We start from the raw sequence: 72089 nt of genomic DNA, 5'->3' as shown, positions 1-72089 counted from the left end.
TCTCTGGTGGCCCAGTGGTTAACAATCTGCCTTGCAAGCAGGAAATGAGGGTTCACTTCCAGATTGGGGAACTAAGATCCCTCTTTGCTCCATCAACTAAGCCGGCGAGCCACATCTACCGGGCCCCCGGGCCACTAACAGAGCCCATGCACCACAATGGAAGGTCCTACCTGATACAACCAAGGCCCTGTGTGCTGCAAGTAAGATCTAGTGTAGCCAGATTTACAAAATAATAATTAAAAATTGAAAATAAAATCTTAGTTAACAGACTCTTGACTTGACTTTTTCTTTCTTTCTTTTTTTGTTATTTGCTGACTTAAAACAGGCATTGACAATCTAGATTTGTGACTATCATAGTTGATCTTTTCTGAAAATTTCTAGAGATGATTAGTAAACCTGTATAGCTCTCTCTAGTTCACTTAGTATTTTAACCTATACAGACTTTCCTTTATAGTTCTTTCTCTTTTAAGAGAATCTCCCTTTACTTGGAAAATTCTATTTCTTATCAATTATCTGTGTCTTTGTGTACAAGTGATAAGCTTTCTTTTGTAAAAAGGAGGGGTCCTTAAGAAGCCAAAAATTTTCTACATTAAGTATATATATAACTACAAGATTTTTAAGAGGTTGCTTTGTATATTTTCAGAAAATACTTCCTAGATTTAAATTTATTATTAATAAATCTGGCATAACTCTGCACACCCACAGGTACCTAAGAAAACATTGTACAGTGTTGAATGTCATCACAGTGCTTGGACTCAGTTATAAAAACCCTCACAGAATCGATCCTAAATGGCAAAAGTTGGAATTAATTTTCATTAAATATAGATTTCAGATTTTAACACAAGGCTTATTAATATCTTGGAATTATGTACTAATCAATAAAATAAGCAATGTGATTATAGACACAATTAGAAAATCAGTAATATCATTAAAAAATAACTATGCATTTCATTTAAAAAAGACAAAGAGTTTCAAAGAAGGGAAGGGGCCTTTCAGAAGAGTCTTTCCAAAATTCAAGATGCATTAAAGCATTGAAAATAAAATTAGTATTATTACCATACACAGTTGACTATAAAATATCATTAATTGATTCCATTAGTTGAATAGCAGTGTTTTAGAATGAATAAAAATCACTGCCCTCTGAGATATACAGGTTGATAAGGCAAAGCCTGAACTCAGAACCTTTAAAATGTGTAAAACCAACCAACAAGCAGAAAACTAGAGAAACCATGTGCTACCAACACAGGAAGTCGTGCAAAAGCATATTTTGCTGAAAGCTCACATCCATGAGATCTACATCAACATTCACAGACTAGGTGGAGAACACAAGTGAACGGGAAGAAAGGTGTGTCAGGGAGGCAGCAAAACTGTATTAGCATTATGAGAACAATGATGAAGCTGCATTATGAAAACACTGAACTCAACTTTTCCTAAACCATATTGGAAAACTGAGGCACAGAAGCACCCAGGACCAACCAGCTAATAAAGGGTGAGTGGGGCTGAACACTCACCCCTCATTCCACAGAGCTGTTCTGTGATTCGACACCCAAGGAGGAGCCTTTGATGAAGAACCTCAGGTGTGTTACTGCTTTTTGTTTTATCGCTTTCTTTGCTGATTAATCCAAAGTGAAAGTGTTAGTCACTCAGTCATGTCCAACTCTTTGCAACCCCATGGACTGCAGTTCACCAGGCTCCTCTGTCCATGGGATTCTCCAGGCAAGAATACTGGAGTGGGTTGCCGTGCTCTCCTCCAGGTGATCTTCCTGACCCCAGGATCGAACCTGGGTCTCCTGCACTGCAGGTTGATTCTTTACCATGTAAGCCACCAGGGAAGCCCAAATTAATCCAAGGACATAATCCATTCGATAAACATAGAATAGGACTATATGCATCATTGTACTTTATAAGTGTTCATGTTGGAGTTTTGCTTTTTTCACTGCTGTTTTCATCCAATGGGCAAGTTTTCCATTTCCACACAGGTGACTGGCCATGGTATTCATGTAGTTGCCGAAACTGAAGTATTGAGCTGGTTTGGGGTCCACAGGGGCCTCGTGGTTTGGTAGACGTTCACCTCTGTGAGAGCGGGCGAGGTCCCCACAGAGACGCCGGCTTCTCCTGTCCTTGGCTCTCCCGCTGCAGCCCGCAGTCCCGGGCACCCTCTCAAGGTGCAGCGGCAGACATGTCACCGCCACAGACTGAGCTGGCCCCCCGCCGTTTGGAGACTAGCCATAAATAAACAGCCTGTAAAAACTTTTGAGAGATTTATAAAACTTTCACTTATGTGATTTCATCGATTGGATAATTGAGGGCAGAGCACACGGACATACTTGGAAGTCTGAGTGATCCTCTTGGAATATTTATACTGATTAAACAAACCAGATAGCTTAAAAATCCCTTCTATAGTTCATATTTTTATATACAATCTCATTTCTTGAGACACATAAAAGTCTACTTACAGTGGCAATGATTTTGTGAGTTGAAAAAACATTCAATGGTAAAAAAATGTTTGTAACAGCTCAGTCAATAGACTGTTGAAAGTCAAAGATGAATGGTATTTTGGAGAAAGAATTGGCTTGAACTTAGAAGCGCAACTTTGTCAAATAACCAATTAATATGACGATTTGACAAAGTTAGGGGAAGTCGTGTGCAGTTGTGTATGGTACAGTGTTCCCACCCAAGAGAAGGAAACTTGTACTCTAATGAGAAAAGAAGACCAATTAAAAAGAAAGGAAAGCTTTCAAGACCCAAAATGTTTAGTCTACATACTAATGTTTAGGCTCCACAGTGCCCAAGCAAATGTGTCTCCTCCAAGGGAATAAATCTTGGGAATGGCCCTCCCACCAGTCAATGGGGCACAGACTATGAGAACCTCTTTAATTTATGGGGAGAAATGATTGTCCTTTCAAGTTTGCATGAGACAGCATGACAAGGAAATAAATGCATGATGAGGAGGAAATCCAGGGGGTGGGCATGTGGATTCTACGCCCCTCGGCCTTGGATCACAGGGACCAGATGTCTCGTGGACACAACGACAGGGACCCTGAAGCTCGTTTTTCCAAACAACCTCGGGCCAGGCTCACCTCTTGCTCCCTCTGTTTCCTTATTCCCATGACCCTGGAGATGGGTCTTCCTGGTTCAGAAGGAAGAGCATCAATTCTTAGAGGGGGGTGCAATGTCAGAGGTTATCAACTCCTCCCAAAATCGTCATTTGCTTGTTCTCTAATAAACACTTCTGCAAAGGGCTGTTCATAAATGGCCTCATGTAATATGCCGATCCCTAATACTTCCTTTTCTGAAACAAGTTTTTTGTTTTGTAAGCTTTTTATTTTGTATTGGGGTATAGCTGATTAATAAACAATGTTGTGGTACTTTCAGGTGAACAGAAGGGACTCAGGCATAACATACATACATGTATCCCTTCTCCCCCAACTCCCCTCCCACTCAGACCGCTGCATAACATTGACTAGAGTTCCTTGTGCTGTACAACAGATCTTTGTTGGTTATCCATTTTAAATATAGCAGTTTATACATGTCCATCCCAAATTCTCTAACTATCTGGTACCCACTCCAAAACCAAAAGCTCATTCTCAAAATCTGTGTGTCTATTGCTGTTTCCTAAGTTCATTTGCGTCATTTCTTTTTAGATTCCACATATATGTGATGCCATAACAAAGGACAGAAAGGTCATGGGCCTAACAGAAGCAGAAGATATTAAGAAGAGGCGGCAAGAATACACAGAAGAACTGTACAAAAAACATCTTGAAGACCCAGATAATCATGATGGTGTGATCACTCATCTAGAGCCAGATATTCTGGAATGCAAAGTCAAGTGGGCCTTAGGAAGTATCACTACGAACAAAGCTAGTGGAGGTGATGGAATTCCTGTTGAGCTATTTAAAATCCTAAAAGATGATGCTGTGAAAGTGCTGCACTCAATATGCCAGCAAATTTGGAAAACTCAGCAGTGGCCACAGGACTGGAAAAGGTCAGTTTTCATTCCAATCCCAAAGAAAGGCAATGCCAAAGAATGTTCAAACTACTGCAGAATGGCACTCATCTCACACACTCGTAAAGTAATGCTCAAAATTCTCCAAGCAAGGCTTCAACAGTATGTGAACCATGAACTTCCAGATGTTCAAGCTAGATTTAGAAAAGGCAGAGGAACCAGAGATCAAATTGCCAACATCCGTTGGATCATCGAAAAAGCAAAAGCATTCCAGAAAAACATCTACTTCTGCCTTATTGACTATGCCAAACAAAGCCTTTGACTGTGTGGATCACAACAAACTGTGGAAAATTCTGAAACAGATGGGATGCAGACCACCTGACCTGCCTCCTGAGCAATCTGTTCGCAGGTCAGGAAGCAACAGTTTGAACTGGACATGGAACAACAGACTGGTTCCAAATTGGGAAAGGAGTGCATCAAGGCTGTATATTGTCACCCTGCTTCTTTAACTTATATGCAGAGTACATCATGAGGAACGCTGGGATGGGTGAAGTACAAGCTGAAATAAAGGTTGCAGGGAGAAATATCAATAACCTCATATATACAGATGACATCAGCCTTACGGCAGAAAACAAAGAACTAAAGAGCCTCTTGAAAGTGAAAAAGGAGAGTGAAAAAGTTGGCTTAAAACTCATCATTCAGAAAACTAAGATCATGGCATCTGGGCCCATCACTTCATGGGAAATAGATGGGGAAACAGTGGAAACAGTGAGAGACTTTATTTGGGGGGCTCTAAAATCACTGCAGATGGTGACTGCAGTCATGAAATTAAAAGATGCTTGCTTGTTGGAAGAAAATTTATGATCAACCTAGACACCATGTTAAAAAGCAGAGACGTTACTTTGCCAACAAAGGTCGGTCTAATCAAAGCTATGGTTTTTCCAGTAGTCATGTACAGATGTGTATAAAGAAAGCTGAGTGCCAAAGAATTGATGCTTTTGAACTGTGGTGTTTGAGAAGACTCTTCAGAGTCCCTTGGACAACAAGGGGATCCAACCAGTCCATCCTAAGGGAAATCAGTCCTGAATATTCATTGGAAGGACTGATGCTGAAGCTGAAACTCCAATACTTTGGCCACCTGATGTGAAGAATGGACTCATTTGAAAAGACCCTGATGCTGGGCAAGACTGAAGGCAGGAAGAGAAGGGGACGACAGAGGATGAGATGGTTGGATGGCGTCACCAATTCAATGAACATGAGTTTGAGTAACTCCGGGAGTTGGTGATGGACAGGGAGGCCTGGCGGGCTGCAGTCCATGGGGTCGCAAAGAGTCAGACATGACTGAGCAACTGAACTGAACTGACTATGATATTTCTCCTTCTGTGTCTGACCTACTTCACTCAATATGACACTCTCTACATTCATCCATGTCCCTGCACATGGCATTATTTTATTATTTTAATGGCTGAGTAATATCCCATTATATAAATATAAATGTATATTATATTATCATATATTATACCACATTGTGTGCATGTGTGTATACACCTTATCGACTTTATCTATCCCTCCGGGTGGAAATCAAGGTTGCTTCCATGGAATATCTGGGTGCATGTTTCTTTTTGGATCACGTTTTTCCACAGATAAACACCCAGGAGTGGGCCTGCAGGTCATATTTAGCTCTATTTTTAGTTCTTTAAGGAAACTCCATACTTTTCTCCATAGTGGTTGCACCAATTTGCTTTCCCACCAACAGTGTAGGAAGGTTCCCTTCTCGCCACATTCTCTCCAACATTTATTATTTGTGGATTTTTTGATGATGATCATTCTGACTGGTGTGAGGTGATGTCTCTTCTGAAGTTTTTGATGAACTTCACACTGCAATTTGGGTTTTCTTTTCAACAAAGTAAGAATTTAATCTTTAATCAGTCTTGTCTTTTCTTCTTCATTAAGATGCAGCATTTACATGTGGAATTTACACTAAAATGTGGCTGCACCTCAGAGATGAAGGACACGGAAATCCATGAGTGCGTTAACGAGTCAGCATGTGTTTATCGAGGGCCAATGTGAACCTGATTTAGGGTGCTGCTCACAACTGATTCCTCTCTCCAGATGGCAGCTGTAACACACACAACAAACTCCTGGTTTCTCCCCTCCAGAGGAGAAATCCAGCAGTGGCACCTGGCGAACATGAATTCTGGAGGAAAACGGAATGGTGCTTAGTCATTCATTCGTGTCTGACACTTTGCAACCTCCTGAACTGTGGCGTTCCAGGCTCTTCTGTCCATGACACTTCCCAGGCAAGAATACTGGAATGGGTAGCTATTCCCTTCTCCAGGGGATCTTCCGAATACAGGGATCGAACACATGACTCCTGTGGCTCCTGCATTGGCAGGTGGATTCTTTACCACTAGCGTCACCTGGGAAAGCTCTGGAAGCAAGTGAAATTGAAAGTCGCTCAGTTGTGTCTGACTCTTTGTGACTCCATGGACTACACAGTCCAAGGAATTCTCCAGGCTAGAATACTGGAGTGGGTAGATTTTCCCTTCTCCAGGGGATCTTCTCAACCCAGGGATCGAACCAGGTCTCCCACATTGCAGGCAGACTCTTAACCAGCTGAGCCACCAGGGAAGCCCCTGGAAGCAAAGGTCATAACATCAAACCCAGGCTCTGCCATCTGCTACCATGTAACTCTGGCCAAGTTACATAATCGCTTTTCCTCAGTTTTCTCATCCGTATATTGGGTATAACAGTAGAGCGTTGGTAGGAATTCATGGGAGGAAAACACATGAATTACTGCTTCCTGGCATAGCAGCTGCATCATGACCATCACAGACACTTATCAACAATCTGACCTGGGAGAAGGCAGGGAGGGAGGAAGAGAAGGGAAAATTCCTACAGAAGTTGGAGCCTGAGGCTTCGCCCTGAAAGGCCAGCAGAAGTGAGCTTGTACAGGGTGTGGCGAGAGTCAGGAGAGGGTAAAAAGCCAGGCTCGAATAGTGAGTGATGGAAGGGCAGGAACTCCATCACTGCCTTGTCTGGTGTGGCTGCGAGTGGGCAGTGAGGACCTCACCTGCCCCACCACAGCATCGACCCCCACCACCCGGAGTCCACACAGTGATAGAGGAGGCAGAGCCCCTTCATGACATCAGTAATGCCAAGTCATTGAGGGAGACGATTTTCCTTCTTGGATCTCTTAACTGAGAATAAATCGTAACAACAAATGTCCACCATGAATCCAGCAATACGCTAAAATACACTGTAATTAATTGCCAAAGCATCTTTGTGCAGTATTTGAGTGGCATGTTTTGTAAAGTGGAAACGACATGCTTTCACACAGGCTTACGCATCTCTGGACCAACATGTTTCCCCGGGGAGACGCAGAGGTGAGGAGGGATTTGAAACAGAGGTGTGTGACCTGCCGGGATTTATACTTCAGGTGGACGACCCTGGTTGCTCGTGGTCAGATGTGCGGACAGAACCTGGGTTAGGGGATCTCCTGGGATCCAGCAGGGTTCGGGGTGGGGGGTAGCCTACAGGTCACTGGACAGAGCTTGGGTGGGTGGAAGAGCATGAGACGAGTCTACAGTGATGCGTGACGTCTCCAGCCATAACACGTCACCCTCTTCCTGACATCTCCAGCGTGCTCTTATCTAGAGCACAGCATGGAGACTCCTGGGAATGCAAGCATCTCTCCAGCACCGTCCCCTCGAGGAAAGTCTCCCAGGGACCCCAGCTACCAGTGTCCTGCTGGGCTTTCCTTCGAGTCCCTTTTCGGTATGGGATGTCCTGCATGTGAGGGATTTACTCTGTTGCTCTCAGCTTACCCACTTCATTGTCCAGCAGGAAGCCTCTTTGTCTGTCTTGCTCACAGATGTTCTGGGCTGGGTTGTGTCCTGCAAATTCACAGGCTGAAGCCCTAACCCCCAGCACCTCAGCACATGACTGTGTTTGGAGATGGGGGCTCTACAGAGGTAAAGATGGTGAAATGAGGTCATTAGGGGGACTGAGTCCAATCTGAGCAGTGTCCTTGTAAGAAGAAATCAGGACGCAGAGAGGCACAGAGGGAAGAACAAGTGAGGACGTGGGGAGAAGACAGCCCCCCACAGGCCAAGGAGGGAGGCCTCAGAGGAAACCAACCCTGCTCGCACCTCAATCCCAGACTTCCAGCTTCGGGGAAGGAAACACAATACGTTCCTGCTGTTTAAGCCTGTGATAAGCTTTCTTGAGCTGACTCATTTGAAAAGACCCTGGTGCTGGGAAAGATTGAAGGCGGGAAGAGAAGGGGACGACAGAGGATGAGATGGTTGGATGGCATCACCAACTCAATGGACATGAGTTTGAGTGAACTCCCGGAGTTGGTGATGGACAGAGAGGCCTGGCGTGCTGCAGTCCACGGGGTCGCAAAGAATTGGACATGACTGAGCGACTGAACTGGACTGAACTGAAGGTTTCTCAGAAAGGAAAACACTCTGGGATTGGAACAGGGTGATCAACCTGCCACAAAAGCGGCAAAGACTTGTTTTTACCACCTTTAAATAGATTATTAAAAGATGAAAAAAAAGAGAAACTTCAGATTGACACATTTGAAAAATCTAACCCTCTCCAAAATTTAATGAGAGGATTATGTTCTTTTTTAAAAATAAGTGACACAGCTGTCAAGCGAACATATATGCATACATATAGATACATTGGTATATTCTTTGTCACTTTTTACTTATATATTTTAAATTATTTCTTTTCTAGATAATTTTCAAATTGGTCTTTTTTTCCTACCACCTGCACCGCATCCTTTTTCTTCCTCAAAGGCAAATATATAATCAATTCAAGTGTGATATCTTCAACGTATATAAAATGAGGCAGGAACTGTCCGCATAAATTGCATCATCCCCTCTATGCCAAGAGACAAGAAAGGAGGGTGTCCCAAGCACAAACACATGGTAACTGTTGTTAGTTTTGAAGAAGTGACGCTAAAGGATGCAAACCATCCCCATGAGATGAAGTGCAGAAAGCAAGCAGTCAGAAATACATGTGATTATTAAACTCAAAGAAAGCAATAAACCTTTCATAATATTAAAGTCATCAAACCCAGAAAAAATCACTTTAAATATTAAATGTCATCAAAGCCTTACTAAATTAGGACCCTATCCATAGGTGCCCACAGAGAATACTGGCAAAGTCACACCTCCTGAGTTTGGCTGGTGTTGATGTAAACTGTGACCAGCACTCGGTTGGCACTCAATTCCCATGAGCCCGTCTCGTAGTAATCCACGCCTTTGCAAGACAGGCCTTGCTCCAGGGTGATCAGGGTCCATGGATTACGAGCTGTGGGTTCCAGGCGTGCTCTCGTGGCTGAACGAGCAGACTCCGCCTCCCTTTCTTCAGCCAAACCTGTGTGACCACATCTGGTCTCCTTCCTGCTTTCTGACACCTCAGCAAGTGAGGCAGGGGCCGGGTAGATGGACAGCATTTGTCAAAGCAGCGACTGACCAGCCTCCTCCTGCTGCCGGGCGTCTGTGCCTCTGTTCTTGAGAATATCCTGCCTGTCCTCTCATCCTCGACCTTGGTTCCCCAGCCCCTGGAGATCATTTGAGTCCCCCAGGTCTGTCCAATCCATGTGTTTCTCAAGTTACCCGGGACCAGTCTCTGTGGTTTCCAGCCAAGAAATCCAGCTGAAAAATAGATGTAGACGAAGAGCGGTAAAAACGCCTGTGACTTTACAAGAACATCCTCCCAGGAGTCTGTGTACTGGGTTATTTCTCAGTCTTAAAACCTGGCTTCCTCGCTGCCCACCTCCTGCCCAGACGGCCCTTCTCCGCCCCACTCCACCCTGGGAACAGGGAATAGCCGCCCCGTGGCTCACTGGTGGTCTCAGCATCACGTGCAAGCCTCCTAAGAGTGAACACCCACACTCGGGGGCTTTGTTGTCCAGGGAAAGGGGGTGGGGCTGTGCAGGAATCCTTTGGGTGCATCCATCATACTCTTCCTGCCAAAGTGTGCTGTGTGATTACCCTTGTCCGGCAGCCACGTCTGCTCTCAGTTCAGGACTTTCTTCAGACCAGCTGACTCTTCTCAAGCATCGGCCAGAGCTCTCTGGGTTCCAAGTTACACAGACACACCATAAATTAGTTTAAGGGGGGAACGATCATGTGTTTTTGGTAGGGGAGGCTCGTTTCGTCTCAGATTACTAGGAAATCCGAAGTGGAAACAGACTGGGTTGCAGCATGATGCTGAAGTCCCAGCGGGGACACGTAACCAGGACCTTTTCCTTCCCCACTCCCAGCCCTGCACTCCCTGGCCACAGAGCAAGCTCACACACAAGGCTGAAACGTAGGACCTGTCTGCCCTCAGATTTTGAAAAATGCTAGGAGTCTGTGTGGAGAAGGCAATGGCACCCCACTCCAGTACTCTTGTCTGGAAAATCCCATGGACGGAGGAGCCTGGTGGGCTGCAGTCCATGGGGTCGCTAAGAGTCAGACACGACTGAGCGATTTCACTTTCACTTTTCACTTTCATGCATTGGAGGAGGAAATGGCAACCCACTCCGGTGTTCTTGCCTGGAGAATCCCAGGGACGGGGGAGCCTGGTGGGCTGCCGTCTATGGAGTCACACAGAGTCGGACACGACTGAAGCGACTTAGCAGCAGCAGCAGCAGGAGTCTGTACAGCAGCACACTTCTCCAAACATCACCGGCTTCAGCTGCTTAACAAGTCCCAGGAGCAGCAAGAAAGGCTCAGAGACTGCACTCAGAGCACAAGCCAGCGGAGGGTCCTCTAGGGAGCCTCTGTCTGTCCCTGCACCTCTCTGTAGAGAGGGCAACGTCGATTACCATCTGCCCCTTAGAAAGGAATCGCAGCTTCGTGGTGAGTGTTGTTAATGACCTAAACCACAACGGCAGCAAGGAACACACCTAGATACCATTTTGTAAGGCATTGACTCCATTGGAAGTACCATATTTTATGCCAAGGATTTGTGTAGAGTAGCCAAAAGTGGCCTCCTTCTTGGGGGCTGTGGATCTGCAAACATGCAGGGAGAAGCTTCAGAGAGAAACACTCGTTCCTTAGACAGTGTGCCCTTATATGTTTGGTAACATTGCACCATGTCAGAGCCAATGGGTGTAATGTGATAAACATTGTCATATTTTGCATGCTAATTCACTGTAGCCCACTAGGATCCTCTGTTCATGAGATTTTCAAGCCAGAATACTGGAGTGGGTTGCCATGATGTGGTACACATATACAATGGAATATTACTCTCCCATAAAAAAGAATGAAATAATGCCATCTGGAGCAACATGAATAGACATAGATAATACCGTACTAAGTGAAGTAAGTCAGACAGAGAAAGACAAATATCATTTTATATTACCCATATATGGAAAATAATTTTTAAAAAAAAGATACAAATGAACTTATTTACAAAGCAGAAGAGGACATCTAAACATAGAAAACAAACTTACGGCAGCCAAAATGTTAATATCGGGGGTATGAAGCGAGAACTTGTGATGAACACACATACCACTATATGTAAAATAGATATCCAGTACAGTCCTGGCACGGCCAACTCTGCTCAGTATTCTGTGATAGCCTATATGAGAAAAGAATCTAAAAAAAAGAATAAATACAGGCACACGTGTAACTGAATCATTTTGCTGTACAGCTGAAACTAACACAGCATTGGAAATTAACTCTACTTCAATGAAATTAAAATATGAATAAAGAAACGTTCAACTTTGAGCAATGGCCTGAAGCACAGATGAACTGGGAAAAGTTTGGCTGATGTCAATATCTTTCCAGACGTGACTCCACTGAGAATGTTTGCCAGAGCTCTCCAGTCCTCACAGTTAGTTAGTTCCTCTGGTTCCACCATGGGTAGTATGTGTGCACATGTGTGTGTGACGTCAAGATACAGAAATCCTCGAGTCTAAATTGCATAAAATCATAATTATATGTCTTCTGTGTATTACTGTTTTTACTTGCTTCCAACCTCTTAACTGAGTGATTCCTAATTCCTACACTTTGGATTTGAGACCCAATGAAAGAAATATTTCACTGTATGCAGTGGTTTTGAAAAATGTCTATTTAAGTCCTCATATCAGACTCAGATTTGCTCAAACACTACTTTCTGCCTCTTTGTATGTCAAATGAGTCTCCCTTTGTAGGTTACTTTTAGTTTTTAAATCACCTTCACATGCCTATTCCCTTTATTTTTAATTCAGATAATACTTTTAAGTACAAAAAAATTCAAAGAATGAGATTACCAAAAGCATTGTTTCCACTATTCAGAATTAATGACACTGCCTGTTACATTTTTTCCCCCTAAATCTTTTAAGCAAAAACTTGGACTGAAAGATAGAAACCCACAAACCATTCCTCCCTTTCCATGATGAGGGTGAGGGGTGGGAGGAGGTGCTGGAGAATGAAATGAAAGAAGAAAGAAAACTGAACTCTGATCAACTCCCGGGCATATCCACCTTTCCTCTTCTCCTTCACTCTGCCTCGGGCATCATCGTGTTGTCCTAAAGCTTTCGGACCAGGTGAGGGGCGGAGGCAGTGATGAGTGATGAGCTTTCCCCTCGCCCCACCGCTGGTGCCCGAGACCACAGCGATCACAGCTTACATGAGTCTGGAGAGAACCATACAAAACATGAAACTCAATTTATTTCCCCTTGGTTTCTCTTTATTTTCAGCAGTCAGTATTCTCACCTGGGAAATCCCACGGACAGAGGATCCTGGTAGGTTACAGTCCCTGGGGGCCACAAAGATTTGGAGATGGCTGAGACAAATTAGCAGTAGCACGGGGATTCCTTAATGGGGTTCCAACTCCTGAATGTATCAGAGAGATGGGCGCACCCCCCTTGTTCCCCCACAAATCTGCAGATCAAAATCTGGGAAAGGGCCATCGAGTCCACTGTGGGAATAATGCCAGAGAATCTGGAAGGTGGAAGAACACTTAGCCCCAGCTGTGGGTGTCGCAGGGAATGTGGCCTCTGGTGAGAATTCAACGGGCTGTCCTCCAAGACGTGATAATCATTTTCCCCATGAGTGTAGCAAAGAAAGGAAAGAAGTGATGAGAGCTAGACTTCTCAGGGAGACTGGTCCTCCTGCCGAACACGTGTTGCAGACCCAGCCGTCAGGTGGGCAGGAGGGGGTGGGGGAGCAGAGATTTCTGGTGCAGGAGATGGCGGAAGGTTTGTGAATTTGAGCCCATGTTCCCGTGTTCTCCTCACCTCAGTGGGCTGACGTTTTGAGACCACAATGACTCCCACGAAGGGGAGGAAGGGGCCTGCAGGGTGTCTGGGACCTCCCTGGCTCAGCAATGAACAGTGGGTACATTGCACGTGCCCAGCTCTGGACTAAACTGCAGACGCCCACTCCCACCGCTCAGAGCAGTCACACTGACCCTAAGGAAGACAGCAAAATAAAACGCTGCCAGCGGGGGACAGTGGATGTTTCAGTGCCCTGAGGCTGGCTTAAAGTCGCACAGTCTGCCCAGCTCATATGTGCATGTGGTTTGCTGACCTTTCATCTCAGCTGATTACTCACTCCTGTGGTTCCTCTAAGCACCAACAATGTCAAGACCCACGTCTGTGTCTGTTTCCTCAAAATCCGAGTGAGTAATTGAAATTGGCCCTACTGTTTTTTAACTTTCTGTGGGGAGCCCAGCCCAGCAGCCCATCTGGTGTGGAAATTTTTGAAAGACACGGAAGGTACATTATTCTTAGCCAAAGGATTTCTCTTGGAATTTGAAATTGCTCTCAGTCTTTCATCCTTGCTTCCTGCGGCCTCCTCGGTCCTCATGTTGTGACCAGATGCCCCAGAGACACTCAGAGACTGTTTCCCCTTGGCTTCGCGTTGGGGCCACAGAAAGGCTTCAGTAACACATGGAGTTTATTCGCAATAACATTCCAGCCTATCGTATACAGTAAAAATAAAATGCAAGTTGGTAGATGGCAGATCCAGTCGTTTCACTCTCCGCACCTGGTGGTGGTGTTTGGCCTCTAAGTCCTGTCTGGCTCTTTGTGACCCCGTGGACTGTAGCCCGCCAGGCTCCTCTGTCCATGGATTTTCCCAGGCAAGAATACCGAAATGTGTTGCCATTTCCTTCTCCAAGGGATCTTCCCAACGAGGGATCGAACCAGAGTCTCCTGCATTGCGGGGAAATTCGTTACCATCGAGCCACCAGTGGAGCTAAAGAGAGGTGACAGAAATATCTCAGGCACAAACATCTCAGTTGTTTTAAGTGGGGACCCAGGACACCTTGGCCACCCCCAGAGCGGTCGTATGTGAAAGCTGGTGTTTACATCTACAGTTTTTTATGATGAGGATGATATGGTCTATGAGATGACTCTTCTGCACTTTGTGTGAGAGAGATTTTGCTTTCTCTCATCAAACTCATTGCCTGCCTTTCTTTACCACTCAGCTTCGATTCTAAATTTTAATAAGGCTAATGATATGTTATGAGTTCATTTGATGACAGACCTCATATATACGTGCAGATTATTTTCGTAAATTTCCTACAGTTGAAAAATATCAGAACCTATATAGTATCACACATAGCACGATACAAATTATGATCATTTATAATTTAAGTGTTGCGATGGACAAAAACATTTTATAGACATTAGTGAACATTATTAAAGATGTTTTACCTGTTGTATTTCTGAAAAAAATCCGATGGTGTTATCTGATTATAATCACTGTAGATACTCCATGTATAAATCCAGCACTGATTCTTTAACCAGATTGATATTCAAACTGTGCAGAAAGCTTTCCGCTAATGAGGAGAATTTGAAATGCTGAAGTTCTACTTTATACACAATGTCTTCCCGACTTGAATAGTAGTAACATGGAGTTCAGGTCATTCTGATGATGCTTATGACTGTGACTCTCCACCTCTGTGACTCCACCTACAGAAAACTCTTTGAATGAGCACACAGCCATCCATGACTTGTCTAAGGCTCTGAAGTGGACCACACACTCCGTCTCCAGCAGCAGGCAGAGGCTGAAGAAATCCTTGGCCTTGGCCCTTTCCTACCTTTCAGCCCCATAAGCATGTACTGAATTCCATCCGCCGTCAAGTACCATAATGAAGTGCCAGGGACTCCAAGCCCAGGCCCTTGTTCCTCCTCTGGGGCACATCTTCCAGGATGCACTTTCTGCTTCTTCTCACCCTTCCCTGTCAATCCATCTCCATTTAGTTCCCCTGCTGTCTCTTGCTCACGTTAACTTTTCCCAGGATAATCTTCACATCCCAGAGCCTCCATGAGATTATCTAAAGAGCTTCTCACATATCCACAGCTACACATAACAAGGAGAAACAGAAAGTAGAAACAACCACCATCCATAATTAAATCCAATGCAGAGTGAGTCATATATGTATCAGATAGGTTTCTTCAGCGTGAATTTGCCATAGATGAAAGTCTTCACTTGGTCATACGTGAGCAGTTGTTGTGGCCAAAAACATTTGAAAACAGACAAGAAACTATTTTGTAAGAATGATGTCATTTCAACGTATCAATGCAATTGCTTTTGTATTAGAGCTCCTACTGGTTACTTCCCTATTACTTAGTAAATATTATTAGCCTTTTCTAAATTAGCACTTTTCTGTATTTATTGATTGATTGATTTTTATTAATTTATTTTCAGTCAGTCAATTCAGTCCCTCCTCCATGTCCGACTCTTTGTGACCCCATGGACTGCAGCACGCCAGGCTTCCCTGTCCATCACCAAATCCCAGGACTTGCTCAGATTCATGTCCATGGAGTCGGTGATGACAGCCAACGATCTCATCCTCTGTTGTCCCCTTCTCCTCCTGCCCCCAATCCCTCCCAGCATTGGGGTCTTTTCCAATGAGTCAGCTCTTCACATCAGGTGACCAAAGTATTGGAGTTTCAGCTTCAACACCAGTCCTTCCAATGAACACCCAGGACTGATTTTCCTTAGGATGGACTGGTTGGATCTCCTTGCAGTCCAAGGGACTCTCAAGAGTCTTCTCCAACACCACAGTTCAAAAGCATCAATTCTTCTGCACTCAGCTTTCTTTATAGTCCAACTCTCACATCCATATAGGACTACTGGAAAAACCACAGCCTTGACTAGATGGACCTTTGTTGACTAAGTAATGTGTCTGCTTTTTAATATTCTGTCTAGGTTGGTAATAACTTTCCTTCCAAGGAGTAAGCATCTTTTAATTCAGTGTTGACTGGAGGATCTCAATCTCCATTTATCACCCCTCCGTGTTTCAACTGAAGACCCTGGAGCCTTGGCAGTCATGGCTTATGGATGCAGTGTAAAACATCCTGTCTAAGTGACATCCCTACTTCCTTCAGCCCCAAGACCTACCCTCTGTTGCACACTGAGAAAAGACTAAGCTGACAGTTACCACAGAATGTGAGCAGTTTGAATGTGATCAGAAGAAATGGCGAGTATATCCAAAACCCAGACCACTTTTGCTCATGAGTGACCTGTTTGGACTCCCAAGCCACCTCTGTGGACCAGGATTTTGTCACTTCACTGTTAACATTTTTAGCTTAGTCTTTTGTGGATCTGACTGTTTGATGACCCTGATTTCCTCCAGGATGTAATGGCACTTACGCCAATGGCAGTGGTGACTGTACATGTATGAGGCCAGGAGCTCCACAGCCTCTTGCCTGCGGTTCACATCAGTCTTGGCTGAAGGCATTGTCACTGTCTCCATCTCAGAGGCCAATAATGAAAATAAAAACTTAGAGTCACCTCATGTTATTAGGCACATTTGGCCTCCAGCAAATCAGCACTGAATATTAATTGGAAGGACTTATGCTGAAGCTGAAGCTCCAATATTTTGGCCACCTAATGCAGAGTCCACTCCTTGGAAAAGCCCCCGATGCTGGGAAAGATGTTAAGGCAAAGGAGAAGGGTGCCGTAGAGGACAGGATGGTGAGATAACCTCACTGGCTCAATGAAGAGGAATTGGAGCAAACTCCAGGAGAGGGTGGAGGACAGAGGAGCCTGGCATGCATGGGGTTGCAAAGAGCTGGACATGACTTAGTGACTGAACAACAGCAACCCTCTCCAAAGAAGCTCAACAAGAGAAATCATTATTATTTTCCACCACTTTGTCTAATACATTTTCAGTGGCTGATTCTCCCTGGTCGTGTGACCTTCAGTGGGAACGGCCCATCCATCATGCTTTGAACTTTTCATCCTGTCTCACGCTCATTTCATCTTTGCAAGGAAACCTTTGTCCGCAGCCCTGTTTACGACTCACGAGGGAGCTGCAATCTGTACCTCCAAAGCTCATGCGAGGCTCAGGTTTGGGGGAAAAGAGCACGAGCTAAGCACCTCCAGAATCAAGTGCACTTGGTTGTGGAGAAAACACATCCACCGTTTTCTCCATCATCACCTTGGGTGATAAAAACTCTCTGCTTTCAATAGAAATCAAATACTGCATGTGCAATAGTGACTTTCTAATAGGGATCTGAGAAATGTCCATAAAACTGTATGGACTTTGCATTTCTTTACATCAATAGAGAGAGTGAAATTAGACCTGATAATTTTGTTTGGTATAATATAAAGCCTAGCCTGTAAACATTGGTCACCAGCTCATCTAAGTTTCTAAGTGGAGAAGAAAGTCCTCAGGGTTTTGCTGCTGGGGAAATAGTCTTTGAGCAAATTCTTGCAGCTTCATTGTGTCTTCCAGAAGCAGGAATTAAAAGCATTTAGTAACAGACAAATAACCAAACACACAAAAATCTTATCCAAATGTTAGAATAAAATAAATGTCCTAATCACACACCATTTTTTAAATTAATTACTGACTTGGAAATGCATTTTTCTGATGGTCTGGCTATAAATGCAGGTGTTCAAATATTCAGCCCGAAGATGGTATTGGAGATGGTTGTTGCCAGAGGGAGAGTGGGCCTCTGTTGATAACTCCATCTTGTCTGCTGCACTTTAGAAATGGAACAAAATTACTCTAGAAAATATTTATTTTTCTTCAAATTAGTGCAAAAATGTGGATAGAACATGGGCCTTGAAGAATACATAGAATCTTATTTAATATGATTGTCACAGGCTGGTAAGATGATGTGCCATTTCTGATTCTTTGTGAAATCTTTCTATTTGTAAATAAAATTATTTGTAACTTATAAAAATTGTAGAAATGGCTAATAGAACACTTACATTATATGTTCATTAACTCATTTTTAGTGCCAGCCTTTTGGGGGATTAGATTTAGTTCTTTCCCCAAAGTTCAGTAATGTACCACCATAAAAAATATCTATGGGTGAGTGATTTTCAATTGACTCATGAACATCCCAGGTTCATGCATTAAGCAAGAAGCAAGGAGTACGTTTTCACACAGAATCTAGGGAGAACAGGAATGACAGAGCCAATAAAATCAAGTAGGATGTGTCTGAGAAAGTTCTTCTCAGGAAAACAGCTTCTCTGAATTTCAGCAAATAGTCGCAGTGAAGAGACGTGTATGAATGGAAAGTGTGACTCGCTGAAGCACTTTGGGATACCGGCCCTGGCCTGGCCCAGCCTCACAGAGGGTGAGCAGAGCCTTCAGAAGGGGACCAGCCGCCTCTGGAGCCCTGATATAGGAGGAGCTTGGCATGGACGTGGCATCGAAAGACCGAAGGAGCACAGGCCAATGAGGTTGGCAAAGCAGAGGGGAGTGAGGTCGGCAAGGCGAGCAGGGCCACACCCTCAGGGGATTCCTTTGACGCAACAGTACCTATTTTATCCTGAAAAGGGGACGAAAAGGAGAAAACACAAATTCTCCCAAAGAAGGAAGATCCTGGGGCTTCCCAGGTGGCACCAGGGGTAAAGAACCTGCCTGCCAATGCACGAGACATTAGAGACACCAGTTCGATCCCTGGATTGGGAAGATCCTCTGGAGGAGGGCATGGCAACCCACTCCAATGTTCTTGCCTGGAGAATCTCATGGGCAGAGAGGAGCTTGGTGGGCTACAGTTCATGGGGTCCCTGAGCACACACACACAAGAGAAACCCCTCTAATTTGAGGACGCACCCTGCTCTCAGAGGCTACAGCATCAGCCCGGCTCCCTAAGTGATGAAGCCCTTCGTGACTAGCTGCAAAGACTGCAGGATGAGAAGGGGGACTTGACAGCAACTCAACCGACACGACCTCAGCCGGGCAATCAAGGTCAGCCCCAGCCGTGAAAAGTCACAGGGGGAGCACGGACCTCTAATACCGCGTGATGAGATGGCACTTTACCTTCCTGGTTTAAAGCCCATAACCCCAGACTAATCATGAGAAAACCATCAGACAAATCCCCACTGAGAGGCGCTCTATAAAACATGTGACCACTGCTCCTCAAGAGTGTCAAGGTCGTGGAGACTCAGAAACTGCCACAGCCCAGGAGAGTCTAGGGAGACCAGATGCCTGAATGTTATGTGTATGTGAGGTGGGGAAAAGCTTTGTGATTTCTACTATTTAATTAAAATGGAGAGTGATTTATAAAAATGGTTATGTGACCTTTCATCACAAAGAGCGCTGGGAAGAAGTGATTCACGATTCCGGGAGAGCAGCCGAGGAGTGGGAGCTTCAGCACCACGGCCACTGCTGGACAAGGAGGTTGCCTCCCGTGGCTCTGGCCCATGTGTTTCAGGGTCCTTATCCCAGCACCATCCTGGTGGGGTGGCCAGGAGCAGGCGTTCCTCCTGACTCAGTCATCCTGCTGCTGCTTTGAAGCAAACGTTTCTTCCAGAGGCAAAGTGAGTTCCTGGGATTAAAGTTAAATCCAGGAGAATTGCAAGGGACTTAGTTGCCACTTGTGAAAACAAGTCCCGGAGACAAGGGCTCTCTGAGTCCCCCGGGTCTGCAGCACAAGTCCATCAGGACCTTCCAACACCTGATCACAAAAACACCAGTATTATCAAAGTTCAGAAATCTCTTAACCTAAATCCTTCAACGAGCAGAAATATTATCATCTTTACGCCCATCCCAGTGAGGAAACTGAAAGGTCATCAAATATTTTCAAGATCACACAATGAGTGCATTTCAGGATGGCCCGAGAGCTTAGATGTTTCAGGCTCAAAAGACAGTTTTAAAAGCTATACTGCCCTGCCCCCTCTCGCTGAAAAGGGATCCTGTCTCTGGGACTTGACGGTGTTCTTGGGTTTCTGTCAATTTAAATTTAACTTTGTTCTGGCTTCTAAAGTACTCAGACAGACACTTGCCAGATGGGCAATATAAAAATAAAAGCAGAACTAGCTAGAAAACTGTGATAGGTCCCTTTGTGGAATAAAGACTATAATCTTTTATTTATTAAGATGTTATGTTAAATATTTGAAGAGATCAACATTCAATTTTTAAAAATCTGTTGAGTTTGAAATGAGCTCCTGGTTTGTGAATATCGAAGGAAATAACATCAGAACATCTACTGTATCTTTTGGAGAGAATGGTTATTTACCTATTACTTGTAAAACAGTTTTCCATAGAAATTAAATGTAGTAAGCTGAATGTGATGGAATTCCAGCTGAGCTATTTTAAATCCTAAAAGATGATGCTGATGGAATTCCAACTGAGCTATTTCAAATCCTAAAGATGATGCTGTTAAAGTGCCGTACTCAATATGCCAGAAAATTTGGAAAACTCAGCAGTGGCCACAGGACTAGAAAAGGTAAGTTTTCAATCCAGTTCTAAAGAAAGACAAAGCCAAAGAATGTTCGAACTACTGCACAATTGCACTCATCTCACACACCAGCAAAGTAATGCTCAAAATTCTCCAAGCTAGGCTTCAACAGTACGTGAACCAAGAACTTCCAGATGTTCAAGTTGGATTTAGAATAGGCAGAGGAACCAGAAATCAAACTAACATCCAGAGGATCATAGAAAAAGCAAGAGAATTCCAGAAGAACTTCTGCTTGGTTGACTATGCCAGAGTCTTTGACTGTGAATCACAACAAACTGGAAAGTTCTTCAAGAGATGGGACTACCAGACTGCCTTACCTGCCTCCTGAGAAATCTGTATGCAGGTCAAGAAGCAACAGTTAGAACTGGACATGGAACAACAGACTGGTTCCAAATCAGGAAAGGAGTACATCAAGACTTTATATTGTCACTGTGCTTATTTAACTTATATGCAAAGTACATCATGTGAAATACCAAGAAGGATGAAGCACAAGCTGGAATCAAGATTACCAGGGAAATATCAATAACCTCAGAAATGCAGATGAAACAACCCTTATGGCAGAAAGTGAAGAGGAACTAAAGAGTCTCTTGATGAAAGTGAAAGAGGAGAGTGAGAAAGCTGGTTTAAAACTCAACATTCAAAAAACAAAGATCATGGCATCCAGTCCCATCACTTCAAGGCAAATAGATGGTGAAACAATGGAAACAGTGACAAACTTTATTTTCTTGGGCTCAGAATCACTGCGGATGGTGACTGCAGCCATGAAATTAAAAGACACTTTTTCCTTGGAAGAAAAGCTATGACAAACCTAGACAGCATATTAGAAAGAAGAGACATTATACTTTACTGACAAAGGTCTGTATAGTCAAGGTATGGTTTTCCAGTAGTCATGTATGGATATGAGAGTTGTACCACAAAGAAAGTTGAGAGCCAAAGACTTGATGCTTTTGAACTGTGATGTTGGAGAAGACTCTTGAGAGTCTCTTGGACTGCAAGGAGATCCAACCAGTCCATCTTAAAGGAGATCAGTCTTGAATATTCATTGGAAGGCCTGATGCTGAAGCTGAAGGTCCAGTACCTTGGCCACTTAATGCAAAGAACTGACTCATTGGAAAAGACCCTGATGCAGGGCAAGATTGAAGGCAGGAGGAGAAGGGGATGACAGAGGATGAGATGGTTGGATGGCATGGCCGATTCCATGGCCATGAGTCTCAGCAAGCTCCAGGAGTGGGTGATGGACCGGGAAGCCTGCAGGCTACCGTCTATGGAGTTGCAAAGAGTCAGACATAACGTTGAATGACAGCACACAACGTAATGAAGCAGACTCTGTATTCTCAGCTCTTGAACCAAGTGTAGACTTTGGACGTGGAAGGGATGTTACAGAACCACCAAGCATAGCCATGAGGAGTCCTTGAAGCTTCTAGCTCTTGAAACCAGACTGCCATGAAAGGAAGCCCAGGCTGTTCTTCAGGAGCCACTGGTCCATCGAGGCTGACAGGTGAGTGAGCCATCCTGAGCCGTCTAGTCTCAGAGGAGCCACCAGATGTGTGACCCCAGGTGACATCAGCCGACAAACTCTCCAGCAAACCCCGTCCCCAATTCCTAACCTGAAAACCCATATGCAAATAAAGTAGCCATTTTTAACTAAAATTTCGTTTTAATGCATTACAGAGCAACAGATAACTGATACATGAAGAGGCCATGACAATGTGTAAGGTGCACATTTGTAAGTTATGATTATTGACTGATATGTACAGAAGTAGAAAGATATCAAATTTACAAAGGCTTTAACTTTTCACAGCAGGATAAGCTTATAAACCACCCCCCCCACTTTATGCCTTATTTTTTCACCAGTAACTGAGGCTCAGATGGATAGAATGATCAACTTAGTTGTTTAATCCTTCTTTAGTGAGAGAAATGCAAAAAAAAAAAAAAAAAAACCAACTTCACTCTGGAATTTGGTCGTGTCAGAAGGGTAGTTGAGGACCTTTTGAAATCAACTGAGGACAATTCAGATCACATGGGTTGATATGGTGGTGGCCTCAAGAGAGATGAATGGAGTCCTGCAAAGTAATTGACAACAGTGGGTTGCTGCTGCTGCTGCTGCTAAGTTGCTTCAGTCGTGTCCGACTCTGTACGGCCCCATAGATGGCAGCCCACCAGGCTCCCCCATCCCTGGGATTCTCCAGGCAAGAACACTGGAGTGGGTTGCCATTTCCTTCTCCAATGCATGAAAGTGAAAAGTGAAAGTGAAGTCGCTCAGTCGTGTCTGACTCTTAGCGACCCCATGGACTGCAGCCTACCAGGCTCCTCCATCCATGGGATTTTCCAGGCAAGAGTACTGGAGTGGGGTACCATTGCCTTCTCCAAACAGTGGGTTAGGGTCCCATGATTTGAAAAAGAGGAATTTGAGATATTTCATGTTTTAAAAGAAGTGTTTCCCAAGGCATAAGAAGTATGTATCTCAGAGGGAAGGAAATACAGATTCTAGGTCAGCAAGATGATGAAAATGAGAATTACTCCTGGCTCAACTTGGCACGATGGTTTGTTACTCCTGAAACCTTGGGCACCTGTGATGTAGGACATGAAGGAAGAGGCCCACATTCTGTACTGTCTTGATCTCTGCTGCCCCTGATCTGATTGTTCTTGACAGCAAGTCCTTCCTCACTTACTCGAGTGGGTACATGTCCAGCCAGACCACCCTGCCTACCCAGAGGACCAGAAGCACCTCCTGTGTGTACTTGAGCAGTGGCATCAGCTGCCCGTCCCTCACGGGATTATCCAGCAAGTCACCCACGAGGGCACCTAACCCCCTTGTTACTGGAAAGCCTGCCTCTTGCTGCTTTGTTCTGTCCCAGCACAACCTTCCTCTGGGCTGTGAGCCTGGCGTCCTTCCCTGGACTGTGAGTACATGTCACCAATACACCACAGCCATCCTCACCCATCCAGTACTGAGTGTGGTGTGTCCATCCACTCCCCCGTTTCTCTAGGGTGGGGATTGTTCCCTCATCAGGGTGGCAAAGGAGAGGTGAGAAAACCAGAACCCCCAACAGAGGGCTGATAAAAGGATTATGTTCCCACCAAGGCACCTGGATGGCCAGCCTGGGTCAGCCCAATGCCCTTGGGGAGTCAAGCTGCTTGACATTGAAATGGCACAAGCCTAAACTGTTCATGCAGGCAGGCTGGTCACTTACAGCCAACATGACAGGCACAGATCAGAACCTGGTACCCTCATTGCTTGAGAGTAGATACAAGGAAACACCCTTTTTTCTGGACTGTGTAAATTCTCTGGGATCTTGGAAAGTTGTGGTGAAGAATGCAATCTAAGTCGTTGACTGGATGTGAAATCTATGAATGCATCTGCCTCCTAAATCCATACTGGTTACGGTACTAATTGTTCTACTCATCTTGCAACTTGATAAGAAAATAATGTCCAGACCATGAATGTGCTGCTGCTGCTGCTGCTGCTAAGTCGCTTCAGTCGTGTCCGACTCTGTGCAGCCCCATAGATGGCAGCCCACCAGGCTCCCCCATCCCTGGGATTCTCCAGGCAAGAACACTGGAGTGGGTTGCCATTTCCTTCTCCAATGCGTGAAAGTGAAAAGTGAAAGTGAAGTCGTTCAGTCGTGTCCGACTCCTAGCGACCCCATGAACTGCAGCCTACCATGCGCTCCTCCATCCACGGGATTTTCCATGCAAGAATACTGGAGTGGGCTGCCATTGTCTTCTCTGATCAATGTACTGAGAAGCTGTTTTATAAATGTGGAGGTGACCTGGTCTGTTCTTCTAGGCAGGCTTTACACCTGATCACCAGGAACCCCCAGGGGCCTCCTGCATACCTGTGCCATCATCTTGGCTCCCCTGCCTGGCTGGATTTCTCATATGGGCTCATGATAAATGCCTATGGAAAATGATTGCAAATGAACACAAGCATTGCTTATTCCTGGGGACAGGGGGCAGCTACTCCAAACTAGCATAGCAGGCAGCACTGGGTCTAGGCAATGCTTTACAACTGTATCTAAGTTCTTGACTTTCACTTAAAATTCAGGCCACCCCTTTCTTCTGTGCTCCAGCAAAGGAGAATAGCCAGTGTGTCTGCCTCTCCTTCGAGGGGTGTACTTCTCCATGGGATTCCCATGCCTTGGTTGACTTGTCACATAACTCTCTTATGGCCTAAGTGAAATTTAGGGTTTTGTAGAATAACTGCCTTCTTCTTCTTAAGTTGGAAGCAAAGCTCTGTATTCCTTTCTATGTTATATGTGGAAGTCAAAGCCAACCCTGATTTTAATCGACTGCTAGAGTGCTAGTACTTAGAGCATAGCAGACACCCAATAGATGGATGTTTAATAAGGGAAGCAATTAAAAAAACATTTTATGTAAACACATTGTCATTGCGTTCTATTTGATTATTTAGAAATTGGATACTAAGCATGATCAATATTTGTAAGAGTAAACACCAGTATAATATACAGCGTGAATCTTTTATCATATATTTACCAAAGGAACCCAACTTTAGTTCTGAACAAAAGACAAACAAGACATAAAACAAAATAGAAAACTGCTGCTTATTAAGTTGAGAGCTTTGCAAAGGAGGTAAAATAAGCTCTCTCATTGCCAAGGTTCTGTACAATGGTTGAGAACCTCCAATGGTTCCACATGAAATTCTATCAGATTTAGATATCCTAGCTCTAGATCTAAATCCTAGATTTAGATATTTAGATATCTAAATATCCTAGATATCCTAACCAATGGTGCCCACAGAATGGGCTGAGAGAACAGAATGGTGGGAACAAGTGGGAACACTCCAGGTGCATGGTGCAAGAAGAAAAAATTAGTGACCAGCTGGAGAAAAGTATCTAATTGTTTTATAAGCAGTTGAGGACATGTACAATTACCACCAGTGCCACAAAACTGGCATTCACTAAAATCCAGTGTTCTGTTCACACTTTGAAATAATGTATCAAGATTTACTAACTTTTGTCTGTATTGTAATAATATGGATTAAAATGTAAGCTGGTGGTTTAGTTGCTAAGTCATGTCCAACCCTTGTGACCCCATGGACTGTAGCCCGCCAGGCTCCTCTGCCTATGGGGTTTTCCAGGCAAGAATACTGGAGTGAGTTGCCATTTCCTTCTCCAGGGAATCTTCCAGGCTCAGGAATTGAACCCAGGTTTCCTGCATCGCCAGCAGATTCTTTACCAACAGAGCTGCAAGGGAAGCCCTCATATGTAAGTTACTTGGTATTAGTGTAAATGTCGTGTGTGCTATAGACTTTCCCTTGTGAAATTTGCTGTGTTTCAGGCTTAATGATGTCTTCTCTCCTGTGTTAACATTTCTCTTTTTTCCCCTTTATTTTCTCATAGGCCAACTTCCAGAGAGAATATACTTAGGACAGGATCTCCAAAATATTTAAATTATTGAAAATTCTTAACACATAATGGGTGTAACAAAATACTTTTGTCTTTAAAATGTCAGCTTTAAAGAGACAAGAACACAAAAGTATGTGTTTACCAATGGATCATACAAAAAAAATGTTTCTCAGTTAGCAAACTGCCTTTGATCTTAAAGGCTCAACTATTTTCATAAAGAAGTTTTATATCTTAGATATCGTCTTTATCATTTGGAAGGTATTCGCAACCCAGGCTTTACATCAGAAATGCAGTGTACCTAGTAAAATGTATAAATTTGACGTAGAATATAGGGCTAGATTGGAAACAAAGGAAAGGGGGTGATAGGGCATGAGATGGTTGGATGGCATCACTGACTCCACAGACGTGAACTTGGACATGCTGCAGTCCACGGGGGTTGCAGAGTCGGACATGACTGAGCGACTGAACAACAACAGAGCTAGGACTTTTTTCCCCTCCCTTTGTGTGGTGCCTGTGAATCCATGATGACATGAGACTGCACAAGCTTCAGTTCAAGGAGTACTGGTCTTAGAATTCTTATGGTCAAATCATCTACTTGCTGTAGAACCATTTCTTATTCAGGATCACCCCCCGCCACGTTCCCTTCTCTGATGTAGGACTGCTGGGAGGGTTAGGAGACACAGCACTTGTGAACACAATGCGTGGATTGCTATGCAATTTTGGACATGTATTATTAAAATATAAACGAACAGTACACGGTAGGGAAAGAATGCTTATTTTAAAAGAGCTCTTTGTTATGTGGCAGTCATAAAATGTATCTCTTTTCTTAACCCAATCCTTTGTTTAAACTCAAGTACATTCCAGTAGATGTTGGTGGTTTGCTTCAGTACTTGATGGGAGAGGAAAGATGGAATTTGGTGAAAACTGCTCTTGTAGTGAGACCTAGAGAGCATATGTGTCTGAATGTTTTGCCAATCTATGCAGCCAATAACACCTGCTCTATCTTTTCTTAATTTCTTCATTTATAAGCAGTAAAAGTTTGCTTGTAATTTCCCCTCTCCTCCTTTCTCTAGCCCAGAACCCTGAATCACTATCTTCTTTGGTGATGCTGCTCTTTAATCACGCTCCCCTTGTAACGTGTCCCTCGCCCGAGGAGTCGTGCCCGTTCCCACTGGTGCCATCTTGCCCAGATGATCCCTTGATGTTAGTCTTTTGAATTTCTGACCTAGGATGGGAATCTGATACTTATCCCACTCTTAGCTATAATAGAATGCTTTTTCTTCACTTTCTCACACTATGTTCTTTTTTCTTGAGATTGCTTTGGCAATGCAGAGTCTTCTGTGGTTCCATAGATATTTTAGGATTCTTTGTAATATCTTTGTGGAAAAAAAAAGTTGTGGGTATTTTGATAGGGTTTGCATTGAATCTATAGATTGTTTTGAGTAGTATAGCCATTGTAGTAATATTCTTTCAATCCAAGAACATGGATTATCTCTCCATTATTGGTGTCATCTGCAATTCCATCACCAGTGTTTTCATAGTTTTCAGGGTATATTCCTAGGTTCTTTACTCTTTTTGATGCAATTTTAATGCTTTTTCTTTTTTTTTTAACTTTTTCTTCCTAATAGTTCAATATCAATGTATAGAAAAGTAACAGATTTCGGTATAGTATCTTGTATCCTTCAAACTTACAGAATTCATTTACTCTAATAGGTTTTATGTAGAGAATTCAAGGTTAGGGTTACAGATACAGAGCATCATGTTAATGACAGTTGTATATCTTTCCTTCCATTTTGGATTATTTTTCTTGTCTGATTGTTGTGCTAGGAATTCTGACACTGTGTTGAACAGAAGTGGTGGTAGTGGACATCCTTATCTTGTGAGTCTCCTCTAAGTGTAAAGGAAGTAAGAATTTGCAGGAAAGGGAAATCTGACTAGAAAAGAAATATGTATTAAGGACTAAGGATCAACCATGTAAATAAGCGGTATGATGATTAAAGGCAAAAAAAAATTGTAAAAGCAACTATAACTACAATAAATAGTTAAGGGATAAACATGGAAATATAAAATATAGCATCAAAAACACAAAATTTGGGGAGAGGTGTAAAAACATAGATCTTTTAGGATATGTCACAACTTAATTGACTACCAACTTAAAACAAGGACATACAGCCGTAGGTCAACATATGTGAATCTCAAGGTAACCACAAATAGAAAACCTACACTAGATACAAAAATCTAAGAAGAAAATAACACAAGCATACGACTAAAGAAAATCATCAAACCATAAGGAAAGAAACAAAAAGATAAAAGCATGAATTCTTTTGTCTGATTACTCAGTGCTCATGCTGGAAAACAGAGAGTGGTAAAGAGGGTCATGGAAACCAAGCGTTGAGGGTAGGAATCACGTGAAAGAAAATGCTCAGCTCTTCAGGAGCCCAGTGCTGGTGTTGCGTGCATTTGAGCCGTGACCATCAGTATTGGGGTGGAAGCATGTTATGATAGTTTTCATGACATTGTGGGGTACAAATTGTGTGGCCTCTGAAAAGGTGTGACAGTTGTGACCTTAGGCTGCCCCCACCATCACGTAAGCATGTGGCTTGAAGCAGCCAGGGATGGTAATGGGACCCTCCCTCTTTGTTCCCCTCAGCATAGATTTTTTTTCAGTCTTGTGTACGATGGTGATGTTTTGTGGGCTCAAAGTGGCTCTTGATGAAGCCTTCATCCTTCAAAGCTTCCTGCTAGTACCAAAGCAACACAAGAAATTCAAACTCAGGACCTATTTTCACATACAATACTGTTACGTGAAGCTCATCTATGATAAGATGTACTTTGAAACTTATGTTAGGTAAATGAAGCAATCTAACGGCAAGAGAATATTTGGCCCCTCAGGGTGGTTAGCAGTGGGAGAAGCTGAATACGTTTAGAGTTAGACATTCTACTCGACATAAATGGGAATGGATATTGATATCTTCTGGTTCATGCTTTGCAAGAAAAAGACAATGGACCAGAGAGGACAAAATTCATTTCTGTAATGATTTTTCTGTGCTTGTGCATATTTTTGCATGTTGAGTTCATACTGTAATTTTCCCAAGAATGTGATTCAGAATAAGAAGGAGAAGGAGAAAAGGAGGAGGGGGTGGGGGAGAAAGGAGAAGATGTCATCTGATTCAGAATAAGAAGAGGAGAAGGAGAAAAGGAGGAAGAGCGGGGGAGGAGAAAGGAGAAGATGTCATCACCCATGGAATTTGTCCAGGGTGGAGGGACTTAAGTCCTCGATGGGAGTCACTCAAGAGGTGCGCCATGCAGACGCCTCTGCGGCAGAAAGCAAAGGGAATGGTCTTGACTTCTCGCCACACTTGTCACAATTGTCCTGTTGCTGCCTGTTTGAATAGCCTGTTCTTCCATATTTACTCTTTGTCACACTTTGGCTGGGTCTGGCATTCCTCACAGTGACAAAGAGAATCTACCACAATGGAAATTAATCTCCATGGGGCAATGACATTGAACACAGACTTGATCCTGTTAGCCACAGAAACCCAGGACAGGATGTGGAAGAAAATGGACATGGCCATTTTCCTGGATAACTACTGACCTCCAATCTTGTTTAAAACTGAAAGAGAAACTAAAGAGACAATGAATTAAATGAAAAACATAGCTGTTATGAAGCAAAAGCATTCTGCCTAAGAGAACTCCATGCTCCAAAGTTGGCTTTACATTTCTGTCCTTTAAAAAGATCAGTGAGAGCACCTATCAATTGCTCTATTTCCTGTTCATAGTCTCAGTATCTCTGTGTGCTTGCTGAATCAGTTTTAGTCAATTTATTTATCTTCCCTACTGCCCTATTTTATATCCTTTTTGGGGTCTGTTCTTATGAGATTGTACAAACATCTGCTGTAAACAATCCCCATGAGGAGGAGAAAGTCTGATATCTGAGCATCTGACTACACTCAGAAAGAGCGGAGAAGAAACAGAGACGTTCACTCATCTACAGCATTGATCCCCCCTGGGAGCTGGGGTTCCGTTGCTTTTATAACATTAATTGTGGAGAGAAAAAAATCATCCTTATGAAGCATATTTCTAAGAAAAATCACAATGCATGTAGACAGCTCCTATTAACTAAGTCACCATTAATAGCACTTGCGCATTTAGCAGGACAAAATTGTCATATGTGATTATCGTGAAGTGTTTTATAACATGCTGTAGGTTTCCAATTAATCACTGCAGCCTCCTCTACATCTTAGTAAGCAATTCGTTATCTCCCCTATGGCTTACCATATTCCCTGAATTTCTACTGGCTCTGGGGGTTTAAACAAAAGCCCAAGGAGAGAACGCTGAGTACCATTAACTCATTTATCAGTTTGACTCTTCATATTTCTGACATCTCCCATAAAGTGGGCTCTAAGCAACTTCATGTGCGACTATCCCAGGACTCCCTGGATGCAAGGAGTTATCATGATTACTGTTGAATGAAGATCAATCTTTCTCCAACTTGGCTAAATTGGATGGACACACATTAGGTCCATGCTTGAGCATCAGTGGCTCCATTTCTTAGTGACTTATTTCTATCTCACAGTCAGTTCAAGAGCCTGGACTAAAGATGGATCTGGACACTGTTCACTCTGGATCTTGGAATAGAATTTCCATCCTGGAGGGCTACCCACCAGGGTTCTCAACCAATTTTAATTTAAACCCTCAAAACACAAAATATAGGCTCACACCCTCTTTCCCCAGACAATAGGCCAATACCTGCGTGAGAAACATCCCTGGGAGACCCACTAGTCTTTAAGCTCACTCTCTGGAAGTAAGTGGACCCAGTGACTTTTAGGTGACTTATGACTTTAGAACATGGCTTTCTAAGCACTCCGTGACGTTTCAATGCTCACAAGGTGAGTTTACTGTGCCATGCTGATGAGTGCGCTGTGTGCTTAGCCACTCAGCTGCATCTGACTCTTTACGACCCCATGGACTGCAGCCCACCAGACCCCTCTGTCCATGGGATTTCTCAGGCAAGAGTAATGGAATGGGTTGCCATTTCATCCAGGAGATCTTCCCAACCCAGGGATTGAGCCCATATTTCCCGTGTTTCCTGCATTACAGGCAGATTCTTTACCTGTTGAGCCATGCTTTTGAGTTCAGTTCAGTTCAGTCTCTCAGTCGTGTCCAACTCTTTGCTGGACTGCAAAAGAGTTGCATCCTGTCCATCACCAACTCCTGGAGTTTACTCAAACTCATGCCTATTGAATCGGTGATGCTATCCAACCATCTCATCCTCTGTCATCCCCTCTCCTGCCTTCAATCTTTCCCAGCATCAGGGTCTTTTCCAATGAGTCAGCTCTTCACATCAGGTGGCCAAAGTATTGGAGTTTCAGCTTCAGCATCAGTCCTTCAAATGAATATTCAGGACTGATTTCCTTTAGGATGGACTGGTTGGATCTCCTTGCAGTCCAAGGGACTCTCAAGAGTCTTCTCCAACACCACAGTTTGAAAGCATCATTTCTTCAGCGTTCAGCTTTCTTTATAGTCCAACTCTCACATCCATACATGACTACTGGAAAAACCATAGCCTTGACTAGATGGACCTTTGTTGGCAAAGTAATGTCTCTGCTTTTTAACGTGCTGTCTAGGTTGGTCGTAGCTTTCCTTCCAAGGAGTAAGCGTCTTTTAATTTCATGGCTGCAGTCACCGTCTGCAGTGAATTTTGGACATGCTTTTGGATTTTGGAATGCTTTTGAGAGAAGGAAGCAAACGCACAGGTGTCTTAAAGCACAGGAGGAGGAGCGGGCCGTGCAGATTCAGGCTGGAGAGCTCAGGTGTGCTTGCACTCATCTCACCTGTTGACGAAGTCATCAGGTAGGAACAACTGGCTGCAGGATTTGTGGGATGAAACATTCTATGAGACGGAAGGAAAAAAAAACGTCTGGCGCTCTCCTTACTCAAGAGCATGAGCAAAGTCTTGAAATAAGGAGGTCATTATAGTCTCTTTTGTTCTTCTTTTTTTTTAAGGAAAAAAGTAAATGTGGCACCAACCACCTTCTGTAAGTTTATTATGCACATTTCTGCTCATCTCCTCAACTCTGCTAGATGCTGGCACTTTGGTGGCTTGAGCCTGACTCTGGAGAGAGTGTGTGTGTCAGAGAAATCAGCAAATGTTAACAATCAGGGCATGTTTTCTTCTTTTTTAGGAAGCAAGGAATGAAACACTTCTCAACATACAATGGTTGTTTACTGCTTACCTAAGATGATTTAGAGTTATGCTTATTGAGTAAATGAATGTGAAAGAGAAGGCAAAAGTAGAGATTTAAGAAGTAAGTCTCTTTATCAGATAATAAAAATTGTAGCAGCATCGACATGTTTATGATTAAGGATACAAGATTCTGAACGAATGTAATTAGACATAAAATAAATTCAGAGATGCTGAAAGCTTCTACAATCATTTAATATACAAAGATCATGTCACAATACTATTCCCAAAAGAACATTTTTTTAAAGACAGTTTCATGAATAACAAGCAGTTGCTTGTTTATTTAGAAAGCAAAATTTCTCAGCTGTCTATGAACATACAGCTGATACTCTCAATAGAATTTGTAAATAGAAAACTCTTCAACAAGTTTGTTAAATATCTATTTGATAATGATATTGACTTAAATTGCTCATGTATTACTCGCAATAGATTGTATGAAATCAAGAATTGAATTATTAATACTAAAAACAAATATAAATATAAATTTCATAAATATATGGAATGTAAATGGCTAACTCTTCAGTAAAAGAAATAAGTATTATGCTGTAATAATATAGCAGGTGACAGATTTTAAAGTCGCCTGTCTACACTGTCTCACAGTTGTGAGCTCAGTTTTTAGAAGAATCACGTTGTCTGCAAAAAAGAATTATGAGTCATCAGCTTGGCTGGAGTCTTGGTTGCAGGAAGATAACTCAGGAAAAAAGTGAGGGTAATAATTGCATTTCCTGAAAGGCTCGTATGCTGTTCCTGTATTCTGGAAATTTTACCTTTTATCCTGAGTTTTTCATGGCAGGAGACAGAGGTATTGTCCTTTCAGGGAGCAGGGTCTCTGTGCTTGCCTCACTGGAACCCCCAACCCTTTCGGGGTCCTACTCCTTGCAGCTGGTGGGACCCCTCCCCTGCCTTCAAGGATCCAAAATGTTTAGTTTTATCCCACAAATCTCTTCCCTGTTGTTTGTTTGTTTTATACAAATGTTGATGACCCATTAAATTTATGGCTAAAATGATTAGCAAGTAATTTTTTCTAGCTCTGTGGGGCCATAACAAGCCATGTAAAGGTTATTAAGGAGATTAATATTAATAATCATATACATGATTAAAGATGACATAAAGAATTCTACACTTCATTAATTCATGACTTATTTATTGAATGCCTAGTCCCAATTATTTCTATACTATCAGCAGTTTTTGTTGTTTAAAACTTTTTATCTTGAAAGAAATTGAAGACAGAAAGCATCTGAGTCAACATTATAAATTTGTCATCCTATCCCCGCCTCCTCTGCTAGAAGCTCAGCATATTTAAAAGAGTTTGTTTCCTTCCCCTTTGCTTCCTTATTATAGACAATTTCCATTAACTCATAGTCAGGTAATGACTTATTTGGATTTTTTTAAGGTAAAGGAGGAAAAAGCGTGATGGAGATCCAGCCTTACTCTGCTAGTCATCAAATCCTCGGGCCTCGGATCTGCCCGGACAAGGGCTTGGCAGGAGGAAAGTGGACAGGTCTAGCCGTTCCTAATGGCCTTGTATGCCTGACCCTACAGCAAGCAAGCTGGGCGGGAGTGTTTGTCAAATTAAACCGGGAAAGCACATCAGAATTTTTGAAGGGAATTAGGAGCAGAGGGAAAGCATCTCTCGTTTGTGAAAGCACAGAGTGGAAAGACGCCGTGAGCCTCCGGCCTGGTCTTGCCTCTGTCAGGCCCCTCACTCTTGCAGAAAGCAGGGGCCTTTGGAGCGGAAAAGGTCAGCGCCAAGGCAGGGGTGACCTGCATCGCGCCTCCCGCCGAAACTCAACTTTCTCATCCTGCACCTTTTGACAGCAGGGAGGAGTCATAGCTCCAACTATGCGGCCTGCGGATGAGCTGGACTGGAAAGCAGGGGTCGGGACGGGGGTCGAGGACTAAAGCGCCAAGTCTGGGGATTTTATGCACCAGGATGCAGCCCAGAGCTGAACCACTTTTCCGGGTTTCTTGGAATCGTCAAACTCCAGCAGGCACTGTCTCCAATGACCTCTCTGAAAGCCAGGGATGGGGCAAAATTGTACTTAGGACCTTGATTTGTGCGATTATAAAATATCCAAAAGGAACCAGGATTCAAACTAAGAGGAAAGAAACCTCTCTTGTGTACTGTGGTCGTTTGTGGGGAGTCAGAGGGAAAGACAACAGCTCGTGATAGAATCTGACCGACTGTGACTGGGCGAAGGCGGAGCCACTCGTTGTCCTTCTCTGCTGCAAGATCAGAGGTCGGAAGGCCGTGAAGTGGCTCAGCCCTGGGCTGGGAAGGTTTGCGTGACTCAGAACTCTTCTCTGTGTGATTCTGAGCCTGACATCAAATATTCGGCTGATGGAGTGGCTGTAACAGTGCACGTCTGGCATGCAGAGGGGCATTTATGATAATTAGAAATAATCAAATCCAGACCATGGAAATAGGTGCAAGAGAATATTAAGTAATTTGTAGCCAAATGACTTTAGGACCTTAAGGTAAAATTTCCAGGTGCTGCTTCTAGGACCCATAAACACTTGATTTAAAGGGGCAATATTAACATGGAGGTTTATGATCAGAGCATTTAAATGAAATTGATTGTGTCTGCTCTGGCTCTAAAAATAAAAATGGAATAATAATTTGGCTCCTAAGTTAAAAGGCTGAAAGCTATGCTTTGCATAGCAAGGCAACATCTGACATCAGCGAGGAGGCTCAGGACCACAGCTCAGAGCAGCAGGAACACTCCCAGTGCAGGTGTGGAGAACACGGATTTTCACCCTCTGTTGTGTTGCTCTGCACGCTCCCGGGACCGAGCAGACACCCAGGGTGTGAGAAGTTGGCAAAGGCAGTAATGCAGGCAAGCTCCTACACAGGAACCCGGAACGTGCTTGGTTAAAACGCCAACTGCTACAGGGCCTGGTGAGGCATCGAAGTAAGATGTGAGCAAGATAGTCAGGCAGGCCAGGGTGTGGAACTCGAGGAAAAATTGAGGCCCTGTGAGAGAAACCTGCTTCATAGGGGCTGCAACAATGCTTCCCACTGGAAGGAGAAAATTGTGTTGGGCTGATTGAGATATCATCCAGGAAGTGGAGAAATAGCAAAAATTTTGTCCTCTTTCCTTACAATCCATTGAAAAAAATCTATAAGAAAGTACCTTGATATCATCTTGTAGATCACAGTACACGTGCAAGGCAGTGTCCAGCATGTGCGAAGAAGCTGATAATTATTTATCGAATGAACAAAGTCAAGAGACACAGGCACCCGTAGGAAACAAGAAAGACATTAGCCAGTAATTTGAAAGCATGGTTCTGAGGGATTTACTGGCCATTCAAAGTGGGTCCCTGGTGGGTCTGGTGGTAAAGAATCTGCCCACAGAGTGGGAGACCTGGGTTCAATCCCTGGGTGGGGAAGATCTGGAGAAGGAGATGGCTACCCACTCCAGTGTTCTTGCCTGGAGAATCCCAGGGACGGGGGAGCCTGGTGAGCTGCCGTCTATGGGGTCGCACAGAGTTGGACACGACTGAAGCGACTTAGCAGCAGCAGCAGCAGCAGCAGAGAAAGTCTTCATGGTTTTATGAAGATTTTCATGAAGTACTGTGGGATGAATAAAGGCCAAGATAAGTTTCCTGATATGAACTGCATTCCTGTTCAAGTGCAAACTCTGTGAATGAAGGAAATTTACATCTTGTTCCCAAGACCTGGAAATGTAAGGAGACAGCGGCTGACACATATGGATTCTGTTAAAGGCAAGAACAGAGGTGTGAAACATTGCAGATAGGACAAAATTAGCAATGGAATGTAAATGATTTTCACAACAACAGTTTATAGATTTATTTTGACTTTTGGAAAAAAAATTACTCTCAGAATTTGTTCGGTGAGACATAACATCAGCGCTGCAGCTAAATGTTATTGGCGAAATAGCTCATTTAGCAACTGACATTGTTAAAATGGAGGTTTCCTATAAAACTGCATCTTCCAGTGAACTGGAATGTCTCTTCTGTCAATTTTTTTCTTCAATTAAACCGTGATGGCATCAACGTGTATGATATACCATGGACGTATCTTCAGCGTTTTGCATCACAAAGTGCGCCTCTCTTTGATAATTCCTGGTTACTTGAGGTTGTAGTTTGTTAAAATAAGGAGAAAGCTTGGGGTGGTGGGTCGGGATAGAGCTTCCCTTTGTGTAGTATGTATTTGACTCTGAAAACGCCCTTTGAAATAGGTTTCTTGTTCTAGGTTCATCCGTGAGGACATCAAAGTGATGCAGGTAGAGGGTACTCACTGAATTCCGTATCTATTTCAGCATCACTAATTATCGCAAAGTCAGCTACCTAAAACCAAAACTGGGTACATTTATTATCTCACTTTCAGAAGGTCAGGAGTCTGGACCTTCCACTCAGGGTCACACATGCCCCATCCAAAGTGTGGGCCTGGGGAGAGAGAGTCTCCTTTCTCTGTAGAAGGGATCCTCTCGGCAACCAAAGGCAGCTGCTGCCCCACCCACTCAGCTGTCTCCTCTTCCTTAAGGCTAGAGCAGAGCACATCCCTGCCTGGAGACAGACTCCTCCACACCTTCCTTACAGGGCTCACCCAGAGAGGACAGGCGCCCCCGGACAGTCTGCATTTTGAATTCCTGCAACTCCTCTCCTCCTTTGCCTTTTATACACTCCAGTTCATTGAATCTGAAGCTCCAATACTTTGACCATCTGATGCGAACAGCTGACTCATTGGAAAAGTCCCTGATGCTGGGAAAGATTGAGGACAGGAGGAGAAGGGGGCAACAGAGAATGAGATGGTCAGATGGCATCACTGAGTCAATGGATGTGAGTTTGAGCAAGCTCCAGGAGATAGTGATGAACAGGAAGGCCTGGCGTGCTGCAGTCCATGGGGTTGCAAAGAATCGGACACAACTGAGTGACTGAACTGAACTGAACTGGAGAAGAGGGCAACAGAGAGTGAGATGGTTGGATGGCATCACTGATTCAGTGGACATGAACTTGGGCAAACTCCAGGAGATAGTGAAGGACAGGGAATCCTGACATGCTACAGTCTATGGAGTTGCAAATAGCTGGACTTGGTGACCAAACAAACAAATAATTCATCTCATCAAGAGCTTGAATTACACCTTGAATTACACCTAACCCTAACCTTTGCCATAGAACAGTGCCTGACCACAGGTCCTATTTGCTGAATTTTGAACCCCTCCAATAACAAATATACTCAAGTCCTAACTCTCAGTACCTGCAAATGTGACCTTATTTGGGAACAGGGTCTTTGCAGAGGTCAAGCTGAGGTCCTCAGCGTCGACTAGTGTCCTTACAAAATATAATATCTGGACGTAGACGCACACTCAGGGAGAGCGCCATGTGGATGTAACGGCAGAGACAGGGTGATGCTTCCAGAAGCTGGGGACCACAGAGACCACCAGCACACCCCCCAGGAGGTGGGAGGGAGGCTCGGCACAGGCTCCCCACACCTGCTCCGGAGGAAGCGGCTCTGTGGCCTTCTGACCTCCAGAACCGTGAGACAGTGAATGCCTAGTGTTTCAGTCACCCAGTCTAAGATGCTCTTTCCAGGAGCCCTGGGAAACGGCAGCAATGGGAGGGCTGTCCCATCGTATCCACAGCTCTGCCAACCCTCAAAGAGAGGGTGTCCTACAGAGCACTTGCCTCACAGAAGGGGAGCCCTGGGACTTCTTTCCAGCTGCACATCTTCCCAGACCCCCAGCGCACTCTCCCTCTCCTCAGCACCAGCAGGACGGGCAGAACTGCCCGGGGAGCTTGAAGATGCTGCCCGGGCTCTTCCATGGGCCCCAAACCATCACTGTGCGTGCTGGCCGGTAATCCACGTCACATTCCTGGGGCCCAGTTTTCTTATCTTTAAAATTAGAGGCTTGAGGTAAGTGATCCCTAAAGTTCTTTATTTTCTGAGATCCCACACTTGATTCTCTTTGCAGAGTTACGTGCTGGGACTTGGTTAAAGTCGGCCCCCTTGCAGTCCTGAGGCCGCCTTCCCGCTCTGAGGTTTTTGTAGCTGTGTTCTGTGTAACTCGTTTGCCAACATTTGGATTATTGGATAAACAAGACATTACCTCACTTGGTTTTATTGGATAGGGTGTATAATTAACCCTTTTAAAAGAAATAGAGACACGCAAGCATATCTTATGAGCATCTTTGAATAAATTCTCCCAGTGGTTTGAATCTTTGGTTCTGACCTGACTTGCTAGAGAAAAATTTTTTTGAAAATTAATTGAAATTTTTTCAGTGTAAATGTCACTTCAAGCCCATAATTCTCCCACCTCCTTATTATCCCAGTTAATAAAGTAAGGCTTACACATTTCCTTTTTTCATTTTTAAAGCCTCGTTCTGCACTAGAAAAAAGTTCTTATTCTGTCCAGAATATAGTTTTCAGCCCATTAAGAAAATATTTCTGGTGTTGGTTATAAATGAATTCAAATGGGTGTGCTTTATAGCAATTAAGTCACCTCCTTAAATATTAAAAAGTGAAAAATAAGTTTTCCTCTCTGAATATTCTATGTACTCTGATGTTTCTACACACATTTTAACTTTATTATAAATCTTAGAACACATGGGGAAAACAACTGGAAAATCCAAATCATGAATAACAACAAAGACACATCGATCTTTAAGCTTTCATCTATTCAAAGGCCTTGTGAGTAGAATTCATGGATCCCTTTCTAAGAAAAAGATAACACATGTGGGTAAATGATTTTTAGAAAGTCCAGTCTTTGAAAGGTTGCTTTTAACAGAGGAGTTACCTAAAAACTTTTCTTCATCTTTGTTTTTTTTTTTTTTCAATTTGACAGCATAATTTGCAGCATCATCTACGAAACACCTTTTAATAAACTGAGGGTCTCTCCTAACAGTTCCATTTGGTGGTATTTTCCAGCCCACAGATGCTCAGAAAAAGCTGCTGCAGGGATGAGATGAATATACAGGCTTGATGAAGTTGTGTTGGGCTCAGGGGCGTGACATTGTCCTGTGTTGGAGTATTTCTTTTTCTGGGTCCCCAGAACTTGGAGTTTCTCTTTAAAATGTCCATTAATCCCTATTAGGGAGCCGCTAGTAAAGAAAATTGCATGTTAGCTTTTATCAATCTGTATGAATAAATGTTAAGCATTCTCAGTTAAAAGCCTTCCTTTTAGCTCCACTCATGTGAAAACAGCGAAAGCAGGGGGCACATCAGCAAATCATTCCGAAGATTAATGCACTCAGGCCTGCACAAAGGCTGGGAGACGTGGATTAGCATTATAGATTTTAATTTGAAATAATGTCAGTCTTTTCGGGCCTGCATTGTAGTGCATGCGCCGCCATCTGCTTATAATAATGAGGCTGACAATCCACGCAAATGTGATTTGCTGCTCTTTGCCAACATAATGGCCGGGATATTGATCCTAATGGCGGGGCCCTTTCAGGCTTTCCACTCCACAGAATGAGGACAGGCCCAGAGCTGAGGTTTGTGGGGATTCAGGTAGAACCATAGTTAACGACCAAACAGAGCCTCCCCTCGCTGGTGGCACCACGGTGCGTGCTAGCGCTGACCGTAATTCCATCCTTCCTCAATAATGCAATGTGAATTCAAGTGTGATCCATCAAATTACGAGGAGACTGGACCTGGCCTAAAGATGCTAGACTGTCCCTACCATCTGAACCCATGTCTCCTGCTTTGCAGGCAGATTCTTTACCACTAGCACCATCCAGGAGCCTATGAACTTTATCTCCCCCCCCCACCCGATTCTTATGTTGAGATGGAATATTTGAGATGAAGTGGCCAAACTCATAACTCAGAGGTGCTCCGTGGTCCAGCTACACCTGTGAGAAGTTTTTGGGCTCCAAAATCACTGCAGATGGTGACTCAGCCATGAAATTAAAAGACACTTGCTCCTTGGAAGAAAAGCTATGACCAACCTAGACAGCATATCAAAAAGCAGAGACATTACTTTACCAACAAAAGTCCATCTAGTCAAAGCTATGGTTTTTCCAGTAGTCGTGTATGGATGTGAAAGTTAGACCATAAAGAAAGCTGAGCACCGAAGAACTGATGATTTTGAATTGTGTTGTCGGAAAAGACTCTTGAGAGTACCTTGGGTTGCAAGGAGATCCAACCACTTAATCTTAAACGAAATCGTTGGAAGGACTGATGCTGAAGCTGAAACTCCAGTACTTTGGCTACCTGATGCGCAGAACTGACTTATTGGAAAAGACCTTGATGCTGAAAAGGATTGAAGGCAGGAGGAGAAGGGGATGACAGAGGATGAGATGGTTTGGTGGCATCACTGACTTGATGTACATGAGTTTGGATAAACTCCAGAGATGGTGAAGGACAGGGAACCCTGGCGCGCTGCAGTCCTGCTGCTGCTGCTAAGTCGCTTCAGTCATGTCCAACTCTGTGTGACCCCATAGAGGGCAGCCCACCAGGCTCCCCCAATCCCTGGGATTCTCCAGCCAAGAACACTGGAGTGGGTTGCCATTTCTTTCTCCAATGCATGAAAGTGAAAAGTGAAAGTGAAGTCGCTCAGTTGTGTCCAACTCTTAGGGACCCCATGGACTGCAGCCTACCAGGCTCCTCCATCCATGGGATTTGCCAGGCAAGAGTACTGAATGGGGTACATTGCCTTCTCCGGTGCTGCAGTCCATGGGGTCACAAAGAATCAGACATGACAGAGTGACTGAACTGAACTGAACTGAATGGTGACCACTGACCTCACGTGGCTATTCACACTTAAACTAAGTGAAATACAAAATTTTATTTCCTCAACTAAAAAGATATGTGTTCACCCATGTCCATAGTAGCGTTATTCACAATAGCCCAGAGGACATAGCCCCAGTGTCTGTGGACAGATGAATGGATAAACAAAATGCAATGGAATATTATTCAGTCTTAAAAAGGAAGGACGTTGTAACACTTGCCACAACCCAGATGATGCCCAAGGATGTGTGTTATTCTGAGTGAAAGAAGCCAGTCGCAAAAGGGCGTATGTTGTATAATTTCATGTGTATGAGGTACTTAGAGTCGTTGCTTGATGAGTACAAATGTTCTGTTTTACAAGGTGAAACACTTGTGGAGATGGATGTAGTGGTGGCTGTTCAGTCCCTCGGTCATGTAGACTTTTTGACCCCATGGACTGTAGCGCTCTAGGCTCCCCCATCCTTTACCATCTCCCTGAATTGGCTCTAATTTATGTCCACTGAGTTGGTGATGCCATCCCACCATCTTGTCCTTTGATGTCTCCTTCTCCTCCTGCCTTCAATCTTTCCCAGCATCAAGGCTTATCCAAGTTTGGCTCATCAGGTAGCTATACAAATGATAGTTGCACAAAGACAGCAAAAGTACTCGATGCCTCTGAATGGTACACTTAAAAATAGTTAAAATGATGTCTTTTAGATCATGAGTATTTTACTCCAATTAAAAAAACCTTAGTTCCTCATTTACTCAACAGATACTTGGGGCTACTGTCCTGGAAAATAGAACATGTCCGTCATCATAGAGGGTTCTATTGGACATCACTGCCTCAGAGGAGGGCTGCTGGGGTCCAGACTGGTAGTGGGAGTGTCCGGGCTATGGGATGACATGGTGATGAACGCAGGCACCCCTGACTGCCTCAGGGAATAGGAGAACGGTGCATCAGCTACCACTGACCACGTTCATGCAATAGAGGCCTGGCTTGTGAAACTGAGCTCCACCGGCTTCACCTTAAATTGCTGTTGTGTTTCCTCTGATGCACTTTTCACTTTGAGAACAATGAACTGTTACAGCCCTGCTGCTGCTGCTAAGTTGCTGCAATCATGTCCAACTCTGTGCAACCCCATAGATGGCAGTCCACCAGGCTCCCCCGTCCCTGGGATTCTCCAGGCAAGAACACTGGAGTGGGTTGCCGTTTCCTTCTCCAATGCATGAAAGTGAAAAGTGAAAGTGAAGTCGCTCAGTTGTGTCCAACTCTTAGGGACCCCATGGACTGCAGCCCACCAGGCTCCTCCGTCCCTGGGATTTTCCAGGCAACAGTGCTGGATTGGGTGCCACTGCCTTCTCCAAGAGCACTGCACTCTTCACTAGGCTCTTCCCATCTTCCCAAGTGCATGTATTTCTTTCAGTTTTTGCTTTTAGCTGGATTGAATGAAAGGCTCTGAAAGGCTAGCGTTAAATATTGGTACAAACATAACGCAGAGCTGGCCTGTGTCACTTCAATAATAGGAGATACCTTGGAATGCAAATTCACCAGTAAAAGAACCAATTAACATAGGATGTGGATAAACAAATAGGAGGCCCCGATGGCCGTGTGTCAGTGGCCGGCCCGACTCGGTGCATCAGTCTCACGCCCTAAGCTGCCCAGCTGACTTGGTGGTTTACCTGATTGCTATTTCCTATTCAAATGCTTTATTTCACTCTACTGAATCCCATCAGAAAGTCCACCATAAAATATCAAATCGAAAGTCTGTTTTTCTAGAATAGCAGCATCTCAATGTTAATTACAGATTACATTGATCCTTCTATTCTGTGTAAATTCATTCCTATTAAGGATTTTCTTGACATCCTCCAAGTGCTTGTTATAGGCTCTGGGACTGATATTTAATACTCAGTCTCTTTAACTCAGTTTCCTCATCTGTAAGTTGGGGGTCACAATGCCTATTTTGTAGGATTGTTGTAAGATTGTCAGGGACAGTACAGGTAGAGCGTTGGGCATGTGACTGACAGGTCGTAAACTCCATAAACAAGAGCAGAGGCTGCTGAAGTGCAGAGCGTGCATCTCAGTGTTCCTGTGTAGGAGAGCTGGGGGATCCCGCCACACGCCCACCAGGCCCCCAGCTCTGGGGACCTCATGAGCAGGACTCGGGAATAAGCAGGTCTGGGCACTACAGAGGCTCCAGAAGCTCAGTCCTGCTGCAGGCAAATGGGCCAGATTTGGAGCAATGCATGTGGACGTGGTGGCAAAGACTATCCTGGGATTTGAATACCAAGTGGAAAGAGATGACCACAGTTCATCAGGACACAAAAGATAGTCAGTGTGATTCTGGGCTGGATGGGATATAATTATATGTATATGAAAGTGAAAGTGTTAGTCACTCGGTCGTGTCAAACTCTTGGCAACCCCATGGACTGTAGCCTGCCAGGTTCTTCTGTCCATGGGATTCTGCAGGCAAGAATACTGGAGTGGGTTGCATTTTCTTTCTTCAGTGGACCTTCCTGACCCAGGGATCAAATCCGGGTCTCCTGCAGGCAGCCAGATTGTTTACTGTCTGAGCCACCAGAAAAGCCATATATATTATGAAATTTAGGAAAATTAATTGCCCAGATATGTGACAGATGAAGCAGGATGAGAGAGATTTGAGCTAGGGAGATGAGCAGGGAGTGATTTCCTGAGTTCGGAAGGGAGTCCCCAAGGTCAGCACTGAGCTGAGGCAGCAGCAATGAAAGGCCATTGTGCGGGGTCTTGGGGTGAACAGGGAGCTATGCGTGTCCACAGAGTTTGAGCATCTGTGCGCTGACAGAGGGTAGTTGTCTCAGGAATCTAGAAAGTAAAGACTTTGAGGGACAAGTTGTGTGTGTGTGTGTGTGTGTGTGTGTTGGTGAGGTTGGAAACTTGGGCAAAATAAAATAAAAATGTGTTTCAAAGATATTATCTGGCAACTCTCATAACATTTGAAGTTTTTTTTCTTTTAATTCTGATTAGATGATCATGGGAAAACTGTTGATTTGCTTCTATTTCCAAGAAAATGTTTCCACATTGTGTAAACTTTGAAGACCCATGAAACTTTAATATAAGGTGTGTTCCCATTAGCTACGGGGTGAATCTGCTTGGAAAACACAAATGTGCTGATGTTCTAGCTTGGAGGGGGCAGTGCATTCCCCTCGGTCGCTCTGCCCTGTGTCTGCACTGACCTTGAGTGATGAGACGGGGCACAGTGGCCCTCCTGCAGCTGTTTGCATGACAGAGAAATAAGAAAATGAGACAAAACAGAAGTCCCAGCCCCAAAGTCAGGAAGAATTTCACTGCTATCAAATATATTCCCAATGACTTAGAAATACGGTTGATCCTTTAATGACGCAGAAACTAGGGCACTGACCAGCCAGGCGGGCAAAATCTCTGCGAAACTCAGTAGTACTTGGTTCCTCCTGATCTACGGGTGCTTGATAATTCATTTCATTGTGGGTTAGCACTCTGTTAAGCACTCATCAAGTTTAACATGTTAGAAACCGTTCAGCTTTATTAATTAACACATATTATGTTCACACATAGTCTAAATCAATCCTTTCACAATGAGCTATGCAATCCTAGCTCAAAATACAGATTATGAGAATTCAGAAGCGTTCTTCACCTTCTGATATAATGGTCTGAGAACTGTGATTCCTTCGGCTTACAAAATAGAAGATAATTATTTAGTAAACATGGATGTATATTAATTGTGTGACCTTTTAGGAAAGTGTTATCCACACTGTTTTGAATAACTGTGACTATATAGTTCAACCATGTCAACAAATATTCATGACTGCTATTGCTTTTATGAAGACACATCAGAATTTTTCTTAATAACCATCCTTCTCTAGCCTTACAAAGCAACTGGCAAAACTACTTAAAATTTAGAGTGCTTCACTGTCTGACTTTAATACAAAGGAAGATTTCCTGAACACTTAACTGATGGCAGCCTATTAATTTTTGGTTCCCCTGTATCCTAGGTTTGGCATCCATGGGTTCAACCAAGCTCGTGGTCCTGTAGAATTAACTTCTGAAAAAATCCGCACGTAGGTGGATCCACGCAGTTCAAGCCTAGGTGGTTCAAGGGGCAACTGTAACGTGAACACTACAGTGGTGAAGCACAAGCCCTTCATCCGAGCAGCAGAAGGAAGTGCTGGCGTCCAGCGTGTCACGTGATCCTTGGCCGAAGGAACCTGCGCTGGCGAACCGCTGCCCTCAGGGTCCACTGAGGCAGTCCTGGACACGAGGCTGCTGCCGCAGGAGCCGCAGGGAGGGAATCTAACTCAGAACTGTCACTGCTGAATTTACTCCTGCAAGTGCAGAATCTTCTGAATGCACATTCTACATGCAGAGCCAGCGCAGAAGACTTGCGACCTTTTGAGAAGTGGAGTTAGAAGGAAAAGGTCATCGTGCACCGTGTTTGCATAATGGAGTTGACTCACTCATATACTTTTACACTGAGAAAAAAAGTAGACCTGCTTTGGTGGTCTTTGCCTCCATCACTGGGTGAGAATGACAATGTCTGGTGAGAATGCAGATGCATGTAGATGCTAAGTCGCTCAGTCTTGTCCAACTCTTCGTAACCCCATGAACTCTAGCCCACCAGGTTCCTCTGTCCGTGGGATTCTCCAGGCAAGAATACTGGAGTGGGTTGCCATTCCTTCCTCCAGTGGATCTTCCTGACCCAGGGATCAAACCTGGGTCTCTTGCATCGCAGGGCGATTCCTTACTGCTGAGCCACCTGGGAAGCCTGAGAAGGTAGATACACAGCTTCAAAAGAAAACGCCTCCCAGCAGCCCCAGGGCCCAGTTCTGAGTGTGCTGAGATGTGTTTCGACCATCACATTATTATACTCTAGGTTACCGTCTTTTTCACACTTCGCAGACCATATTTTCTCATATGAAATAGCCTTGCGTTCTGGCTCAGTGCAGGAACCCACCTGTCCTTAAACTCACCAAGCTCAGGGGTTATTTGCGGAGAAACCACCCTGGGCTGAGGAGACAGCAGAGAACGGGGGCTGGGCCCTGCTGTCCTTGGGGCTGGGGGAGAGACAGCAGCAGGAGATGAAGCATCAGGAAGATGTGTGAAGGGTGTGCCCGAACGTGACTGGACCACGATGGGGACCCAGGGCTGGAAGGACTCTCTCTCTGGGCACTGAGTGACCACAGGGACCGGAACAAGCGCGTCTCTGGATAGAGCGATTTGGCGGAAACAATGGCGTGCGTCTTTTCCGTCTCTAGGACCCACGCCTTCAGCATCCTCTTGATGGATTATATAGAATTGATTCTAGGTCTGTCATCAGAAGCTGGACAGTTAGGGGTGGGCATAGACCTGTGAGGATCCCGGGGCTGAGGATCCAATCTGCTCTCCAGTGACCTGGCTGGGGGACTGTGATTAGTGACCACCGCCCCGTGGGGCTCCCTCTCCTCACACAGACAGGGAGCATAGCCCCCAGTCCCCAGGCCCTTCCTACACACCCCCCACGCCTCTGCCTCTGATAAAATACCAAGCACAGTCAGATTCTTTATCCCAGTGTCTTTTGTCTTGTTTTAGACACACTTTCCAAGGAGAGATGTATTTCTTGTTAGTTTGTTTTTGCCTAAAGAGACCATAATCCTCTCCCCTTCTAAATAAAAAGCCTATTCAGTAAATGTCACAGCAGAATGCCTTTTATGTTAAATCTTTGTAATGAGTTTGCATAAAGTTTTATATCCAATGGTCCCAGCCAGTCCTTTTTACAACAGCATTCTCATTATGGAAATTTTATGGCCAAGAAATAAAAAAAAAAGGAAATTGTAGATATTTAGGAAAAAATTACTTTAAATAATGTCAAGTTCTTTTTATAATTGAGATGTCAGAATTTATAATTGAGTCATGTAATCAGAAGGCCAGATAAAATTTCTATGGGCCCAATTATTGCTGATGCCTGTTTTAAATGTCGTGAATATTCTTGGGAATTATTTTCACCCCCTTGTAAGATTTGTGAGACATTAGCTCACCACAACAGCCAGCCACCTGCCAAGCCATTTATTAGTCTCCCTCAGCACCCAAAATAATAGTCAAGACTTCTTCTGAATAAAACTCTGGGCATTGAATGACCGAAAAGAGTATTAAGTGGGTCGAAGAGAACACTGGAGGCAGAGATGGAAAAATCACAGACTGGCTGAGCCTGGGGAAGACAGAGAAAGAGAGGAAGTCGCCTCAGGTGGGACACTGCAGAGGGCTTTGCACTAGTTAAGTTGACGCTGCGCACAGCCTGGACAGTGGTGAGCGGTGTTCATTCTGCTTGAGGAGACACTTAGCTCTGAGGCCACTAAGTGAGTTGTGCAGAAGCACAGAGCTGTCGGTTAGGAGGACTTGGGGCCAGTGTCATCGTCCCAGCGCATGTACAGTGGTTTCCTCGGCTATAAAAATCCTCTCCTGGGGCCAAGCTCACAGAGGCCAGCACGCCGCATTGTTCTAAAAGTTGCCTCAATGAAGAGCTAAGCAGTTTGGAACTTCTCTCGTGGTGCAGGGGTTAAGACTGCACTTCCATGCAGGGGTTGTGGGTTAGATCCCTGGCTGTGGAACTGAGATCGCACATGTCAAATGGGGTGACAAAAAATAAAATAAAATCCAGCATTTGGTACAGCGAGCTGTGGGCCTGCCACCTCTGACTTCTCCTTCATTCAAATACACTGGTGACGGATGCACCTTGGTTTCTCCCATTGTTAGAAGTTACTCTAGAGACCGCGAAGATAAGCCTTCTATGGCAACTTACCATGCTGACTGATTCAAACTTCTTGGCTTTTGGTGTTATGCGTGAAGACTGTGAACAATAACTTTTGCTGGTTTTGAATTCCTTATTTCTTCTTTTCCTCTAAGTGCTCAGAGCCTAAGCAACCCACAGTCCCTCATAAAAGTGCTCTCAAACTTCACCAAAGAGTGCAGTTATTTATTTATTTTTAAATTCGAACTTTTAAAGCATTGATAAAATAGCCAAAGTGATTACAATGTTAGTGGCACTGAAGATGTCTTTGCTCATGAATGAAGAAATGATTTTTTATGTGGGCTTGCTACTCAAGGTCGTCAATCTTTACTCCTATAGTTGACCAGATGTGGTTCACCAACTCCACTCAAAATCTCACAGATGGCTTTACTGTATTTGAAACAGTTTGCCTTTCGTTCAGATATCAGTCCAAACGTCTTCACAATAAAGCCTTATATATCAAATACCTGGCTATTTCAATATGGTCAAGATATATGGAAAACTAAGATGGATAGCTATTTACTTGGGAGTCTTAAGGTGAAATTCTCCTTACGAGAAAGTTGTATGATTGCCGTGTTTCATCAAAGTCGTTTTGCTTCTCAATGCATCAAGTATAAATGAAGACAGACCATAACTGCTCGTTAAACAGCGACTTTCACAAGCTGCTGCTTGTCTGTGCCTATCTCAGCTCCGTGCAAGGTATTAGTATGCACAGTACTAAATCATATGTGTGTGCATGCGTACTCAGGCACTTCAGTCATGGCTGACTCTTTGTGACCCTATGGTTATAGCCCACAAGGCTCTTCTGCCCATGGGATTCTCCAGACAAGAATACTGGAGTGGGTTGCCATGCCCTTCTCCATGGCAGGGATCAAACCCATGTCTCTTACGCCTCCTGCAGTGGCAGGTGGTTCTTTACCACTGGTGCCACCTGGGAAGCCCATTGAATCATACATTGCCAAGCAAAGGGCCCAGGGCATTGTAAGCCATTCAGTGAGAAGCATTCCATCAGTGCTATGGAATGAATGCATGGATGCGTGAACTAGAAGTCGTGAGAGTAGGTGGTACTCATACCTCTTCCCTGTTTCACAGGTGACAGCAAGACACGGAGAAACGGGCCATCGGTCTGCAGCTGTGTGTCTAGTCAGGATCGCAGTAGGGAGCTAAGCCCTGATTGTCCATCTTTAAGTTTAATACTCTGTCTACTTCAAGGAGAATTTCCTATCAACAGTATGCATACCTTTATTCATATTAGTAGAGCTATAAATGATAAATTATAATCATAATCCATGGACTTCTCAAGACAAGGATACTGGAGTGGGTAGCCTTTCCCTTCTCCAGCGATCTTCCCCTTCCAAGGGTCAAACCCAGGTCTCCTGCATTACAGGCAGATATTTTACCTTCTGAGTCACCAGGAAAGCCCCATAATTATACTAAATCACAGTCAAAGTGGACTTTGAACTCAGTGGTCAATATTTTCAAAATCTGTTGGAATAAAAATTCAGATACCATATATCTAAGAGTCCTGAGTTAAGTCACTTCTGACTTAGCAGGTCTTGGGCACCCCCTCCAGTCTGAAGTTGCTAGCAGAGCTCCTCCTTCCTTTATTCCTTCTTTGGGCTTCCCTGGTAGCTCAGCTGATAAAGAAACAGGCTGCAATGCAAGATACGCTGGTTTGATTCCTGGGTGGGGAAGATCCCCTGGAGAAGGGATAGACTACCCACTCCAGTATTCTTGGGCTTCTCTGCTGGCTTAGCTGTAAAGAATCCACCTGCAATGTCGGAGACCTGAGTTAGATCCCTGGGTTAAGGAGATCCCCTGGAGCATGAAACAGTGACCCACTCCAGTATTCTAGCCTGGAGAATTCCATGGACTGTATAGTCCATGGGGTCACAAAGAGTCAGACATGACTGAGCAACTTTCACTTCACAGGATCTGAATATGTTTGAAATTTCCTTGGGAATTCTGAGCTGTGGTGCATCATATAATCAATGAACACAAACCAGGAGGCTCCCATCAGACGATACTATGTACGTGTACTTCTGGATTCTCAGGAATCGGATGTCAGGGATGGTTCTAGATGCTGGCGGCTGGGGTCCCAGAACTGTTTTGCTCCTTCTCAGAGTTCCTTTCCCTCAAAACTTGAATGCCAACAGCAAAGAAGCCTGGGAGTCTTTGAGGGCCTCAGAGCTCTTCCTTCACGCATCTTTTATGGCTCGGAGGAAGTTAGCACTCCTGAGGCTGAACCTTAAGCTCTCATGTTGCTCAAACGCTCCTGACAGTTGCTGTAACTGGTTCCCTATGTACAAAGAAAACGGGATTAACCTCGAGCTTTGAAGTGGTTCTAGCTCTTCCTGAAGTTGCTCAGAGACAGTGGTTTCAGAGGTGTTTGTTTGTATGCGTGTGAAACCTTTCTTAAGATATTATAGAACAAAGACGCGGAATTACAAACTGGATTATAAAAGGAGGAGGATGGGAAAGAAAACAAAGAGGAAAAAAAGAAGAGGGAGAAGAGTAAAGAGGAGGAGAAGGGGCGGTGGGGGGGAGAGGTGGGAGGAGACCCTTTGCCTTTTGCTACAAAGTTGGACGGATTCCAAAGCTGGTGCCCTGGAACCCTGCCCATTTTAACCCAGCATTGAAGTCATTCCCTTGTTCCCCGAGGTCCTGAAGGGCCTGAGCTTCAGCTCAGTTTAAAACCACCCCCTTAGGGTTCTGAAATGCAGAAGGGGCCCCTTCTTTGTAGCTGACACTGGTCTTGATTCTATCAAACAAGTATCACCTAATGAAAACATGGAACAAAGAAGGCATTCTCCTCCTGCCCCGTTCTTCCAGAATTCACAGTTGTGTCAAATACAAAAAAAAAAAAAAAAAAAAATTTAAAGACCCTGACAAGTGGCCAGATTAAGTACCAGATTATAACCATACATTGGATAGAGGAAAAAAAAAACAAACCGAAGGATTTTACAATATTTATTTTGCTGTAATAACAGATGTAGTGACCCAACACTGCTAGTAGTTCTAATTAAATTGTAACTGCCTCACTTGTTTTTTTTTTTTTTAGTAAATTAAAACTTTTATTTTATTTTTTATTGAAGTATAGTTGACTTACAGCATTATATTAGTTTCAGGTGTGCAGTATGGTGCTTCAGTGTTTTTATAGATTATACGCCATTAAAAGTTATTATAAATAATGGCTCTAATTCCATGTGCCAGACCACATAGCCCATTGTTATCTGTTTTACACAAATTAGTTTATTTCCCTTAATCCCACATCCTGGCCTTCCCTCTCCCCACTGGTGACCACTAGTTTGTTATCTACGTCTGTTAATCTGTTCTCAATGTCGTTAGCTTCTATTTTGCTATATGCATTCCTTTGCCTTATTTGTATTTTTCTAGATTTCACGAATAAGTGATACCATACAGTATTTGTCTTTATATGGGTTATTTCACTAAGTGTAATATTCTCTAAGCTCACCCATGTTGTTGCAAATGCCAGGGGTGTATGTATCTATATGTATGTATATGTTCACTAAGTCATAAAAGAGAATGAAATACACATATACACACACACGTATATATATAAACTAAGCCATGAAAGAAAATGAAATACATATATATATATAAAACCACATCTTTATCATTCATCTCACTCATCTCAACAGACTCTTGGGCTGTTTCCATATCAACTATAAATACGCTATGAGCACTGGGGTGTGTGACTCTTCAAATTAGTGGATTTTTTTTTTCTGGATATATATCCAGGAGTGGAATTGCTGGGTCATGGTGGTTCTGTTTTGGAGGGTCCTCCATACTGTTCTTCACAGGGACCACACCTATTTACATGCCCATCCCCAGGGTCCAAGGGTTCTCTTTTCTCTCCATCCTCACCAATGGTTTTTGTTTGTAGGCTTTTTGATGGTAGTCATTCTGACAGGTGTGAGATGATTCTTCATTGCTGTTTTGATTTCCATTCCCCTGATAATCAGTGATGCGGACATCTCTTCCTGTGCCTGTTAGCCATCTGTACGTCTTCTTTTGAAAAATGTCTGTTCAGGTTTTCTGCCCAGTTTCCATCGTGCCGTTTGTTTGATATTAATTTGTGTGAGCTATTTATGTGTTTTGGTATTAACCCCTTCTTGGCCATACCGTTGGCAGATATTTTATCCCATTCATCAGGTCACCTTTTCCTGTTGTCGGTGGTTTTCCTTTGCTGCGCACAAGCTTTTGCATTTAATGAGGTCCCCTTTGTTTGTTTTTGCTTTATTTATTTGGGCTTAAGAGACAGATCAAAAAAATATTGCTACTATTTATGTCACAGAATGTTCGGCCTATGTTCTCTTGGAGGAGTTTTACGGTTTCAGGTCTTACATTTAGGTGTTTAATCCATTTTGAGTTTATTATTGTATACGTATTAGAGAATGTTCTAATTTCATTCTTTTGCATGTAGCTGTCCAGTTTTCACAGCACCACTTAAAAAGAAGAGATTATCTTTTCTCCACTGTATATTATTTTGTCATATATTAGTCATAGATTAAATTATTGATTAATTTAAAGTTACATATTATAGACAATAGACATACATAGATTAAATCTATCTTCATGGATTAAATGGTAGTAAGCCTGGGGCTTATTTCTGGGCTGGCTGTTCTGTTGTGTCAATTTGTGTGTCTGTTTCTGTGACGGTAACACACTGCTTCACACTGTAGCTTGACTGTGTGACTTGAAGCCGAGGCAGCTGATACCTGCAGCTTTATTCTTTTTACTCAAGATTGCTGTGGTGATTCCAGGTGTTCTGTCGTTCCGTATCAAGGTTCTAGTTCTCTGAAAAATGTCGAGAGTGTTTTGATAGGGACTGAATTCAATCTGTAGATTGCTTCGTGTAGTGTTGTCATTGTGACAGTATTATTCCTTCCAATCCAAGGCAAAGGATATCTTTTGTTTTCTAGTGTTTTTGTTTTTAGACTTTAAACGTTTTATCAGTCTTTAGTTTGCCTTATCAGATGTAGCTCATTTTTGCGTGTGTAAATACTAGCTGAAAATCACGTTTGTAATAGACAGCTGTCACCAGTATCCCAGATATAGACACCCGTCACCAGTATCCCAGATATAGACACCCGTCACCAGTATCCCAGATGTGGACACCCGCCACCAGTATCCCAGATGTGGACACCTGCCACCAGTATCCCAGATACGCACCACTGCTTTTGGAAAAACCTCACGTGTAGGACGTTTTAGCTGTGTAATGTGTTACATAAAGGCAAAACATTGAGCAGGGGATTCCAAGCCTCCTTTTGCTGTTGTTTCCAGGATTTCCTCTAGTATTTACCTTGTGCTTAGATTAGTTATGCCCAGTGTATCATGTTTACCTTAAGGAATTTTCATTTGCTCAAAGTCTTAAGTTCTTTATTTGGTGCTTAGCTTGTTAGTCTATCTGAAGACGTGGGGACTGATCCTCACTGATGAGTGTAGCGTGAGTCATTTTCTCAGAGCATCAGTGCATTAGGCACCACCCTCCACTGAAAAATGTGCAAATATTTTGTCAGTATGAGGAATATATGCCCTTCCATTTGTCCTTCTTAATTCAATATGTTTGTTGCATTTTGAAAGATAAGCATATTGACTGCTGAACACCTGGCCTAGACTGCCCTGTGTTTAAAGTTTTATAAGAAGAGGCTGTGACATCCGTTTAATTGATACCGTTTCCAGTTATTGTTGTTCCATCACTAAGTCGTGTTCAACTCTTTGTGACCCCGTGAACGACAGTGTGCCGGCTTCCGGGTCCTTCACTGTCTCCCTGAGTTTGCTCAGACTCAGGTACATGGAGTCAGTGATGCCATCCGATCATCTCATCCTCTGTCACCCACTTCTCCTCTTGCCCTCAATCTTTCCCAGCATCAGGGACTTTTCCAATGAGTCATTTCGTCTCATCAAGGGGCCAAAGTATTGGGGCTTCAGTATCAGTCTTTCCAATGAATATTCAGGGTTGATTTCCTTTAGGATTTGCTGGTTTTCAACTATTAAATATCATATTAAGGTTTTCTTCCCTATCAGGGAGGGAAATGCCATGCATTTAATCAAGAGTTAACAAATATTACAAGGATGCAAAATGGCCACATGTGCCAATCATCTGCTCCCAGATCAATCTCAGGATCCACTGATGACTCTTGAAGTCTTCAGAAAAATTATTCAAGCTTTAAATCACTTTTCAATGTTTTTCATGGTAATAATAGCGCGATATGGGGCAGAACACATGTGTTTCTGTTGCCTGTTTTTATTCTTTAGGGGGCAGAATCACTCCTACCATAGCAGGAAGTGGGTTTCACCTGTCTGTAACTATATGTCTGAAAATCCTTAAAGTGACTCTCAGGGTCGCACTCATCAGGAGGTGGATAGCTCTGTAGTGAGGACTGGAACAAAGCTGGTGAGGACGTCAGCCAGGTATCCTTCCAGGGCTGGAAATGCTGGTCTCAGAGGTGGAGACGGGTGTGGGCTGAGACCTCGCTCGATTCAGTCCTTTCCTTCACATCCTTAAGGCCCCAAGCGGTCAGCCTAGCACAGGCTTCATTCTCAAGAGCTTTTCCAGGGTTTCCCTTTAAGGCTCTTAGGGTCAAAATTCATACTCTAATAGCGTTTCTGGCACAGTTTGTGATAACACTAGTGATGTGAGATGTGAGCCTACTGCATTGATAGTTTAAATGTTATCTTCTTGCTACTATATAATCTTGATGAACATATAAGGGGCTTCCCAGCCTGTGCTAGTGGTAAAGAACCTGCCTGCCAGTGCTGGAGACACAGAGCTGTGCGCTTGATCCCTGGGTCAGGAAGATCCCCCGAAAGAGGGCATGGCGACCCACTCAGTATTCTTGCCTGGAGAATCCCACAGACAGAAAATCCTGGCTGGCTAAAGTCCTTCGAGTTGCAAAGAGTCAGACATGACCTGAAGCAGCTTAGCACACACAGCCCATAAACATATATGTTTACAGTTGTAGTATTAATTTATACACACACTGCATCTACAGCTACAATGTATCTATGATTCTAGGTGTACCTATTTTGCTGCCTAAATGTCTACTTGCTCATAGGAACAAGCAGAAAATAAGACTCACAAAAAGTTTCCTGTGTTTCTGCACAGAGAGGAGGAGCCAGTGGTCATGGTCGGCCTAGAGGGCTGCTGATCCACGCCTCCACCCCTGCAGCTGAGGAGCAAACGGATGAGCAGCCACAAGTCTTTCGGGTTCCCTCCTGCCATAAAGACAAGGACAGTTTGTACAATTAATAATTGGAAAGAGGGCTTCCCTGGTGGCTCAGGGGTAAAAAATATCTGCCTGCCTGTGCAGGAGACGCAGGTTCGATCCTTGGTCTGGGAAGATCCCACACACCGTGGAGCCACTAAGCCTGTGTATCACAACCCTTGAGCCTGCTCTCTAGAGCCAGGCGCTGTAACCACTGCAGCCCGTGTGTCTTAAGAGTCTGTGCTCCACAACAAGAGAAGCCACTGCAACGAGAGGGTAGCCCGCACTTGCCACCACTGCAGAAAAGCCCCACGCAGTAATGGAGACCCAGCACAGCCAAAAGTAAATGAAGGAGTAAATACATAATTTAAATATATAAATGTTGATATTTAAAAAAGAGTAAAAGAGTAATTGTGAAGACAAGGGTCTTAATTCTCATCTTCATTGCTTTTGTTTCTTTTTTTCAGTGTGTGTGTGTGTGTGTGTGTGTGTGTGTGTGTGTGTGTGTGTATGTGTGGTCCAAAGATGGGAGGGGAGGAACAAGAAAACAGAGTGACAAATATTTGGTGAGTATCAGATTTAGAGGAAATGAATCTGATCTCCAGACTGATTCATGTTAAGGAAAGGAGGTTTAGTTTTCCCCTCCTGAAGCTATCAGCTGCCAACACCACGGAGCATTGCAGACCCCGAGGGCTGCAGGCAGGGATGCGGGCAGAGCCCTGTGTCCCCGCTCTCCTCTAGGACCACCTCTCCTCCTCCTGGTCACGGCTGTCAGGAGGCTGAGAGCCCACATCACAAAGGGGAAATCAGTTCAGAGGAGGCTGGAGAGAGGAAAAGAAAGAAGGCACAGCAAGGAACACTTTCTGCGTTATTTGTTTGAACTTTACCTTCTCCTGCCCAGCTCTTGTGTATCACAGAGAGAACCCACAACCAGGAGCAGGGCCGCCTGTCATAACACGCAATTCTCTTGCCTGGTAAAGAGAGTTTTCATTATATTTTTCTGCAGCCGAGTTCTTGAGGGAAAACACCCAGGCGTCTGGCGGCTGACCCAGCGCAACAGACTTCCTCTCCTGTCAGTTTCATCCTCATCTTTCTTAAAACTGAAATTTACCTCTAGCCTTTGTTTCTTCCTGGTCTTTCTTTAATCACAGGGAGAAGTTAAACCTGTCAGGGGGGTGTAGGGGCTGCCTGTCTGAGATGCAGAGCAAGCAGGTCCTGGGGACTTGACATCTATGCTCCTTCCAGTGACTGTTAGACGGAGAAGCAGTTTGCCCTGATTCTTTGGGAGGAATCGGGCCCTGGGGTCAGGGGCACGAAGCAAAGGGCAGGACGGTTTGTGCTGCTTCATCTTTGAAGCCATGGCTGGAGTCCTCCTTGTCCATTCAGAGTGGAAGATGGGCCATCCAGGAAAGCAAGATGAATGTGATGTCCTGATCGGCTGTCCCCTGCATACAAAAGTTACCACTGCAGCTACACGACCGAAGTCAACAGCCACTACGTGGAAGCCATGCATTTGTTAAGGAAGACCCCTTCTGCAGAAAACCCTGTACGAACTCCCTCGCTTCAGAAGGCTCAGGTGTGTGCTGGATGCGCCGGAGGGAAGGGGGCTGAGGGTGAAGCCAAGGGCGTCCCGGCAGTGGGCAGCGACACCGTTGTCTGCTTCCAGGACAAGTCTGGTGCCCATGATGACCAGCTTCTCCACGCAGAGACCAGCAGTTACTGACATCTGTAAATGAATCTGGCTTGAAAAACAGCACATGAGAAGTGGCTTCCCACACATCCTGATTATCTGTGCCTCCTGAAAGAGTTGTGTTTCAATGACAGTTTGAAGGGTTGCCCCCGTGGTGCGAGTGCCTGCCAGCGCAGGAGACAGAAGAAGTGGGGGTTTGATCCCTGGGGGCCAATGGGTATGTCTGAATGTAGACGGTTTTGTTTTTACTTTTTTCAAGAAGCAACCATACCAGGGGAAGTGTTCCAACAGTGAGTGGTGAATTATTCCCCTGGTGTGTGTTTTGGATAAAACAGAATCCTCTGCCCAGAGTGCTTTGCCGTCCTGCCCTGAGAAGTCCTTCTGACATTTGGCCATCACAGCCCTCAGAAGGCGGGCAGCAGCTCTGCCCTCCTAGGGCTCAGAGACCCTCACGGTCTGGTGCTTGCTCCTTCCCTGAGCCCCAACGTGACCCCCATCCCCTGTAGTGCCCACCCTGGCCAGCCTGCATAGGGTACAAGCAGAGATTCACTCCTTCCTGAAGGTCAGCTCTCCCGAAGTGGGATGAGTAGGCAACAACCAAGGGGGTGGAGTCGGGACTTTGAGACATCGGGTCACACGGATTCATATAGTGAAGTAACGAGATCGTCGTGCTCTTTTCTAGAAGCCCGCCAACGGAGGCAGCTCTCAGGTAAACATGGTGGGAGAAAATGGAGGGGGATGGTTGCGCGTGGGCTGTTGTTCAGACTGGCTCTTGGGGTCTCTCCGGCTGGTCCTTAGACAGCCCTTTTGTGCAGACAATGTGGGCACAGGAAATGCTCTGATGAACGTCCATTAGATGCTTTGCGGCTGGTGCGAAACACATGCGTAGTGATTCCCAGGTGGCCAGTGACTGCGCATGCTGTTTCGGGAAGGTGAGTCAGAGGAAGGGAAGGGATGCGTGTGACCTTGTCGATGTGCCTAGCCTTTCTCCGCAGGCGGCAGTCACGGCAGAGACGGTCCTGGGATCAATGGGGCAGCAATACTGGTCCCGTTTTGAAGGACTTTCCTTTCATGTCTCAGGTGAGAATTTCAATGTCTGTTTTTCCTCCTTTTCTGATATGCTTGGGTCAGGGAAAAGCAATCTCTAATGAATATTTCAGGATGTTTATTTTGAGTGATTTCAATGATGATCTTAGAAGGATAGAAGATAAAAAAAGGGAAAAGAATCATATGAGTAAAAAATGAGGATGAAAAAGAGGAACTTTTCTATTTTTCCATCCACACGTGGATTCATACAGATAACTGAACATCACCATTACAGTTGGTTTACCACATTCCACACCAGGTGTACTCCAGTTCCAGAGTGAAGCAGTCTGGCTGGAACGAATATTTCTAGTCTTCCTGTTCTGAGCCACTTATAAAACCAAACAAGCATACAAACAAGCCAGAGAACAGGTCTCATTTCTCATTTTAATTAAATTTACATCAGGGAATCTAATGAAAATAAATATGTCATAGGTTACTAGCTGAAGCATCCCAAGTGTTCTCACCACAGAGACCTACATCATTTCTGAATTCTAACTCACTTGTGCATAATTTGAAATTTTGTCGTTGCTCAGTCACTCAGTCATGTCTGACTCTTTGCAACCTCATCGACTGCAGCACACCAGTCTTCCCCGTCCTTCACCATCTCCCAGAGCTTGCTCAAACTCAGGTCCGTTGAGTCTGTGATGCTAGCCAACCATCTCACCCTCTGTTGTCCCCATCTCCTCCTGCCTTCAATCTTCCCCAGCATCAGGGTCTTTTCTAATGAGTCAACTCTTCGCATCAGATGGCCAAGGGATTGGAGCTTCAGGTTCAGCATCGGTCCTTCAGCATCAGTCAAATTAAGATTATCTTAATGCCAACATAAAATTCAAAGGGGAGTTCCAGCTTATCAATATTTCCTCAACCTTATTTTACAAATTATGTACCCTACAAGTCATTTTAAATTGTGTGGGCTTCAAGTTTGGAAAAAACACTTGAGCTGAAAGAATGTATGCTAAAAGAAAAATAGAAGGTTTAAAAAATGGAGAAGAGGCAGAATGACGGATGAAGATGCAGCTTAAAATAGATGCAAGCAATTGTTGATAAGTGTGTATGAATCCCAGTGCAACCAGGCATGCACTCGGAAGTTAGTCTCAACTTTCCTTGGTTTCATGATTGGATATTCATACAAGAAATGCCAACTGAAATGTGCACTGTTCTTGATATTTTCCCAGCAAGATTGTCCTGGTCCCCTGAAAGTGACTCAACTCTTCTCTGAAGCCTGTGGCTCGTGCTGGGGGTGGGGTGATAAACTTGCCCCCCGCCCCGTCCCTCTTGATGGGGAGGAGACGTCCACCTGTGTCCTGCCAATATCTCCATCTTCCTGTGTGAGGCCAGGGCGAGAATGACCCTCAGGACGAGGGCTCCTCACTGTGTGAGCACGGAAGAGTGCTGGTTTGATCCCCCCAAACCAGGAACCAAGCCAGTCTGCACACCCTAAGAGTCCCCTGTCCCCTGCCCCTGTGGTCTGGGTGGTCACCGGCAGCTGAGGGATCATGACTGCAGTGAGGTGAGCAGTGGCCGTGGCCAGGCACATCCCTGCACATGGCAGTCCGGCATGGCCAGCGGGGCGGGACACCCCAGACCCCTGGATGCCAATCAGGGAGAAGAGCTGGAAGAGTAGCTTTTCTCGCGTTCACATATGGGGAGCGGATTCAGGGGCTGTGGTGGCCCACCGAGACAGGCTCACGAGAGCCAAATGCTCCAATATCAGGAATCGCCAGGCGTGTCGCTAGATCTCAGGGACTTTGAAATCAACCGGGAAAGAAGTGTTTACACCTGAAAAATACCTACCCAGGAGAACTAGCTAGCTTCCCAGCCTACTACCACATCTTTTCCAAGCTCTGAAGGGTGAAATGACACCACCATATGCCTGAGAGATGCCCACATTTACATATAAAATTATAGGCTTTGGATTTAGCATTGGTGTCTAGCCTCATGATGAGCCCACTGTTTAGAGGGTGCTGATGGAGCCCTGAAGAGGCTGCTTGATGAGTGGAACCAGTGAGGTAGGAGCTGATCTTTTATCAGAGCAGCGGGAGGCAGGGGTGACTTGACAGATTTACTTGACTTGACGGGGGCTTGATGTTTAGACCAGGAGAACCTGGGGTCCTGGTTCTGCAGCAAACCAAGACGTCAACACTTTTCCAGACTCAGGCTGGACTGGGTGCCTCTTCCACAAATGCTGCGTCGCCCAGTTCACCATGCAAGGTGAGAAAATGTGAACCCAGGCTAGCAGGGTTTCCTCATCACCTCCCCTCTCTGTGCCCAGGACACAGGAGGCATTCTGGTGCATCCCAGAGCTTCTAAACTCCCCTAATCTTATTGCTAGAAATTCTTGCTTATGATCAGAGAAACGCAAATCAAATGACCAGGATACAAAGTCCTACTGGTATCACCTCACACCAGTCAGAACGGCCATCATCAGAAATCTACAAACAATTAATGCTCGATAGGATGTGGAGAAGGCAATGGCACCTCACTCCAGTACTCTTGCCTGGAAAATCCCAGGGACTGAGGAGCCTGGTAGGCTGCAGTCCATGGGATCGCTAAGAGTTGGACACAACTGAGCGACTTCACTTTCACTTTTCACTTTCATGCATTGGAGAAAGAAATGGCAACCCACTCCAGTGTTCTTGCCTGGAGAATCCCAGGGACGGGGGAGTCTGGTGGGCTGCCGTCTCTGGGGTCGCACAGAGTCAGACACGACTGAAGCAACTTAGCAGCAGCAGGATGTGGAGAAAAGGGAACCCTCCCACACTGTTCGTGGGATTGTAAGTTGGTGCAGACACCATGGAGAGCAGCATGGAGGTTCCTGAAGAAACAGAGAATGACCGTAAGGCCCAGCAGCCCCACTTCTGGTCTTTAATTTGAAAAGATGCATAAATGTACAGAGGAAACTCTCATTTGAAAAGCTACACGCACCTTGGTGTTCACAGCAGCACTATTTACAATAAGCGAAACATGGAAGCAACCTACACGTCCACTCACACATGGGTGGAAAGAAGAAGTGGCCCATACGTACAGCGGAGTGCTATTCACCACAGAAAATGAAGGTGCCATTTGCATCAACATTAACGGACCCAGAGATCGTCATACTAAGTGAGGTAAGTCAGAAAGACAAATATCATATGATATTACTTGCTGTGGAATCTAAAATATGATACAAATGAACTTATCCATGAAACAGAAACAGACGCACAGATGTAGAAACCAGATTTATAATTACCAAAGATCAAAGGTAGAGAGAGAGAATTTAGGAGTTGGTGATTAACAGAGGCAAACTACTATATAAAATTGATAAATGACAAAGTCCTACTGTATAGAACTGTATTTAATGTCCTATAATAAACCATAATGGATAAGAACACAAAAAAGAATATAAATATGTATGAATCCCCCTGTTATACACCTGAAACTAACCCAGTGTTGTAAGTCAACCATATCCTTCCATTGAAAGTTAAAAAAAAAACAAAGAAATTCCTGCATTTCCCATGAAGACAAGTCCTAGCTCCAGTTCATGAAGCTGATTCAGTGTTTGGTGGGGAAAATGAGGCTAATCATCGTTTGCTACTTTCATGAAAGCACCAGGCTGTGGGTCCCATGGGGGCTGAGAAGGCTCTCACTTGGCATGGGTGTCCTGAGCCCGTGCTGAGACCTCTGCCCAGAAGGGGAGGAGGCACACGTTCCCAGCCTGAATGTTGTCCTGGGCCCTGAAGACCTCCACAGCTGGGCGGGCGGTGGGAGTCCTCTGTGATCTTTGGAGCAGACGATGTACACAGCAATGCTGACACAGGACAGAGACCTCCTGGGGTCCCAGAAGGTTGGGGAGAGTGCCTGGCACTCACATTCCAGCATCTGTCTGATGCTAGGCCAAGTGACAACCTGGAGAATCGCCATTCAGCCGAAGGGTTTGAATCAGATTTGTGGAGGCAGCGCCATGAAGACAGAAGTGCAGAGGACGGATGGGGGGAACTTAGACTGAAGGCCACCAGCAGGTGCCTGCCTGTCCCCTGGGCCATGTTTGCTGGCAGGACAATCATTCTCAGCTGCTCAGTCACGTCTGACTCTTTGCCACCCCATGGGCTGTAGCCCACTAGGCTCCTCTGTCCTTGGGATTTCCCAAGCAAGAATACTGGAATGGACTGCCATTTCCTTCTCCAGGGCATCTTCCAGATCCTGGGATCAAACCCACGTCTCCTACTTTGCAGGCAGATTCTTTACTGCTAGGGATCATGGGCGCATTAAAGGACGACTCCCAGGGTGCACTGCCAGGGCGTCTGCCTGGATGCAAGGGGAGCCCTTGGAAGCAGAGGTTCAGGGATGGTCCCCCATGTTCCACGCATGACACGGACTTTCAAGTATGTGGATTTTCCGAGGCTGCTCTTACCTGCATCACTGATGCATTCCTGCCCCTTGTAAATCCTCTAGCACGTTGGCCTTGCCTTTTTCTTTTCTTTCTTTTTGGCAGCAGCATGGTGCAGCATATGGGGTCTTAGTGCTCCCACCAGGAATTGAACTCACGTCCCCTGCAGTGGAAGTGTGAAGTCTTAACCCGTGGACCACCAGGGGAGTCCTAAGCCTTACCTTTTATCTTAAAGTAGCATTTACAGGGAGGGATGATTCTAGAGAATAGCATTGAAATATATACATTGCTATCATTGCTCAGTTGCTAAATCCTATCCACCATGGATAGTGGTCTTTGACACCCCATGGACTGCAGTAAGCCAGGCTTCCGTATCCTTCATTATCTGCTGGAATTTGCTCAAGTTCATGTCCATTGAGTCAGTGATGCTAATCTTCTCCAGCACCACAAAATGTATAATTACCATATGTAAAATAGATAGCCAGTGGGAGTTTGGTATATGACACTGGGAACCCAAACCAGGGCTCTGTGACAACCTGGGGTGGGGGTGGGGACAGAGGTGCGAGGGGTGTCCAGGATGAAGGAGACATGTGCGTGCTTGTGGCCGATTCATGCTCATGTATGGCAAAAGCCATCACAAGATTGTGAAGCAATTATCCTCCATTGAAAAATAAACAAATACTAATAAAAAAAATCGATTTTTTAAGTCATTTGTATCCATAGAAGGAATTAAGTTAGATATGACCTGGTTGGGGAGGAATATTTGAAGCAGGCAAGAACAGGTGGTTTTCTTCTGCCAGCTAAGTAAATGTAGCTATTTCTTTCTTAGTCCATCAATGAACACATTTAGTAAATTTCCTTCTAAATATCCCCAGTCAAGTAGGACTTCAAAAAAAATATGATTTGAAGCTTGAATTCTGCTTACAGTTGATAAAATCTGACAGTCACAGAACCTTTTAAAAGGTATAAAGAGTTGTCGTTAGGCCTCGTTTGTTTATTTCCTCTCTAGCATTCATCGCCCTCAGAAATGGCATCTCTTAAGGCAGGAGGACTAACCTCATCACAGAGCGATAAGGTCATTAAATTACAAAGTGGATATTTCGGATATGTGAATAGTAACTAACTACTGAGAAATCTGTTCCTATGCAGATCAGCAGCAAAGAAGTGTTTGATTTTAGCTTTTCAACCATAAGGTGCTCCTAATTTCAGAGTATTCCATTTCTATTCTGCATCTGTCTTTTAATAATATGTTAGGTTGAATCAACATTTAAGCTTCTAGTTTTCCTCTTTCTTTAACAGGGCTACTAACCCACTCGCAACTTCCCCGGGGCATCGTATCGAAGCCTTGGCCATCACTGCAGCTGCCCGGCCCCCTAGCCTCCCACTGGGTGCACGCCAGTGGCTCAGCGCCGTGCCCCCCACAGCACACCCCGCTGGACGTGCACAAGTGGGAGAGGCTGAGGGCGCGCAGGGGAGTCAGAGCCCACAGGGCCCCGGACGCGTCCATGCGGGTTCTCGGAACAGACACGCGCCCACCGCGGACGGCTTGCGCGTTTCTCATGATGTTTCCTGAGACGGAAGAGATCCGGTCCCCTGTTGCTTTGCTCCTTTGTTTGGCCATGTTGCAGGCCAGAGAGCGCAGACCAGCCGCCGCACATACGAAAGGCAAGGCCAACCCTAGCCCCCGCCCAGCTCCTGGTTTCAGCTCCTCCTGCGGGCTTCGCATCGTGCGGGGCAGAGCCCGCGAGCCCATCCCGCCCAGGGCTGGGCCAACCGCTCTGAGCCGGCGCTGCGCTGTCACCAGGCTTTCTCCTTCAGTCTCCTCTCAGACGGCGGGCAGGACGGAAAACTGGTTTAAAATACTACTCCGCGGCGAAGGCTGTGAAGCTAAAGCCCGTCTCTCCCTCACCACCGGAGGCCCGGTTGTGATTTTATTATTTTATATTGAGAACAACTAAATTCACTCCTACCTAAAAAAAAAAAAAAAAAGCAGCAGCAGCAGTCATGTCCTAAGTAGCACGGGCTGGGCTGTTCTCTCGCGAACTGTTATCAAGCCCGCGTTCCTTCTCTAGAAGTGGGGCGTTTATAGACGGAAAAAGCCACTGTGGAGTCTTTAGAAGCATCATTTCGGCTGCGGCTCTAAACAGAAACCCGTGGGTTCGAAGCCCACCGCGCCTCATGTTTTCAGGGGCGAGCATAAAATCACATCATTTTCTGGCAGTTTTGCAAAAGAGTTGCGGGGGGAATGATAAATATTCACATTCCTTGGGAGGATTCGTGGCACCTGCTTTCTGCTCCTTTTCCTCTGTGATTAGGTTTTTCTGAGCTGCACCGTGTGAACCTCTGCTCGGATGTAGGACAACGGAAAACGAGAACAGCGCGTTTCAGACGGATTTCAGACACACGCTGCTCTGACTTCCTGTCAGGCAGGACGCTGCCTGAAATTTGGTTTTCTCCACCAAATTTGGCTCCCAGCTGTGATGTGTCAAGTCAGACAGGAACAAGTAATTGTATTCAACCCCCAAATCAAGCTCCCGGCTGACACTCTGTGTTAGCAGTATCAGAAAGCAGGTCTGTCTGTCTTTTAGAAACAATCGCTGCTCGGGAGCTTTGAGTCTTCACCTTGCACACTGACGTCCAGGTGGCGGCTCCCAGAGAAGGACACAGCCCAGCCCGACCCTTGAGACTCGGGACCATGATGGGGGGAAAGGGTGGGACACAGGCTTGGACACAGCATCCTGAAAGGGGGTAGGAAGAAAGCCAAACCGGCTTTACACACGACACACTAAGTGGATCGTGTTTATTTCTCTACTGAAGGATATTGAAAGAAACTCCAGGAAAATCTATGGTGAATAATCATTACGGAATATAGAGTCCAGATTTACAAGTAGCTTGTCCCCACATGGCTCTCCAGCTTTTACTCTTTCTGACTGTGTTCGGCCCAAATGGCCTTTCCTAAGGGTCTCTCCTTCAGTCCCCTTCCTGAGTGAGTGCCCGTCACAGGGTGTGAGCGATGGGACGGCCGCAGATGAAGTCTGTCCACCTTGGAGGCCTTGGTGAGCTGGACCATAGGGGAGAAGGTGTCTTTCTCTAACCCTTGGCGGTGCTTGTCTGCAAGAGGGAGGGCTGTCCAAATATGAGAAAGGACACAGTGAGGTCCCTGGATGTGTGTGATGCTGCAGAAACGTGCAGGACAGGGGTCCGGGACCCACTGCCAGGATCGTGCAGAGAGGACTGGACGGGTACAGGTGCTCTCTGGCCCAACTGGGCCTGCAGGCCTGTGTGAGCTGGGACCTGTAGACTGCCATGTGAGGACAAGGCCGGCCGGCCAGGGAGCCTCCTTGCAGATTTGGTTACTGGAGTAATAGCATGTGGTGCCCAGGGGCTGTGGCTTCCTCCACCCCCAACTACAGGACCCTCCTCCACGGCTGTGGCTGTCCCCATCCCTAACTATGGCATCCCCCTCCACGGCTGTGGCTGCCCCCGTCCCCAACTAAAGGACCCCCTGCATGGCTGGTCCTTCAGGAGTGTAGGATGGACTCTGATTCCATTTTGGTAAAATTAAATGCATGTAAAACTCTATTCTAGCATCTTAAATGCAAATATTTCCAAACTTGACCAAGATGTTATTTTAAGGGCGTAGTTGACCCCTCACCATTTCAAACTATCTGTAGGCATTCGGTTGCCAAATAGAAATCACAAAGTCACATTACGTTCCAGTTTGATGGCCTTTTGCTTAAAAATGTATATAGTTGATCACTTATAAAACTTAAAAATACTAACTTAAAAACAACATTGGGAGAATGTGATTATGCAAATTACACTGTTAACAAAATTTACACATAAATGAGAACATTTTTTTCCCATCATAGTTTTTATTAAAACAAAACCCTGGGAAGTAAATTATTTGCGGGAGAATACAGTATAAAAATGTATTAAAAGCTCTAAGAACCAAATTGAAATGTCAAATATAGTTATTTATATTAAAACCCAACAAAATAGATGATGGGCCTTCCTGAGCCATCTGTTGAAATTCAGAGATCCGTTTTGCTCATCTGGGCAACTCGAGTTCCTTCATTCTTACTGAGGTTCCTCACGGGGCAGATCCAGATCCCCAGTAGCTCATAGTGCTGGCAGTCCAGGGATTTCTTTTCTCGTAGCAAGTTTGGAGGTCTGACTACCAAGGCCAGTGTTGTTAACAGTTTCAGCAGAATGTCCAGACTCTTCTCATCCTAAAAACGTAGATGTGATACCCAAGAGCATAGAAAGCATCCAAACACCATTAAAAAGGTGGATCCACAGCATGAAGTCCGCTCCTTATTTGCAATGGCTCGCTTGTTTACGCAGCATTCTCCTGTCCCCCCTCTCCACTTCCTGCCCCTTTTTCTTGTCCACTTTGGGGCACCTGCCCCCGCCCCTAGGGCCAGGACATCTGCCCCCAGACAAAGGAGCCCCAGAGCAGAAAGCCTGTGGCAGAATGGAGGGCTCCGCCCACCGGAGCTTCTCAGGTTGATGGGAAGCGAGGCCACTTGAGCAGGACATGGCTGGCTTGCTGGGCCCTGACAACGCCCTCTGTTTCCCGAAGGGTGGCCAGCAGCTAGGGGGCTGTTCCAGGACCCCCCCACCGCCCTCCCTGCCCACCCGGGGCGGCCCCTGCCGAGCAGCTGCATTGGGAAAGCCAGCTGACCAGAAAGGACTCCCCAGCCCCACCTCTGATTTCTCACATTTAATTACCTGCTTTCCCCTCTCCTGCGGTCATGGAGAAAATGGAATTACACCCCTGCACCGTGTCGCCCTGGAGAAGCATTGAATGTTTCTAATAGAGCCACTGGTGACAGGCACAAAAGGCCTGCCCCTTGTCTCATGTCGGATATTAGCCCCTGCAGACAAGGGTGGGCATTCCCGCTCCGTGGGTCTTCAATAGCAGACAAAGGAGAGCAGGCTTCCTTCCTGTCACTCCTAACACGGCACAGAAAGAAAAACTTTATTTAGCCTCCCTGGTCTGGCCAAGCCTCCTCCAGGTCCTGGCGGGGCGGCGGGGAGAACTTTTGGAGGCCTGGCTGGTTTCGCTGTAAATACTGATTTCCTTTAACTTGGGAATTCACTCCCTGCAGCAAGGGCTGCCATATGTTACCTAATCCCTTTAGATGCATTTTCATCTTAAAGCTGACTCAGCTGCCCCCTTGCTTTTAAACCAATGCACGCGACCCTACAGAACTCAAGGATAAAACCGTCCTCCCAAACGCTAATGGAAATAACCAAAGGGACACAGTGATCTCTCCACATTGAGACAAGAGATGACACTGAAACTGCAGCATCAGATGTGTTCCATCTGGCACTGTATGATTTAGCTTGATCGATGAGGACTTATCTCTCAGTGTGAATTATGTGGCAAGTCTTACAGGCTCATCTCAGCCCTTGCCTGGTGTTAAGGTGATTTCAACAGCCAGCATCTTCACCTCGCACGATACTGTTTCAAAACCCCTCTTGCTTGAAAGATGAAGATTTGTCTTGAATTTCTAAAAATTAACAACTTAGGAAGATAGCTAAGGTCTCCTATCTCCTTGTTCAGTTGCTAAGTCGTGTCCACTCACTGACCACCATGACCCTCCTGGGCTCTGGGCCATGGGAACTTTGGTTCATTTAAGCAGAGACCTGGCTGTACCTGCTCCATGGAGCTTCTCCTGTTGCTGGCCTGGGATGATCCATCAGCCCCTAGGACCCCAGGAATGCACTCTGAGCCCCTCTAAAGGCCCTTCCCCCACCTTGTGTGGACTCTTTGTGATGCTATGGACCGCAGCACGCCTGGCCTCCCTGTCCATCACCAACTCCCAGAGGTTACTCAAACTCATGTCCACTGAGTCGGTGATGCCATCCCACCATCTCATTCTCTGTCACCTCCTTCTCCTCCCACCTTCAATCTTTCCCAGCATCAGGGTCTACTGATCTGCTATAATGATTGTTTGGTTTTTTTTCCAAAGAATCAAACCATCATTGATGTAATGACATACAAACACACACTGAAATAAACTCTAAAAACAAAAATCAGGATCTGTATGTCTATGTCACCATCAAATATGGGGTATTAGCAGGGATACCTGCTGATATACATATTAGTGGTAGAGGTTTATGGATATACGGGGTATCCCTGCAGTTTAATTTGACCCATTTTAGCATATCTGAGCTAACCCCTGACAGAGACAGAGGAAGTCTGTTTCTTGGGTTCAAGACCACTGCAGCCTGCTGCTGCTCCTGCTAAGTCACTTCAGTCGTGTCCGACTCTGTGCGACCCCATAGGCAGCAGCCCACCAGGCTCCACTGTCCCTGGGATTCTCCAGGCAAGAACACTGGAGTGGGTTGCCATTTCCTTCTCCCACTGCAGTTTAATAGAACAGATAACCCATGAGCCAGCAAGTGCTGCACAAAAGGTGGGGAAAGGGCCTGTAGAAGGGCACAGAGTGCATTCCTGGGGTCCTAGGGGCTGAAGGATCACACTGGCCTAGAGGCAGAAGCTTCAAGGAGCAGGTACAGCCAGGTCTCTGCTTAAATGAGTCAGAGCTCCCATGGCCCAGAGCCCAGGAGGGTCGTGGTGTGGCAGAAGAGTGGACACAGGCGTGGGGTCAGTGAGTGGACACTGCCCCCTGACAGAGAGGCAGGTGGCTGGGGCCCTGGAGCCGAACGGTAAGCATGTACATCACTTAGCCTTCTGGCTGGTGAGGCATGGAGGTAACCAGGAGCGGGGCGTGAAGGAATGCAGTTTAGGGAACAGAGCAGAGATATTCCCAGGGCTCGGGGTCTGGGACATCATTTGAACACAGTGTTCCAGATCGAGTGGAGTGGGTTGAGTTTGAGGAGCAGTGCAGTCGTCCAGATAAGGAAGCCTGAGAGACGGCAGGGGCCGTGGAGACTGTTGGGAAGAAGACGCAGGTCAGACACAAGGGCAGGCGGTGCCCTCGGGCTTGGACCCAGGCCACACGTAGGTGAAGAGGAGGGTGATCAGAGACGCTGAGGGCCTCAGAGTCTCAGGGCGAGGACTGGAATCAGGAGGGGCTGGCCTGGGGGGAAGGTAACCCCCTGAACTGTGTTTGGGATGTTTTGAGTCTATGATAGAGGTTTGTTACCAGAGTAAAGATTCCCAAGCAGATGGTTAAAATTTTTAAATTAAAATTTGAAACCAAGTTTGAGTCATCACGGTAGAGGTTTATGGAAGGGTCGGTTATGCACTGCTAAGGACAGAGACTTTGGCAGAGGTTTCATTTAGATACCAAAGGTCATAAAGTACTAGGCCAAGAAGTGAAAATTGAGCTGCCAGAAGGAAAACTGTCAGCAGGGCCAAGCCTGGCACCTTGGGCAGGAGAGGACTGAAGGTGTTGAAATCAGAGAATTCCCCACTGAGCTTTCAAGAGAAACTCCAGCACTGCCCTTGGCACTGTCCAGAAGTAACGAGCGAGCAGAAAAGCTGTCAGTGAAGGCGACGCAGGCTGAAGTTTCTTCTGAGATGCCACATGACGATAGCGTGGAGACTGTTCATACACCTTCAGGAATATCAGGGTAGAGAAAAAGATAGTTGCTCACATTCTCTCCCTTCAGTTCAGTTCAGTCTCTCAGTCGTGTCCGACTCTTTGCGACCCCATGGACCACAGCACGCCAGGCCTCCCTGTCCATCGCCGACTCCCAGGGTTTGCTCAAACTCACGTCCATTGGGTCAGTGATGCCATCCAACCACCTCATCTCTGTCGCCCCCTTCTCTTGCCTTCAATCTTTCCCACCATCAGGGTCTTTTCCAATGAGTCAGTTCTTCACATCAGGTGGCCAAAGTATTGGAGCTTCAGCTTCAGCATCAGTCCTTCCAATGAATTCAGGACTGATGTCCTTTAGGATGGACTGGTTGGATCTCCTTGCAGTCCAAGGGACTCTCAAGAGTCTTCTCCAACACCACAGTTTGAAAGCATCAATTCTTTGGATCTCAGCTTTCTTTATAGTCCAACTGTCACATCCATACATGACTACTGGAAAAATCATAGCTTTGACTATGGATTCTTTCCCTGAAGGACTATCTATAAGATGCTTTATATCCTCCAAGTATTCTGCCTAGCGCCAGGAATGTTGGACACAAGACAAACCAGATCTCATTTTTTCTTGGAACTTGCATTGTCCAGAAAGCAGATAAATGGAGACTGGGGGATGGAACCGAATACCTGGAGAGTCCCGTTAGATGGTGTGGTCAGGGGTCTCACCAGAGAGGAGTAGTGTTTGAGCTGAAAATCACATTAACATGAGGCTGCCCTGTGGGGAAAGGCAGGTGCACAGCATTTACAACTGAAGAAAGCTCACAGGGTCACGAGCTGAATGGGACAGTGACCAGCGACATGAGAGTCATGAGCGGGGGTCTCTGCTGAGACCTGGGTCTCGAGACAGGTCAGAAAGGGCTTGAGAGACACGGACGCAAGACCTTAGCCCAAGAGCAGTGGAAACAACCAGAATGCCTTTGGAGGGGAAAGATGGGCTGACATTCAGGCTGGCTCTCACAAGTGTAACCCCCCCTCCCAGCATCCTCTTCCTGGGAGCCCGGTTTCTCCATGGAGCCAGGACATAGTGAGCCATGGATAATCTCCTACTTCGCTGGGAGACCTTGGTGAGCATGGGTCTCTGCAGGAGAGGAGCCTGCAGGGGCCACGCAAAGGGCTTTGGAAGGCTTCCCCCCTCACAGCCCATCTTTGTCCCCGAGACGTTCTGGGGAGACCTTGATCTAATGCCTGTTTTTGCCCACCTGCTTCCAGCTTCCAACCCTCACTTCGGGTCACTCTCTTGGGTTCACCTTTCAGTAAAGAACTCCTTCCTCAACCCCCTCCCCCCACATTCACCCCCAGAAACTTCACAGGTGATGACAAGTATTTTATTTTATTTTAAAAAATTTTTTGGCCATACCACATGACATGCAGAATCTTCCCTGACCAGGGATCGAACTTGTGCCCTCTGCACTGGATGTGTGGTGTCTTAACCACTGGAAGTCCCCATGGCAAGGATTTTTAAAAGCCTGAAGGCGTGGTAGACTTTCACCCCTTGGATTCCCCCCATACCAGTTTGATGTGAATTCCCTTCTTCTGTCAAAGAACAAAGATGAGAGATGGGAAAACCTGGAGTTACACCTAGGACAGTTTTTATATTTAGAATCTTGTACTTTTCAGCAAAGGAATTATCTGTCTGGAACTGCTCAGCCCTTATCCCACATGATCTCAGTTTTTATAACACTTTAAAAGACTCTGTGCGATCCTATGGATTGTGGCCTGCCAGGCTCCTCTGTCCATGGGATTCTCCAGGCAAGAATTCTGGAGTGGGTTGCCATTTCCTACTCCAGGAGAACTTCCCGACCCAGTGATCAAACCCGTGTCTCTTAAGTCTCCTGCATTTGGTAGGCAGGTTCTTTACTGCTGAGCCACTGGGGAAGCCCTGAGGGAGGTAAGGGAGGAGATTCAAAAATCTTCAGAAAATAAAAGCAAACTATCAAAGAAATAAAAACAAAGACGGCAGAAAGGAAATTGGAGAAGGACAAGGCTGGGAAGACAGTTTGTGGGTACCGACGTGCCCACGTCACCCTATGGGTTTAAAATAAAAGTCACTTCACATTTCCTGGTTTATTTTGGTTTTTCTTTCCCAGCATTTTATCTCTGGAATCTTAAATTCCAAGAGATGCTTTTCTTGCTGGAAACCTCACTGAGTCACTAGAAGGTAAGAGGGCTGGAGGCTGGCCCAGCAGCAGGTACCCAGCAGCTAATTAGGTGATTAAGTCATTAAAGGGAGATGGGCATGTGAAAGCTTGGGCCAGCCACTCCCATTTCTAGAGGGATGGAGCCCAACCTCCAGCTTTCGTCTCAGTTTAAACTGAAAAGGTGACTAATCCGTTTAACTCAGCCCAGGCTTTTTTTCTTCTTTTGAACAGTAAAAGAGAAACTAAATCCAGGAAACTTCTCCGGAAAAGCCTTTGAACAAGATAGAGTAACAAACGCCTCTGCTTGAGGGCCCCTTGCGAAGAGCAGGCTTTCAGTAAACAAAGGCCAAAGGGCGCGAAT

Source organism: Bos javanicus, chromosome 20, assembly GCF_032452875.1.
Source record: "Bos javanicus breed banteng chromosome 20, ARS-OSU_banteng_1.0, whole genome shotgun sequence".
In the NCBI taxonomy this organism is placed as follows: Eukaryota; Metazoa; Chordata; class Mammalia; order Artiodactyla; family Bovidae; genus Bos; species Bos javanicus.
The sequence above is the reverse complement of the archived record's forward strand: the minus strand, read 5'-3'. Positions refer to the sequence as shown.